The sequence below is a fragment of the Megalobrama amblycephala genome, linkage group LG24, assembly GCF_018812025.1.
Source record: "Megalobrama amblycephala isolate DHTTF-2021 linkage group LG24, ASM1881202v1, whole genome shotgun sequence".
NCBI lineage: Eukaryota > Metazoa > Chordata > Actinopteri > Cypriniformes > Xenocyprididae > Megalobrama > Megalobrama amblycephala.
Genome location: NC_063067.1, coordinates 1,870,112 through 1,938,834, shown reverse-complemented (window position 1 = coordinate 1,938,834; position 68,723 = coordinate 1,870,112). Strand labels below are relative to the sequence as shown.

The 68,723-nt window shown below is 39.2% G+C and overlaps 4 protein-coding genes and 2 long non-coding RNA genes across 7 annotated transcripts; 2 read left to right on the top strand and 4 right to left on the bottom strand.

Annotated features, from left to right (window-relative positions):
* Nucleotides 1-14,221: 14,221 nt before the first annotated feature.
* On the bottom strand, nt 14,222-17,440 carry LOC125259666 (zinc-binding protein A33-like). The gene is made up of 4 exons (XM_048177508.1): nt 17,375-17,440; nt 16,006-16,068; nt 15,663-15,689; nt 14,222-15,542 (listed from the first exon to the last, which is right to left on the bottom strand). The coding sequence occupies exons 2-4, from the start codon at nt 16,064-16,066 to the stop codon at nt 15,007-15,009; spliced, it is 624 nt and encodes a 207-aa protein (XP_048033465.1). The 5' UTR covers nt 16,067-16,068; nt 17,375-17,440; the 3' UTR covers nt 14,222-15,006.
* A 4,658-nt stretch (nt 17,441-22,098) lies between these two features.
* On the top strand, nt 22,099-22,636 carry LOC125259669. Its single transcript, XR_007182869.1, has 2 exons — nt 22,099-22,186; nt 22,276-22,636. It is a non-coding gene; the product is annotated as an uncharacterized LOC125259669 (long non-coding RNA).
* A 461-nt stretch (nt 22,637-23,097) lies between these two features.
* Nucleotides 23,098-29,001, bottom strand: LOC125259661 (E3 ubiquitin-protein ligase TRIM39-like). Of its 2 annotated transcripts, none has more exons than XM_048177502.1 (7): nt 28,963-29,001; nt 26,991-27,538; nt 26,604-26,699; nt 25,990-26,223; nt 24,556-24,706; nt 23,850-23,876; nt 23,098-23,735 (listed from the first exon to the last, which is right to left on the bottom strand). In XM_048177502.1, the coding sequence occupies exons 2-7, from the start codon at nt 27,534-27,536 to the stop codon at nt 23,197-23,199; spliced, it is 1,593 nt and encodes a 530-aa protein (XP_048033459.1). In that variant the 5' UTR covers nt 27,537-27,538; nt 28,963-29,001; the 3' UTR covers nt 23,098-23,196. The 2 variants fall into 2 exon arrangements, with proteins under 2 accessions (XP_048033459.1, XP_048033458.1); XM_048177501.1 differs by having other exon boundaries at nt 23,850-23,885; nt 28,963-29,000.
* A 273-nt stretch (nt 29,002-29,274) lies between these two features.
* Nucleotides 29,275-30,231, top strand: LOC125259670. Its single transcript, XR_007182870.1, has 3 exons — nt 29,275-29,332; nt 29,772-29,841; nt 30,142-30,231. It is a non-coding gene; the product is annotated as an uncharacterized LOC125259670 (long non-coding RNA).
* Nucleotides 30,232-34,894: 4,663 nt separating this feature from the next.
* On the bottom strand, nt 34,895-46,401 carry LOC125259667 (E3 ubiquitin-protein ligase TRIM39-like). The gene is made up of 7 exons (XM_048177509.1): nt 45,850-46,401; nt 45,467-45,562; nt 44,841-45,074; nt 43,821-43,971; nt 43,111-43,137; nt 42,736-42,990; nt 34,895-35,260 (listed from the first exon to the last, which is right to left on the bottom strand). Exons 1-7 carry the CDS (start codon nt 46,399-46,401, stop codon nt 34,974-34,976), a joined length of 1,602 nt encoding a protein of 533 aa, XP_048033466.1. The 3' UTR covers nt 34,895-34,973.
* Nucleotides 46,402-50,552: 4,151 nt separating this feature from the next.
* Nucleotides 50,553-65,978, bottom strand: LOC125260686 (E3 ubiquitin-protein ligase TRIM39-like). The gene is made up of 6 exons (XM_048179170.1): nt 65,370-65,978; nt 64,995-65,090; nt 62,781-63,014; nt 58,643-58,793; nt 51,274-51,309; nt 50,553-51,150 (listed from the first exon to the last, which is right to left on the bottom strand). Exons 1-6 carry the CDS (start codon nt 65,976-65,978, stop codon nt 50,612-50,614), a joined length of 1,665 nt encoding a protein of 554 aa, XP_048035127.1. The 3' UTR covers nt 50,553-50,611.
* Nucleotides 65,979-68,723: the final 2,745 nt, after the last annotated feature.

The following is a 68,723-nucleotide window of genomic DNA, read 5'->3' as shown; positions in this document are numbered from 1 at the left end:
CATGAAAGGAGCGTTTTTTGTAGTATTCTTGGTTAAAGTTCATAAAATGTACATCATATACCATCATCTAGGGGGGTCCGGGGGCATGCCCCCCCCGGTAAGAAATGTTTGTGTCTTTTAAGGTTAAATGCATCAGTCTGGTGCACTTTGGAAGCTCAAAACTGAGAGCTTCAACCCATGTACAGAGTGCAAATGGAACAAAGAAACAGCATTGACTTGTACCTGGTCATGAAAGAGGGCTCAAACATCTTTTTAGTTGTGATATAGAGTCTCAGTCTACATTGTATTTTCGGATGCACACTTCTCTTTAAAACACGCAGCACAGAAACCTCAAACCTGAAAGATTCAGGGCTTTTGGAAAAACATTTGGGGTTCCAGCCCCCTTAGCCCACCCCTAGCGCCGCCCCTGGATATAATGTTCAAATTATTCATTGTTAACGAAATTACTGAGGAAATGTTCGCTGCAGCATGCAGAAAATATGTTCGGCTGATGCAGATGTGATCCTCATTGTGATATTTTTTTTAGGCTACTTGCTTGAAGATTAGGTGTACACTTGTTTTCGACGTGTTTTCTGATTAATGTTCGTTACTTCCCAGTTCGCATGTTTTTGGATTTTAAGTCCATTTTTGTGAGATTAAATATCATTATAAGCATAATATTTACTTTTTTTTCTGTGATTAAAGTGGACGATCCTTATTCAATAGATAAGACGTTTTTAATGTTTATGTAGGCTTATTCATTTTTATTGTTGGCTGCACATTTTTGGGGGGGCACAAGGAAATTCTGGGGGGCAATGCCCCCCTAGCCCCCCCCTAGACCCGGCCCTGGTTTAATCACAGATATGAAGAGAGAGAGAAGGCGTCACTGGAGGTAAAGTTGATGGAGAGAAACCACAAGCTGAACGGAGAGGTTAGTACAGGATAATGATTTATTTCATTCTATACCTTAATTACTGTTTGTGTTTATCTTTACAGTATTTTATTTCGTTCTGCTTTCATAATTTGACTAGTTGATTCGATTCTCACAATTCAAACTTCTAACTCAGTTGGAGGTAAAGTTGATGGAGAAAAACCACGTTCCAGAACCCGCTGTCACAAGTGTTGAGGAACGTTTTGTTCCGGATAGAGGGATTGGGAATGCAGAGCGTCAGAAAAATCACATATGGGTAAGACTTTCAGTGTTTAACAGCCGTTTATTTCAGCTGTGACGTGTTCATGCACTTTAGATTTGTTTAAAAACATAAATTGTACTACATTAAATATGACATTTAAAGAGTGAAAATCTTCCAGAGAGTTGATATTGTGTTTCTGTCTGTCAGTGATGTGGAGAAGCTTGCGACGGTTACACTGATGGAGAAGTTTGTTCCCACCGTCTCCGGCTCTCAGAAGCTCCTGGCATCGATGGACTGCCTTCAGCTCACTCAGGTGCACGGATTCACCGATATTGTGCTCAAACCAAAGTGAAAAACTCTTTCAATGTGAAGCTTTCTAATGCTCTCACTTCTCTTGAAGAATATTTACTAGATTTAATGATCATCTACACTAAATAATAATTCAGTATTTTTATTCACAACTGATGTAAGTCAACAATAAAGATCCTTCATGTTTTTTTCATATCTGTCTGTCTGTTGTAATATTTATGTGTGTAGATGTACATGAACTTAAATCGTTCTCCATTTACATATTTATTTACAAGAAATTTAGTGTACAAGTAATGTCAGTTACAGAACTGAACACTTGTCTTTATTCAGATGCTGCAGTTATTCCAATATGAACCAAGAATTGCAGCATTTGCAGTAATTTCAAGTTAACAGCTGGAGAGGAGAGAGAGAGAATTTGAATTTAAAAATACCTTTTTATTACAGTGAAGTAATTACATTACACCATTCTACAAAAAAACATACACATTTACACATACAAAAAACTCTTTATACTATCATTTATAAACAATATTGTTAAATTCTCCTTTACAGCAAAAACATACCAAAACTTAATGTCCCTTCACAAACAGAACACAATACTTCCCTACAACACCATTTCATTTCAAATGATGGCAAATCATTCATTGCCTTGAAAAAATTAAAATCTGTAATTACCCTAGATTTAATTACATTGGAAAAAACCATTAGTACATCTTGTCCAGAAATATTTTCAATCTTATTCTTCCTGCTCACATAAATTGCCATTTTTGATTGTCCCAAAACAAAATTAAACAATTGACACTCAGAAGCCTTTCTCCTTACATATTTAAAACCACAAATAAACATTTGCATAGAAAACACTTCATTAAAAGACTTAAAAAAAGACTCCAGAACAATAAATAATGGTTTCAATCTTTCACAATACATAAAAGCATGAAAAATTGTTTCTCTTTGAGAGCAAAAAGGACAATCAGGTCTAGTCTCAGGGTTCAAAACATTAACAAAAGCATTAACAGCTATAACCCCATGTAAGATTCTCCACTGTATGTCACCCGCTCTCTTTGGTAACGGTGGCTTATATAGTGCTCTCCATTGTGGTCTATCAGCCCTACTTAAACCAAGGACAGTACGCCATGGTGTATCACTCCTATCATGTAAAACTTTTCTATTGAAAACTTTCACACAATTTTTATACACATCTTTTACATTTAAAGAGTCAGCACAAAAACATATATCTTTCTTTTCCAAAAAAAGACCTTCACACTCAACCATTTTAGGTGACAAAATTAACAAATGGAAAAGGTCTTCTTCATTTGGTTTTAATAGACCTTGACAAAAGTCTACAATGCTTCTCAACTCTTCTTCTTTAAGAGCTGACTTCCATTTCATTAAAAGTTGACGAACCAACCTCAAAGACTTAAACCCCAACTTTGTTGCTGTCCCCTCAATATTCTCAAAATCCGGTCCTGCAATATTTACCAGATGTCCCAAAGTCGTACAACCTGCTTTAATTAAAAGTCCAGTATTTGCAGGAAAATGAGAACTGTCCACCACTTTTTCAAAACGGGTTCCATGGATCAGTGGTTCTTGAAGTAACCAAAAAAGTGATCTTGAATCTTGTCCATTTGTAACATCAAACAGATTCCAGACTTTAAAAATGTTCTGATAAAAAATTGGTGCATCTGATGTATCAATTTTCAGGGGATCCATTAAAAAAAGAGACTTATCAAGACCTAAGCCTCCCAAGCTCTTCAAGATCTCACAAGCAACAACTTTCCAATTTGAATTAGGTAATCCATATAAAAGTCTGTGAATAAAACGCATACGAAAAGCTGCAACTCTGCTTTGCACATTTATAAGGCCCTGTCCTCCTTCATCCTTAGATAAAAATAACACACTTTGGGATACCCAATGTAACTTCTCCCAAAAGAAATCTACTAAAACTTTCTGAATAGCAGAAAGTAAATACAAAGGAGGATCCACACACGCTAAACGATGCCACAAAGAGGAAGCCACAAGATTGTTAATAATTAAAGTACGTCCCCTGTACGACATTTTTGGAACCAACCACTTCCACTTATTTAGCCTTCCTTTTATTTTTTCCAGAACATCATCCCAGTTTTTGTTTACAACAGAGTCATCACCTAAAAAAACACCCAGATATTTAAAACCTCTCTTAGACCAGGTTAAGCCATTTGGGAGCTTTGGTATACCCCTTAACCAATGGCCGACCAAAATTGCTTCACTTTTGGTCCAATTTATCTTGGATGAAGATATTTCCTTAAAATCATTTATCATATTTACCAGTGTATCAATGTCCTTTTGATCACTAATTAAGACTACTACATCGTCAGCATAAGCTGACAGAGAAACAGTTTTACCAGAAAAAGGTAAACATAAACCTTTGATGTTTTCTCTAACCTTGCATAAAAGAGGTTCTATTGCAATAGAGTACAACATACCAGACAAAGGACAACCTTGTCTTACACCTCTTTCCACTTTAAAAGGAGCACATAAGCCACCGTTAACCTTAATAATACTTTCAATATCATTATATAAAATCTTAATTTTTTCCACAAAGTTTTTTTTAAAACCAAAGGCTTCTAGAGTTTTTAACAGATATTGATGTTCAACCCTATCAAAGGCCTTCTCCTGATCTAAAGAGATTAGGCCAACATCAAACTCTTTCATTTTAGAAAGGTCAAAAATATCACGAATAAAAGATATATTATCAAAAATAGACCTCTCAGGGATACAATATGTTTGATCTGAATGAATCACCTGTTCTAAAACCTTCTCAAGTCTGTTAGCAAGGGCTTTAGAAAGTATCTTATAGTCGCTACACAACACTGACACTGGTCTCCAACATTTGATTTCTGTGAGATCTCCTTTTTTTGGTAAAAGGGTAAGAACAGCTCTACGGCAGCTTAAAGGTAAATGGCCATTTCTAAAACTATCATTTAAAACCTCAAGTAAATCTTCCCCCAGTACAGTCCAGAAAACCTTAAAAAATTCTACTGGAAGACCATCTATGCCTGGGGCCTTTCCATTCTCCATATTCTGAAGTGCTCTTGTCAATTCTTCAAGATGCATCTCACCACCAAGATCCCCATGAGACTCTGAGGAAACCTGAGGTAAATTTTCTAAAAACGAAAAACTTGTGTTTTGCTCTATTTTGAGCTCACATTTATACAACTCTTTATAAAAATTGGCAATTCTTTTACGAATTTCGTTAACATCAGTTAACATCTTCCCAGACTCAGATCGCAATGAATGAAAAAATCTTTTTTGACCATTTTTCTTCTCCAGGCCAAAAAAGAATTTAGATGGTACATCCATTTGGTCAACATTTTGAAAACGTGACCTAACCAAGGCACCTTTTGCTTTCATCTCCAGCAAATCATTCAATTTAGATTTTTTCTCAGAGATACACTTAATAAAAGTCCAATCTCCAGTAGATTCTAGCTGTTCTTCCAATTTTACAATTTCCATCTCTAAAATTTTCATCGACCTATCTATATTTGCAGTGACATTTTTTGTATACTGTTGGCTTAACTGCTTAATTTGGGATTTTCCATAGTCCCACCACTGTTGTAAAGAAGTAAACTGTGACTTTGATTCTCTAAAGTCTTTCCAAAAAAAAACAAAAATGTCTTTAAATTCTTTATCACTCAAAAGAGCATTATTAAAGTGCCAGTATGCACTTTTTGATTTTACAGAACTTAAAAACAATGAACATTGAACCATACAATGGTCAGAAAAAGAGACTGGAGTAATACAACAGCTTCTAAAAATATTACTCTGATGACTAAAACAATATAATCTATCTAATCTTGCCATAGACACAGTCTTATCACGAATATGGGTCCATGTATATTGTCTACAATTTCCATTAAAAATCCTCCATATATCATTAATATACTCCATATATCATATATCATATATCAAGCTCATGAGTTTTAATAAGTTGTATGAGCCTTTTCCGTGACAACATGTGGGGTTCAAGATGATTTCTATCAATATTTTGTTCTGTACAGTTAAAATCACCACCAATAATTAAGATTTCATCATTAATACACTTTTGTAAAGCCACACATAAAGAATCCAAAAAAACAATTCTGTCTGCAGTTGCAGTAGGAGCATATACACATATAAACACAAAAACTTGATTTTCAACAACCACTCTAATTTTTAAAATTCTTCCTTTTATTATCTCATCCACTTCGTAAGAAACAGGGGTACAATTTTTTTGAGAACAAAACAGCAACCCCAGCACTCAGTGAGTTATTATGACTCAAAAAAGAGAGCCCATCCCATTCCATTGCCCAATTAGCTGCGTTTTGAACGTCACTATGCGTCTCTTGAAGTAACACAACGTCAAAATGTTTTTGTTTAAGTAACTCATAAATCTCTGCTCTTTTTTTACAATCCCTTGCACCATTCACATTCAGGGATGCAATGTTAATGCTGCTCATGTTTAATAAAATAAACCATAAACATAAGCTCCACATAAGCACTGCAGCAGGGACCATGGGTTTTAACATCTTAGACACCATCATTGTTACTTGTTTCCACACTAACTCTTCTCACAATTTTCTTCAATCGGTACACTTCTCTATCAGTAAAACACCCCTCACTCATTAAACTCCGCGATCTTTCCACAAATAACTGAGTATTCGGGAAGTAATTTTCAACATTAACATTCCTCTTATTTTTTGTAATTCTCAGAAATTGTTTGATGTTTTGTGCATCATAACCTCGAATATGAAATTCGGACTGAGAAAAAGCACTACTGGAATCAGATGAATCTTCATCACTTTCATCTTCCTCTCCATTGGACAACTCATTCGTACCTACTTTTTTCACCATCTTCAAACTACCATCACTTTTCATCTTTCTTTTTAAAGGTACTTTAAAAGACTGTGAATCCACTGCTTCTGTGACATTTACATCAGGAACCATTTCAGAAGATTTCATTTCACATTCAGAAGTAGGCCTACTATTCTGCATTCCACCTTGCAGCAGTACGACCATGTCTTCCATTGTTTCTTCAGACCCAGAAGGTCTAGATTCTACAGTCTCAGATACACTCCTATCAGCATCCACAACCACAACTTGCTCGCCTTCAGCCACCTTTGAAGTATTCAAACTGACCGTAGGAACCTCTGCTTCCACCACTGTTTCTGCAGATGTATGTGGTCTAACCACTTCATCATTTTCATTTTTATCTGGGCATGTACGCACCAAATGCCCTGCTTTACCACATCCAAAACATCTCATTTTATCAGTGGTTGCATAGATCAAATAATCAAAATCATCCATCCGAAAATTAAATGAAACGTCGAGCTCAGCGTTATCCCTTAGTACCATATATACATATCTCCTGAAGGAAACGATATGTTTCAAAAGTGGAGAAACATTTCCAAGTGCAATTTTTTTTATTGGAGAAACCAATTTTCCATAGCGAGACAGCATATTTACTAAAAACTCATCCTTCACAAAAGGTGGCACATTTGACAAAGTCACTCTCTTAGACGGCATTGAAAGCGGCAACACAGCAGTAAACGCATCATTTATCACTAAACCACGTTCCACTAACTCATTTGCCTTTTCCACAGTGCTCAAAAACATTACTATAGCATTGTTCATTCTAGAAGCCGATAACAATGAATCAAAACCCACTACTTCACCTGCCGCTAGACAGCACTCCTCTATACTCACAGCAGACGCCACTTTTACTCCATGACGCCGCGTGAGTGACTCAAAAACCTCCGAACCGGCAACCGCCATGTTTCCGATCAAACGGAAAACCGGCGCGCCGAACAAAAAGACAACAAAAACTTTTCTCAAACTAGACTATATTATCTAACTTTAGTAAAGAAAAGGGATAGAAAAGTTTGAAAACACACCTGCACACTCGTTCTCACATCCACTCGCTCCAACCACACTCGCGCATGCGCACAGAGAGAGAGAGAGAGAGAGAGAGAGAGAGAGAGAGAGAGAGACATCTTTAAAAGTGGAGACAAAACAGACCCTAATAACTACAGAGGAATCTGTGTAACCAGTAATTTGGGAAAAGTATTTTGTTCTATAATTAACTCTCGGATTTCATTTTTCTTAAAGCAGCACAATGTTATCAGCAAATCTCAAATTGGCTTCCTCCCCAAACATCGAACCACTGATCATATTCACACACTACACACATTAATAAACAAACACGTACACCAAAAGAAAGATGGAAAAATATTTGCATGCTTCGTAGATTTCAAGAAAGCTTTTGACTCCATTTGGCATAAAGGATTGTTTTATAAGATCATTCAAAGTGGTATTGGGGGCAAAATATATGACTTAATTAAAAACATGTATAACCAAAATAAATGTGCAGTAAAAATAGGTCATCAGAGAACAGAATATTTTTCCCAAGAGCGAGGGGTCAGACAAGGCTGCTGCCTCAGCCCAACTTTATTTAACATTTATATTAATGAATTGGCAGATCTACTGGACCAGTCAGAAAGTCCAGGACTACAACTATTTGACACAGAAGTCAAATATTTACTGTATGCAGACGACTTACTAATTCTATCTAAAACGGCGGAAGGTCTCCAGAACCACCTAGACATTTTAACTAAATACTGCCATGACTGGGCCTTAGAAGTCAACATCCAGAAAACTAAGATTATGATATTTCAGAAAAAAAACCAGAAATCTGGAATATAAACATGCATTTACTGTAAACAACACCACTCTTCAGCACTCTTTACAATATAATTATCTTGGTTTGGTTTTAACACCCACTGGAAATTTCAATTTGGCTATTAAAACATTACTTATAAAAGCCCGCAGAGAAATGCATGCCATACGAACTAAATTATTCAAAATAAACATTCCAATCAGAATTTGGACAAAGATCTTTGATAGTGTGATACTGCCCATTGCCTTATATGGAAGTGAGGTGTGGGGTCCAGTGAGTAACTACAGCCATAAGGCTTGGGACAAACATCCTTTAGAAGGTCTACATGTACCTAATAACGCCTGTAGGGCAGAACTAGGCCGTCTTCCCCTCAATTTAATGATTAAAAAAAGAGCTTTAAAGTTCTGGATACACTTAAAATCTAGTCCTGAAGACACACTTCATTTTAATGCACTAAAAACACAAGAACTGAGTGCTCAGAAAAGTCATCTTTGTGCAATGGTGTCAGAACTGACAAAGCAAGCATTCAAAATCACTGCCCCAGAAAACCCTGTAAGAATTAAAGAAATTATGAGTAAAGAGAAAAAAGCATACATGCAGCACTGGAAAGAGCAAACGAAAGAGCAGAGTCGTCTCCAGTGTTACCTTAATCTAAACAGAGAGTACAGCCTGGCCGAATATCTCACCTCTGTCAGAAATACAACACACAGGAATTTATTAACCAAGTACAGACTTAGTGACCACCAGCTGGCCATAGAAAGAGGGCGACACAAGAAGACATGGTTACCCAAAGAAGAGCGAGTCTGTAATGAATGTAGATCAGGGGCAGTTGAGACGGAGGCACACTTCCTCCTCCACTGTGATAAATTCACAACCTTAAGAGAGACACTGTACTGTCAAATACAGCATATCATACCGGAGTTCCAGTCACTCCATGAAACTGACAAACTGAAAATATTACTTGGTGAAGGACCTTCTTCCACTTTAATAGCACAATATATTTATAATTGCCACAAACTAAGAGGTACTGAGTGAACACATCCATATTATATTACTATTGATATGTGTATAAATATATATATGAATGCATTTTATATATGTTCTTGTTTGTATATATGTGTTTTTGTCTTGCTTTATGCAATGCTTTGGCAATATGTACCTAAATATGTCATGCCAATAAAGCAAATTGAATTGAATTGAATTGAATTGAGAGAGACATAATGGACAAATGACCTACTGCTTCCGCCCGAATTCTGTAGTAGGCATACGATGGATGCTGCGCTATCCCGTGATGCCACAGGAGAGGATCCTTCATATTCGAAAATGGCTGAAAGCGGCGATATGCAGCTGTTTTCAAGTCCTTCAGTACCTCAGGGAAAAACTGTGTTTTTGTGGTTAAATTGCACTTGTTTAACATAATGTAAGTAAACGGCTGACTTATTTAAAGTTTAAACAATGTAAATCCATGAGAAGATTTTGAGAGTCCGCTGTAAAAATGTTTAATGTTTAATCATTATTATTGACAGCACATCAAGCTAACGAACAGGTCGAGATAACGTTACATCAGCTTGTTAACACTGTTTTATTTAACGAAGACGTTCGTTGTTAAGCAGTTTAATGAGACTAGAAAACTTAATGGAAAGCAACATTCAGGAGGCAGTAGTTATAGGACTCAGTTTGTAAAAAGTTGTTTTAAGAATATGTATATAGTATTATCATTGTATTTATGTATATATTGTATATAATATTCAGGCTATGTTGTGTATTTTTCTCTCCCTCTCTCTATCTACACATTATTTAAATATATGTATTCAAGTTTGTTTGATTCATGTCTTTTGTTTCTCGTGTATTTTTATTATGAATGAATGCATATAAATTACTTAATTTCGTTGCTCCAAATCAGCCTCTGTAGTCATGGGCGCCGTATAGACCTTATGTAGCCCCGCCCCTTTTCAGCGTTGCGCTCGTTGTCTTTTGACTTCCGGTTTGTATTTCCACAGCGATATTACATTTATGAATGAACTGCTCGTTTTAAAATCTTCCCGATCTACTGACATTTGTTAAGACATCTGCTTTAAACATAACAATGCTCATGATAACTTTCATTAACTCTACAACAAGTAAATCCACTTAACCAACTAATTATTCTTTGACAGCGATGCCATAGAAATGTACAGCGCTACCGCAAAACGGAAGTTCAAAGACAATTTTATAAAGATGGCGGCGCGCTTGTTTCTCTGGTAAATAAGGTCTATAGGGGGGAAAAGTTAGGACAATTCCAAGGGCCCCTGACTGACAGGGGCCCCAACAAATAGGTAAAAACTAATTTAAATTTTTATTATATTATACACTATATAAACCATCATCATTTGAGTATATTTCAAATAATAATAAAATGAATGATGTCTTTGATTTTACTTATTTTGGCAATAGAAGTTAAATATCACCATTGACCAAAAAATAAAACATCCATATTGACCGACCACCCCCCTGTATCAGCATGAAATGGTTTGGTCCTGCCTTAGCGCACACATCAGTGACGGTGTTTAGCAGTGTTGCCAACTTAGCGACTTTGTCGCTAGATTTAGCGACTTTTCAGACCCCTTTAGCGACAATTTTTCAAAAAAGCGCCTAGCGAAAATCTAGCGACTTTTTGGACAAACCTCAGTAACTTTTCAAATGTCACCAGCACTGTCCTGTGAGCGCGAGGTCTTGCTTTCCCGCTGCCGTCATTGAGTGGCTGAGAGGAGCAGCAGCACCGTTGAGTGCACGGCATCTGACAGACGTGAATGAGCGAGTACATACGAGCATACAGTGTTGCCACGGACCAAACACTATTTCTGATTCTCCTTTGTTTTATATTTAAAGAATTTAGTTTGATGGTTTTAATTTCCATTTTTCTCGTGTGCTTATTATCACTTTATTTTACTCACTATCACAGAGCTTTAGTTCATCCAGTTTCCGAACTCTCTGAATTCATGTAATTTACAAATGTATAAAAATGTCATTCATATCATACGCGTTTTGTTGCCGGTCAAAAAAATAAAAAATTATATAGGCATATATATATTTTATATATATATATATATATATATATATATGAGAACAGCTTTATTTGACATTCGGCTATATTATATTATATTGTTTTAAAATACAGTAGGCTATGTGAGCACGGATTAGGAGAGAAAACACATTAGGCAGGCAGAATGCAACCAGCGTGATGACGTCACGAATATGCTAATTTACCCATGACGTCATCTAGCGACATTTAGCGACTTTTTGGGCAGGCTTTAGCTACTTTCCTTTGAAAATAGTTGGCAACAGTGGTGTTTAGTTAGTCGCAGACAGTCAATCAATGCACGGCGCGCAAGAAATACAGAGACCAGGGCTGGACTGGTAATCTGGCATACCGGGCATTTTCCCGGTGGGCCGACGCACTTTGGGGCCGATAAAAGGTTATTTTTTTTTATTTTATTTTATTATTATTATTTTTTTTTTTTTTTTTTTGCGAAGGACTGGCCCATTGGTTTGTCTTCTGAACTGACAGGCCAAAGTGAGAGAGACCTCCCCCTCCCGCGCTGTTTTTTGTTTTTAATTGGAGCGCATGACAAACTGCAAAAGGCAAATATACCCGCTCACCACTGCCGCCCTATGAAGTAATAAACAGCGCAAGTCGCTTGATGCCTTGATCCTTTCAGATTTGTCTCAGAATTGTGTTTAAAACAGTCGTGTGATATGGGAACATTACAGGTTCGGTGGTGAATCTTGCTGAAAACAGCCGCGACCATGTAAAGACATGACGAGGTAAATTGGAAAACGCCAATACACACAACTACAAGCTTGTCAATCCAAAACCACCACCTTTATAGTAATTTACCTTGCAGCTACTAACAGTGAATAAATATGGTGTTTTGGCAGAAATGCATTTATTAAAAATGCTGCTATTATTAGACCTACTTATGTTTAATATTGAGGAATATAAATCACTTTCTTTCATAAAGACTGTTTTCGTATTTTCTATGCTTACAATATTTTATTACACAATCTATAGTTTATTTATTTTAGAAACCATATACCCAAGGTAATAAGAAGCATGGTTTTACCTGTGCTCTGTCTACCATGATCTTACAGTTAAACCATAGTAAATTTCATCAGGGCAATTAAAGGATAATAACAGTTCTAAAGCCTGTATCCCATGGGATAAGGACAAAGCTTTATATTTTATTTCTTTAAATATGTTTTATGACATTTTTAATAGTTCTTATGAATTTTAATTGAAGTAAAATGTTATTTCAATGAGAGCATCATGAAAGATAGATATCAGTGTCTTACATAAATTAGGTGTTAACTCTTTAAAAATGTTATTGTTTTAAAGGAGTAGTTCAACCCAAAATGTCTTAATTTACTCACCCTAATGTCATTACAAACATGAATTACTTTCTTTCTGTATAACAAAAAATAAAATAATTGGAGTCAAGGGTAGCTTAACCAAAATGGTTTGGTTGACAACATTCTTCAGAATATCTTCTTTTGTGTTTTACAGAAGAGAGAAAGTCATACAGGTTTGGAACAACATGAGAGCGAGTAAATGATGACAGGATTTAATAGCATTATATTTACTTAACGGCATGAAAATCAGCCTCAGTCCAGCCCTGGTACTAGTATTGAACTACAAGAAGTAAGACAGTTGCAAGCCTTTGATTAGAGTTATGTAAAGCTTTTGATGGGACAGTTAGGTCCTAGAGATGTGGTGACAACAGCTGCGCAGAGGGGGCCCAATTAGATTTTTCTGTCATGGGGCCCAAAATTCCTGGCGGCACCCCTGTCTGTAGTGATGTTCACAGACATGTCTTTTTATTCTGAGGTAAAATTTGCTAGCTAAATAGGCGATTATACTTTGACATATTTAACAAGCTGTTGAAGAAAGCGTGATCTGAGAGCAGCTGACCGACGCCTCCTTTGAGCTGTTTATTGAATCGACGTTAAAACACTGATAAAAGCGGTAAGCATTAATAAAAACATTGCTGATGAAAGCGGAGTAATAGCGGGCCCTTTAAATTTTCGCGCGGTTGTGACGAGGCATGACACGTAACAACATTAACATGGCGGATGTAGTACGTCCGAATTCCATTCATACATACTACCCATATTCATACTATATAGAACGCAGCCACAGTGTTCACACCGCCCGCGGCGAGAGCGTCAAAGTGACAGGAAGTCATTCATTTTCAATGAGAGCCGGCGGCGAGCTCCGGGCCTCCGGCGGGCGCGGCGCGTCTAGGACGGTGAGAGCGTCGAGGAGAGTTGAAATCAAGTCAACTTTATGGTAATGAGCTATGACGCAGTTCGGCGGCAACCAATCGGAATGTAGAGGTCCTCGCTTGAGAGGATTCCGATTGGTTGCCACAACTAGTCATTTACTTTGACCCTCCCGCCGGCGGCGGTTTGAACGAACAGTACAGCGTTGTTGAAATAACGCTTTATTTTGGCTCAGTATTCTGCAGCACGAACACAAGCATGTAGAGTCTGCTATTGCTGTTGTTGGTGCTGTTTTGTGGTGTTAGCGCGTCTGACTAGGGTCGACACGTGGGGTGATGACATCATCGTTTCAGAAAATATACGGAATGCCCCGTCCACACGATAACGCAAAGACGGCGTTTTCAAATGTATCCACTCTGGGACCCGGGCTGCGTTCCACTCCAGTTTTAGACACGCACTCGCGAACTTCCCTACACACTTCCACTCGGGGGAATCGCTGCCGCCATTTTGAAGTGCGTTCCACTTCGTGAAGTGGATGAGGGAAGTTTACATGGACAGACCCTCGCTCCCTCGATTTTAACCGAGCGAGTCTACTTCACATGTACACTTCAGGCAGCTCCATAACCCACAATGCAATACGATTATGACGTCACCGCATATCGCGTTTAATTTACCCTACCACAAACAATTCTATGATATATTAATTTTTTTTTTTAAACATTTAAAACACACATATATACATATAGAATGCTGTATTAAACAAATTTGTAAGGGGAAAAAATGAATAATAAATTGCGGATTCCAAGTGATCAAGGGCTCAGGACGTTCCAGTTCAGCCCATTGCAAAGGTTCCGCCAGAAGTGGGCCCTCGTGCAACGTAAGCAATGACGTACATCCGAGTCAACGAGACCGAGGGAAGTTAGCGAGGGCGAGTTAGTGAACTGGAACGCAGCTCTGGTTTCAAAAAATAGCGGTTTCACCGTTCTAAAACGCCAGTTCTAAAACGCCTATCCGATAAAAAATTTGTGCGGTTTCACAGAAACGCGTCTCCGTGTGGACGGGGCCTAAAAATTTGAAAAAATGACGCTAGATTAGTTCACTTATGTTCACGAGAAGGGTCAAATTAGAAAAATTTGAAAACAAATTATCTGAAGGTACACATAGGTCAAATAGCATCTCTATTGTTGGTCATTTAAATGTATCTGTGACAAATATGTAATAGCCTATATATATATATATATATATATATATATATGTAATTGGGTTTTGGAGGATCCTTAAAGTTTGTCTCGTATTTGTCCTGTCTTTGACGTAAAAGCAGCTTGAGGCTGTGTGTGTTCTTGTGGTTTAATCAGACAGAGTTGGTGTGACACCATTGAGATGAATGATAATGGTAATATGGTCTTCTTTTTGTGTAATTTGTTCACATTTTATCTAATGTATGTCTTTTTCAATATAATGTACTTACACATGAACTAGACTCAAAGCTTCATTCTACTTTGAATTATCCATGAAATCCATGTAGGCTAATTATTGTGCAGTTACTTTTTGTTTTGCAAATTCTAATCCTCTAAAACAACTCATGCATAGATAATCTTTGCAGATTTCATGTTTTATATTTTGGAGGAAATTTTTTTAACTGACAGGTGTGATGATCAGTGGCTTTGAGTTTTTACCTTCATCATTAAGGTATGGATCTAACCCTGGATAGAGTTTCTCAGTGAACGTCTGACCAGTGAAAGAGTAGATATGAGATCTGGAGTCCACGTCATAAAAAGAGACCAGACCCTCCTCATAATTCACAAACACTCCCACCTTCTCAGGTTTCACTCTCAGAGATAAAGAGACAGGTGGATCATCATAAGCTATATATTCATTCTCATTCTCCAGCATCAGAACCCAGACTCCATTCTCAGGACTCGCTGCAATCTCCCCCTTCCTGTTAATGGATTCTCTGACCACTCCTATACCCCAATCAGTCTTTCCCTTCACCTGCACCTCATAGTAAAATCTCCCTGAACTGAATCCCTGCTTTGCCAGAACAGATCTGTCCTCTAATCTCTTTGGGTTTTTTGGGACATTCTGCTTAATGTCTCCATGACGGACTTGTTTTCCATCATCAGACAGGATGAGATGTGGATTCGCTGTATCAGGATCCAGAGTCACATCCACTGAGAGAGATCAGACATTATCAGTCAACTTCAGATTAAACACTTTTATATGTACAGTATATAATACAGATTAACAAAGTATTGTCAGTGTATTGAAGAAAATGGTGTCAGTCACTGTACCTGCAAACTTCTGCACAAACTTCAACCCTGTGAACACAGATGACAATATAATGATGAATTTTTCATGGGAATGATTTCAGATTATCACTGAGTTGACTCCCTGACACATGCAAAACAAACAATGTGTTTACAGGAAATATGCAATAGAAGTCAATGGGACAAACATGTTGACAGTTTGCAGGGTCTGTACAGAACATAAAGCTGGGGTGGGGCTGGGGGGGGGGGGTGATTTAGTAAGTAATTTTATCATTATTTTATAATTTAACCCAGAATATTGTTTGAAAAAATTATTTTCTTTGATAGTAACTGATAATCAAATCCACTGTATTTTAAATTTACATACCAGTTTGACTGAGTTTTTTATTTAGAGTCCCATCTAGTGCTGGACCACTGGAGGACGCCATGACTGACAACACAATGAAGAGAAGCAAGAGAAAAAAATTGATAATACTAATACTCAAAGATTTTTGATGGGCCATCAAAATTAGCTGTATATTCTGACTAAATATTTATTTTCCAAGTGACATTTAAATCACACATATTTCACTGTATCTGCTGTTTTTGACATCCATCAGCTCATGCAGCAGTAGTTCAGAAAAGTGTTTGGGACTGTGTGACTCTTTCCAATTCAGTTCCAGTTATGAGTTGTTTTACTTTGACTCCAAACATAAAATGATCTTATTTTGTTGGCTTTGTGGGTGTTTGTATGACATAAAACATGAGCATGGATATGAACATGAATTTCCTTGAATTTCAGATTTTTCAAGAGAAATGCACACAGGGGCCAGTTACACAAACTTAGTCACTATATTAAGACTGTGTCTTAAGAACTAGTTTGACCAACTTGCGGTTAACCAATGTTATTTTTCCAATTCAAATTACTCCAATCTACCTTTTTCTGTAAAAGACTTAAAAAAATTAAGACCACTCTTCAAGAAAAACATTAGTGTCTTAACTTTTAAGACTAGTCTTTGTGGTTTATGCAACCGGCCCCAGTTTACAAGATAGAATAAGAATTTAGCTGCTGAAGTGCCGTCATAAATGTACTTGCGTAGCATAGGTTGTTAGTTGTTAAAGTGATGGGTTGATCATGAATGATTAGTTTATTTTGAACAGATCTTTAATATGTCTTTGGAACAATGAGTCATCTCAGTGTGTTGCTCAACAGTTGCTCTAGGCTACACAACCACAGGTATGACCGCACTTCAGCAGTCTTGAATTACTTGTGCATTTCCTCTTCAAAAACCTGATAAGAAAAATTCATGTTCATATCCTTATATTTTATGTCATACAAACACCCATCAAGGCAACAAAATAAGATCATTTTATGTTTGGAGTTGAAATAATAGTGAGTCTGCTAATTATAATGTACTATATGTTAAACTAGTAACCACTGATATCAAATCAAAAGTACTAGATTTCATTTCTGTCCTGTTGGAAAAATAATACTGAAAATAGTATCTCTTCTGGAGACACCTGACTTTATATAAAACTGATCATACGGCGAGGGTTTTTTTTTTTGTATATGAAAGACAACACAGGATAAAAGGGCAGTTCAAGTACTTTCTGTTTCTGAAGTCTTTTAGTTGTGTGACATGACAAATGATATTAAACTCTACTTTACAGCCAGAATGACATACTCATTAACAATATTCTAATAGTATTCCAGAGTTTAAAACTGCCGAACAAGCTCTTACATTTCCATCACTTACCTTTGAGTGAATATCACCTGTGATCACTAGCTTCTGTGTGTCTGAATAAAGTTTAAAGAAGTTTCCAGTTCATCTGTTTTATTTAGTTTCACCTTCACTGAATTCTTACTCTCAGCTGCAGTGATGTCATAGCCCCGCCCACAGTCATGAATATGGAACAGTTTCTAATTCATCCCTGCTGAGTGTGCAAACACTTTAACGTCATTAGTTGGGTAAACTTTTATAGTGGTGAATGAGAGACTTCATTAAATATATTTTTTTTGTGTTTCCATTTGTGCAAATAGCAAAAGAAAAACTCCATAATACTGTTTTCACAACTTTCAAAAAGAGGGAAAAAATAAAGATAGCGATTGATAACGGCAGCCAGAAAAGAGAAAGATGTCTTTTTTACCGTGTTGTTGTATTTGTTATCCCCCTCATCCTCCAATTAATCAAATACACGTCTCTACAATCCTTGACTGCATCAAAAGATTCGGTCTTACCTTGGATTGAGAGCGTTGTCAAGGTGGAGTCCACACCAGCTCAGTCAGGATCTGATGCTCTTGAGGCTCGATGAAGTAAATAAATTACAGATATCGATAATAGTTCTATGTATAAGTAATTTCACTCTGAGACGTGTTTAGAGAGGTTTACGAATCACCAAATACAATGGCTTTGGTTTAATAACAAGATACAGAATAAAAATACAAAAACATAAAAGCGAGCAAAGTCTTCACCCGAGGTATGGCAAATGTGATGTGGTATGGATGCGATGTGTTGTAAATCAGTAGGAACTGATCTGTCCATGCTGGATATTGATGGTTTCATCACAGAAATCTGTCAGCTGAAAGCTATATCAGTTATAGAATTGAACACTTTAATTCAATGTTAACAGCTGGAGAGGAGAGAGAAAATGGCTAGATATCCTTAAATAGCATGTAGACCCTAGTGAAAAATAAATATACTAAAATCTATTTGAAATGCAGTTATTTTATGCTAAGTGTACTACAATTGTATTTACATTTGCATGTACTATAAATACCCTGCAATTGTAATTTTAGTATACTAAATTGCTATACTTAAAGTCTGCTAAATTGGAACAAGTATTTTTGTGTTGAGGTCCAACTAAAGACATACTTAAGTATATTTGATTGTGCTAAAGTGGAACTATTGCAAGTATACTTTAATATAAGTATATACATATTGCATTCAAATTATACAGTGATCATACAATCCTTACTAATAGTGATATTAAACACATTGTAAAATTTAGAAATATGCATTGTGCAATAAAGAAGAACTGCAAATAAAGTTTAATTGAAATATTTATGTCAGTGTGTCTGTAAATAGTCAACATTTGGAGCAGATCAAAACCCTTCATCAAAGTTATCCTAAAACCTTCTTCTAAGGACAACTTTGATTAACTTTTTTTTATCTACTTCACATGCTGACCACTATATATTGATGGTTTTTTATTTAGTGTGAAATGAATGTAGGCCTATTTTAAATGCATTTTGGTAGGGTTTTTCACTAGGCAGACTCTGCATCCATTGCCTCTGACATGTTTTCTCACCGTCATGTACAGAAACTCTTAAGGAAATCCAGAGTTACTTAAATTTGTGCTGATGTTCATGTGCATTTTAAATACATTCTTTCTGACATGACTTACTGAAGCTAAACCTTGACCTCCATTGGCCTGCCCCAACGTCCTACTATTGGTTGAACCACAATGATTGACATGTTTTGAACATGCCATAAAGCCAATGCCATCACACTCACCAACAATCGGTTTTGCTAAACAGCCGAACTCTCTGGGGTGCACACTATTGGGAATCTGTGTTGCAGATTTTGGCAGATTTGTCAGAAGGAAACTTTAGAGTCTAGAAAGTCATTGTAGCTAAAGACACAATCTCAATGTATTTCAAATCCGAGAATGAACAAATTATTTTTAGATGATGCCATATAATTTTTTAGATGAGACTTTCTTTTTGTGCAAACCACAGAAAACATGAGGTATGAACTGAAACATAGTTTGTTTCTGCTAATTGGCTGTAAGGGCAGAATTTTCAAACCCAACTTTTGCCTCCAGCTCAGACGTAACCATGAGAAATTTGCAAATAAATTGATTTCATTTGTTACATTTTTACTTCAGTAATTTATTTTTGTTGAATACTATGTTGACCTGTTATGATTAAATGTCCAATTCAGTGAACAGTATTTGAGTTCTACTTGTTTAGTATAAAAATAGTATTGGCCTAGATAAAAGTTTACAGGAAATGTGTTTCGAGTTGCAAAAAATAATCATAAGTAAGTTTTATAATTATGACATTTACCTTTTTTAATAATTTGCTCACACTTTGAATATCAGGCTATTGTTTAATTTAATTCAATAGCACTTTTCAACAGCTTAAAGTTTAATGCACGTTCGTGTTGTATAGCAACAGGCCGTTTCACGTTTATTTTCATGCACCACTTACTGTGTCTGTATTAATATTTTTGTCGGCGATTCGCAGTCTTTTAATCCAGTTATTCCTGCAAACAATATATATATAAATCTGTTCCCATTGTCTCACTGATGTTCACTGGATAAGTTACTGGTATACTGAAGCTGTCTGTAAAAGGCATATTCTAAAGCTGTAACTTGATTTATAAAGATTACTTTATTGTAGTCTATTTGAAGCACACTATAATGATGCCATTAGCACACTACAAGTTCACTTGGAATGCCATTGCAATGTGTTTTAAAATCACTAAAAGTATGTTATCAGTATAATATTAATGTTCAACACTCTTATAATGTAATTGAATTGCAATTCTAATGTCACCAAAATACATTTGAAGTTAATGCTGAGTGAATTCTGCATTTCAAAACTTAAACACAAGAATATTTACAGTGTACTTAAGTATACTTGGAATAGTTCCACTTTAGCACAAACAAGTATATTTAATTCAACTTTAGAACTTCAGTACTGCTTTTGGACAACTAAAATGCATTTAGTACAAAATTAGTTGTTCCAATTTAGCAGACTTTAAGTATACCAATATATAGCGTGCCACAAGTAGATTTAGTTATACTAAAGTACATACAAAAAAATTGTGCTTAAGTATACTAATTTTTCACTAGGGGAAACACTATAGACATTTAAACATATACTCCTGAGACCCATTTTTTTTTTTTTAATTTAGTATTTTTTCACGTCATTACATTGTTTAGAGCATAAGAAACAAATGGGGGAAAACAAAAGTTATATTTTATTCATATGTTATGCCATGTCCTCTGTAGTGGACACCAGGACTAAGTTGTTTAAAAAATAAAATGGCATGAAATTACATGTATAGGCAAAAACAATGGGATTTTTTTAATCACCAATCAATTTTTAGGCTTCAGGATTTTTTTTAACCAAACTTTGTATAAAGATTAATCTCAAGTATGTTATTATTATTATCATGGATCATGTCAGTTATTATTGCTCCATCTGCCATTTTTCGCTATTGTTCTTGCTTGCTTACCTAGTGTGATGATTCACCTGTGCACATCCAGATGTTACTGGCTGCCCTTGTCTAATGCCTTTCATACTGTTGGGAACATGGGCTTGAATATTATAATGCAATATTAATTTTGCATTTTTAACTTCCTCTCACTTTTCTCAGCTCTACTGAGTGTGTGATCTCCTGAATCTTCTTCATTCTGTCCTGATCATCTGATGAACATCTGTCTGTGTCTGAAGCAGCTACAGAGAAAATCACAGGTAACTTCCATATTATGAAAAAATGTCATTTGAATAATGATTTTGAAAACCATTTTAAGACCCCATGACTTCCTTGGCTTTGAGTGTAATATATGCCTGTGTACTCTTGAAAGTTGACAAAATTAACTTTAAATTTCATGACTCATCTTGAACTTCACAAGTGTTTGTCCAGTTGAACTGGCTAAAATAAAAGTTGCAAGTCTTTTCAATATGACCTGCAACAAATAGGAAATAAACTGCATTTCACAGTGAGTTTAAAGTTAAAATAAAGTTTAAATCTGATTGTCGCAGACCTCGCTCAACAGATGAGAATGTGTGTTTTTATTAAATAAAGGAGAGAGATGAGAGTGTGTCTTCAGTCAAGCAGTCCTCTGTGTTTACTTTACTGAAAACACTCAGAGCTATTAAACTTAAAGTTCACTGTATTTTAAACCAGGAACATTTTATATAGACACCAATATAAACACTCATTAACAACAAATAAATCATATCAACATGTAGTCAGTCTAGACTCATTCACACAACTCTTTCATATAGTAAATTGGGTAGTAAATACGTGTTACAAATGTTTTTTTTTTTCTTTCATAAAATTACTTCAAATTTAGTGTAAATCCTAAAACACTAGTGAACTTCTGCATGATTTACTCTAAAGTTACTAATGTTATAGATATCTAATTGAACAGCATTAATTGGACAGTAAACATTTGATCATTTTACTAACCTTTTCAGTAAATAAAGGAGAGTCTTCAGTCGAACAGTGTTTACTGGAGATGTGCTGCAGTCGTCATGGCAACTCTGTCCTCATCTGTCACTCAGTGTTCTAGAAAATGCAGCTCCATTCACTTTTATTAATATACACTCATTATAATATATCAGAGTCATTAAAAAAACTATAAATACATAAAATATATGCAATTAATTTAATTTAACCTTAGCTCCATGTAGGAGGGTCACACTCTCCCAGACAAATCTCCCAATTTTCTTAAAACACATTTACTCTTTGATTACTCTTTTCTCAGTATTCACACACAGGGTAAGGTCTGGTATGGCATTAAAGATTCAGATGGAGATGTGTATTAAGGAGGTGAGTATGTTGAGAGCAGCTGGTGATCCTGATTTAAACTGGATTATTCAGATCTGATCTTTCAACAGCTCGGTTTGTCATCTCTTCAGGTTCAACACATTCACTATCTGCACCATCATCATTATCCATGGCAAGATCTGATCCAGTGTTGGTTCTGTTCTCTGAACTCCTGGTTCCTCTCTGACTGGTGCTGATGAAGTTTGTTCCCACCGTCTCCGGCTCTCAGAAGCTCCTGGCATCGATGGACTGCCGTCAGCTCACTCAGGTTCACGGATTCACCGATATTGTGCTCAAACCAAAGTGAAAAACTCTTTCATTGTGAAGCTTTCTAATGCTCTCACTTCTCTTGAAGAATATTTACTAGATTTAATGATCATCTACACTAAATAATAATTCAGTATTTTCATTCACAACTGATGAAAGTCAACAATAAAGATCCTGTTTTATTCATATTCTGTCTGTTGTTTCTGAGCAGATGTTCATGAACTCAAATCATTCTCAAATGTGTATTTACATATTTATTAGCAAACAATTTAGTTTACAATCAATATCAGTTATAGAATTCAAGACTCTTGACTTTATTCAGATATTACAATATAAACCAAAAATCACAATATTTCACAAGTAATTTAGTGTTAACAGCTGGAGAGAGAAAATGGCTTCAGAGATTTCTTTACAAAATAACATGTAGAAACAATTTCATATTCAATTTGAAAAGCAAAGTATTAATGAAAGACAAAAGAAATATATAGATGTGTAACAAATTTTCCATTTACATGTACATATAACTCACAAATATTTCATTATAGTTCATGTTTTGTCAGTGACTATTTTTTTCTAAAGGCCTGAATATACATTTCTTTTTGCACTAAAATTTGCATTTAAATTTTCTTTATATTTGTAAGTAAAATCTACTTGATTGTGCAAATTCTTCTTTGGTTTTTATTTACATATTCTAAGAACATCACATCCATATTTAATCTTTTCAGATTTGATGTTTTTTGTTTGTTTCAGTTGACAGGTGTGATGATCAGTGGCTTTGAGTTTTTACCTTTATCATTATGGCATGGGCTAAAAAATGGATAGAGATTCTCAGTGAAAGTCTGACCAGTGAAAGAGTAGATATGAGATCTGGAGTCCACGTCATAAAAAGAGACCAGACCCTCCTCATAATCCACAAACACTCCCACCTTCTCAGGTTTCACTTTCAGAGATAAAGAGACAGGTGGATCATCAGCAGCTTTATATTGATTCTCATTCCTCAGAATCACAGTCCAGTATCCATCCTCAGGAGTCATTATGATCTCCCCCTTCCTGTTAATGGATTCTTTAATCACTCCAAAACCCCACTGAGTCTTTCCCTTCACCTGCACCTCATAGTAAAATCTCCCTGAACTGAATCCCTGCTTTGCCAGAACACAAGGACCCTTATCAAATCTCTTTGGTGTTTTTGGGACGTCCTGCTTAATGTCTCCATGACTGACTTGTTTTCCATCATCAGACAGGATGAGACGTGGATAAGCTGTATCAGGATCCAGAGTCACATCCACTGAGAGAGATCAGACATTATCAATCAACTTCAGATCAAACACTTTCATAAGTACAGTATATAATTAGCAAAGTATTGTCAGTGTATTGAAGAAAATGGTGTCAGTCACTGTACCTGCAAACTTCTGCACAAACTTCAACTCTGTGGACACTGATGACAATATAATGATGAATTATTATAGGAATAATTTCAGGTTTACAGTGAGTTTATCTCTATTAACAGCATCAGTGGCATGTAGTGATTTCTGGTTATGTATTATTGTTTGTACATGGATAGTTATGTCATGTTGCTTATATGTCTCTGAAGTAAGTTAAAGTAATACTGCAGTAACTGGTTATGGCATAAGTTAAAGTTTGGATTTATCCTCACATAGACTAGGTTTAGTAAGTGATTTTATCATACCAGTTTAATGCTAACATTGCAAGTTTAAGTTATATTGTGGTTATATTTTTGAAACATTGTGAACGTTTGCAGACAGAGATTAAATAATTGTGATGACCAGCAGCAGGTCACCAATGCTAAAATTTTATTGGTTACACTTTATTTTAAGGTGTCTTTGTTACACTGTCATTAAACATTTGTGTTGAGTAATATTAAGAAACTACATGTTCTTACTGTAGGGTTAGGATTAGGGTTTGGTTAGGATTAGTTGCAGCATGTAATTATACATCATTTATAGTTATTACCATACTAACTACATGTAACAATGACACTATAAAATAAAGTGTTGCCCTTTTATCCCATAATAGTCCTTGAAAATGTATTTTCTTACATAGTTACTAACAAAAATATCTATACACTGTATTTGATATTCACATACCAGTTTGACTGAGTTTTTCATTTAGTTTCCCATGTAGAGTTTTCCTCAGTTCAGTCAGAGCTCTTTTCAGAGAGTTCACATTCACATCAGAGTCAATCCGGATCTCAGTCCAGTTCTTGGTGTGTGGACGACTGGACAGGGATGAGCACATCTACAGCAGGAGAGAGAGATGTCACACTTATTCAGTTATCTTGTCTTAGTTTCATTTTCATTAACTTTAATTTGCTCAGCATTGTTTCCTGTTTTCTTTTGTTTGTTACTATGGTTACTGATTAATTTGAAACATCTTGTATTCTGTTCATTATCTGTGTAGATGTCATGAATACGGCTCCCGCGGCTCTTCATCCCGGCCGCCGGAGGGAGCCGTCACCGGAATATTGACTTGCTCTCATCTGGACTACATTACCCATGGGCCCTCATTCCTGGGACTGATTGCGCACACACCTGCACCACATCACACTCACTCCATAAAACACTCACACACACATCCATGCACCGCGAAGTCTTGATTTGCCTTGGTGATCATTTCTAAGCGTTTTCTTGTGGACTGTTAACCTGTTATCGATTGGACTGCCTTACCTCTGTGAACCTTTGCTGCCGACCCTGATCTCTGCCTGTTTCCTGGACTCTGTTTGCTTGCCGCCTGCCATGATCCCTGCCTGTTGTAAGACCTTGTTTCATTGCCGCCTGTCATTGCCGCCTGTCAGTGAAACACAACCTGTCCCTGATTACGTTACTGTCTTGTCCCTGTTTGCATTGTGCTATCTTGTCTTAATAAAGACGCTGCAAATGGATCCTCACGTTGTTGACCCATCATTACAGTAGATTTAAGTTCCTGTGAGTTTCGTTTCACTGTCTGTTATTGTTTGTGTAACGCTTGTGCTTAGACACACTGTCTCGTGGACTTGTTTTAGGAATCCCTTGACTCATCTTCATCTTTGGACTTTTAATAGCATGATAAGAGGACTGTTAAGTGTGTTATTTTTATATTTTTAAAGAAGTTAATTCAATATTTTTATGCAGGACCTTTCTAACACAATTGAGGTAAGACACTCCAGATTAATAGTGAAAAATATACAAAAAAGTGAAGCCTTTCCAAAAAAAAAAAGAAAAGTCACTTCCATCAAGTGGCTGCCGTGTTCATGACCCTCATGAGTTCTGTATTGGATGTCTGAGGGAAGATCACTCTGTTCTTGAGCACTGTGATTTATTTTCCATCAAGTTGTTCCCTGATCCTGATATTCCAACCTAAATCTGAGGTCATGATAAAATTGAGTCAGATAAAAGTCAGATAAAAGCACACCAAAAAGACAGAACATGCAGGAAACCTTCAGCTGCACCACTGGACACCGTCGTTGGGCCAGTTGTGTGAATCTTACAGAACAGAGTGTTTGTCCTGTAATATTGTACATGATGAGACAGATGTTCACAGACCTGTATGAGGTGGAGATGATCATCAGTGTGTGAGATCTGCTCCAGCTCAGTGTTTCTCTTCTTCAGCTCAGTGATTTCCTGCTGCAGCTCTTTAATGAGATCTTCAGCCTGTTTCTCTGCTTCTTTCTGCTGTTCCTCCATCATCTTCAGCTGCTCAGACTGACATCTCTCAATGGAGCGGATCAGATCAGTGAAGATCTCAACTCTGGAGGATTTCTCTTTCTCTGTGTTTCTCTGATGAATGAAAACAGTTAAAAGATGTTCTATTTGCTAATATATTACATATTACATGTTCAACCCAAAATGAAAATTCTCTCATCATCAATTAACCGCATGTCACTTAAAATGCATAATTTTCAGTGAAACACAAAATACACTCAAGTGCAATACACCAAGATTTGTGCTCTTTGGAAAAAAATAATAGAGCAACTTGAGGGTTACTGGCAGAACTCTCATTTTAATTCAATGTATTTATTAGATTGAAATATGATGGTGCATAACATTTATTGAGATATATTTTTTGGTAGGATAGTTAAACAGTAAGTGAAATGGGATAGGGGGATTGAAAAGGACCATGAGTCAGGAAATGAACTCTGATTGATTAAAGCACAAACCTTTCTCAGCTCTACTGAGTGTTTGATCTCTTTAATCTTCTTCATTCTGTCCTGGATCATCTGATGAACATCTGTCTGTGTCTGAACCAGCTGATCCTACATACAGAGAAAAACATTTATCACTGAATTTATGTTTCCATCTTCTGACAGTCTTATTTAAAAAAAAAAAAAAAAAAAAAAATCTTTTTAAACCATTTAAAGATCACACGAATTCAAAATTATAGTTTTGAATTTTTTAATCCTGACAGATTTGCGAGTAACAAAAAGCTTTTATCAGAAGAAATTAAAGACCATTGGATTTGGGTCAGGTTCTTCAACATGCAAAGACACAGGAAAGAAAACTGCATTTCACAGTGAGTTTAAAGTGTTTTGTCTGTAACTCTTTACCTTCTTCTCTCGACTCTCCTCCTCTATAGGAACAGTGTTGTGAGTCCTGTGTTCTCCTTCAGCGCAGAACAGACAAACACACGTCTGATCATCTCTGCAGAACATCTCCAGAGGTCTCTCGTGTTTCTGGCATATATAATCCTCCAGATTTTCCACAGCGTTGATCAGTGTGTGTTTCTTCAGACGTGGGACTCTGAGATGAGGCTCCAGATGATCATCACAGTAAGAGCTTTGACACATCAGGCAGGACTTCACAGCTTTCTGCTTTCTTTTATTGCAGATGTCACAGAACACTTCAGATTCTCCTAGATTGAGCTTCTCCTTAAAGTGTTGTGCAACCTCTCTGAGTGTTGAATTAATCTTGAGATCAGGTCTTCTGCTGAATCTTTCTTTACAGAACGGACAGAAGTAGGTCTGTGTGTTCATGCTCAGGCAGGATCTGCAGAAGTTGTGTCCACATGGAGTGGTGACTGGATCAGTGAACACTTCCAGACAGATGGAGCACTGGAGCTCCTCATTTAGTGCTGGACCACTGGAAGATGCCATGACTGAAAAAAAAATGATAATATATCATCTACATTGCTGAAGAGAGCAACTTTCATAATTAAATGCACTGAATAAATTAGGCTATGGATGTTGCATGTTAAATACTATTATAAATAACAATGATTATTTATGTACCACTGTTTATATCAAAGTCAAAGAATGTCAGACCCTCTCCTCCAACACTAACCCTAACCACACCGAGCCTATAAGCTCCACCACTAACTTCTGGTCTGATTGCTGGTCTGTACTTTCAGCTCTGTGGCACTGCAGTAGTGTACTAGTGAGTGGTAGAAAAACAACTGAAGGTACTAAATACAGAAACTAAATATTTAGAGTTTGGTTCCAAAACGCAATAACTCCATTTTGATTAATTTAAGTAAAAAGTTGTTTTCTTTACCAAGAAAGTGGCAAGATGAAAACCACTATTTTCTGTTTCAAACTTTCACATAGCATCCTTTGGTTATAAAAACATTAAAAATACGTTTAAAATACGTTAAAAAATCTACATTTTGATTTTTAAAAAGTTTATTATAAAAACGTATTATTATTTTTTTCCCAAAATCAATCAATATAAAAGTTATTTTCAAATTGAAAATACACAACAAAGTAAGTTGATTCACATATATGACAGCGTCTGAACTTTGCCAATATTTATCTTATATACAGACATTTTACTAAAAACATTCAGCCGTTGCTCCCAAAATGAATTCAACGGGTCATCTTGGTAATGTTATAAATTATTTGTCATTGCCGATTGAAGAGTATCTGGCGCCACCGCACGGTTAAATAAACACATTTGCCGAGTACATTGGTATTAAAATGGCTTTTTAAAAAAGCCTTCAATGTTTAAAGTGGGTGGAATGGAGCGCTGTGATTGGTTTAGCAGATATATCGCGTTCTGCAGAAAAAGGAGACGTTTTGGAAAGAAAGGGAGAAAACATGACAGAATAACACGATGGATTTCGCATTTTGCACAAAATTAATCAAGTACTTTTCAATACCGACCAGATCCAATACTGATTTTGGCAGAAACTTTTTTTTTTTTTTTTTTCCTTTTTTTTTTTTTGAAAATGGAGTTTATCGTGTTTTGGAACCAAACTCTTCATATGTCTCTGGGAGCCACAGTACAGCAAATTTAAGAGGTTTTTACAACATTTTAATGCCATCATGAAAATATATTTTATAAAAGACAACAAATAAAATGAGTGGAAGTGTAATTTTTCAATAACCCACTTAATAAATATCTGTAAACACAAGATGGCAGTTCTGTTTAATGGACTTTTCACTGAATTTTGTTTATTCTGTCTGCAGTTCAAGTAGCTACTTCTGTTTCTGATATGTGGCATGAACACAAACTATAATTTTACCAACATAGGCCTACTTCTTCATGCTATTAAACTAGTGAACTTAAAATTCCATCACTTACCTTTGAGTGAATATCAGATTTGATCGTTAATTTCAGAGTTTCTGAAGAGAAATGTTGTTTTTAAGAAGCTTCCAGTTCACCTGTTAAGTTTCACTTTCCCTGAAGTCTTTACACACGTGCAGTGATGTCATATAGCTCCGCCCATAATCAAAAATATGAATCAGTTCCTAATTCATCTCTGCTGAGTGCGTAACAGTGTAATAAATATATAGACAGACTATATGTGTAGTTTTGTTTAGTTCCTTAATGCCCACTGTACGACCAGTGCACACGTCACGATCCTGAAGCGCGAATCTCAGCCATTTAAATTTCAACGGTTATTTTGGCGGTCCGTCTGAGGAGATTCTGCCGATTTATCAAACTAAAATATGTGAGTATTGCTTTATTGCATTTTTTTGTCAGAACAATGTAAATACATTTATGAAATTCTCGTCAACAATGTTTATTCTCAGTGCAGCACAGAAGAAAACCATTTTTCAAATATGCTTACGATATAGTGTGGAGTACTATTTGTTTGCTCTGAGTCTGGACGGTGTGTGAGGTTCAGATACTGAAGGAGCTGAAAACGATATGAAGGGTGGTGTGTTTTCTTGTCCATACTCCCAGTAGGTGGCGCTAATGCACTAATTTGTAGTCTAAGTTCTGTTAACGAAACGAAGCAGCAGCAGCCCACTTGTTGAAAGGAGTTCACATATTGCTCACAGATTCAGAAACTTCATAGTGTGAATATTATTTCTAAAAAGTAAACGTTTTAAATGAAGGAGACAATATATGTCAGTCCATGCTGGATATGAATAGTTTAATCACAGAAATGAAGAGAGAGAGAAGGCGTCACTGGAGGTAAAGTTGATGGAGAGAAACCACAAGCTGAACGGAGAGGTTAGTACAGGATAATGATTTATTTCATTCTGTACCTTAATTACTGTTTGTGTTTATCTTTACAGTATTTTATTTCGTTCTGCTTTCATAAATTGATTCGATTGATTCGAATTCAAACTTCTAAATCAGTTGGAGGTAAAGTTGATGGAGAGAAACCACAAGCTCTCCAAGGTTTGTACAGGATAATGATTTATTTCATTCTATACCTTAATTACTGTTTGTGTTTATCTTTACAGTATTTTATTTCGTTCTGCTTTCATAAATTGATTCGATTGATTCGAATTCAAACTTCTAACTCAGTTGGAGGTAAAGTTGATGGAGAGAAACCACGTTCCAGAACCCGCTGTCATAAGTGTTGAAGAACGTTTTGTTCCGGATGGGATTGGGAATGCAGAGCATCAGAAAGATCTTGTATGGGTAAGACTTTCAGTGTTTAACAGCATTTTATTTCAGCTGTGACATGTTCATGCACTTCAGATTTGTTTAAAAACATAAATTGTACTACATTAAATATGATGTTCAGAGAGTGAAAATCTTCCAGAGTTGATATTGTGTTTCTGTCTGTCAGTGATGTGGAGAAGCTTGCGACGGTTACACTGATGGAGAAGTTTGTTCCCACCGTCTCCGGCTCTCAGAAGCTCCTGGCATCGATGGACTGCCGTCAGCTCACTCAGGTGCACGGATTCACCGATATTGTGCTCAAACCAAAGTGAAAAACTTTCTAAGCTTTCGAAGCTTTCTAATGCTCTCGCTTCTCTTGAAGAATATTTACTAAATTGAAGGGTCAAAATCACTAAATAATAATCATAATTCAGTATTTTTATTCACAACTGATGTATGTCAACAATAAAGATGTTTTTTTCATATCTGTCTGTCTGTTGTAATATTTATGTGTGTAGATGTACATGAACTTAAATCATTCTCCATTTACATATTTATTTACAAGAAATTTAGTGTACAAGTAATGTCAGTTACAGAACTGAACATTTGTCTTTATTCAGATGCTGCAGTTATTCCAATATGAACCAAGAATTGCAGCATTTGCAGTAATTTCAAGTTAACAGCTGGAGAGAGAGAGAGAGAGAGAGGAGACATAATGGACAATGGAAATTACCTTAACAGGTGTAGAAGTTTAGAATATTATGCAGAATTTCACCATTTCATATTAAATCATATTATGTAAAAAAAAAAAAAAAAAAAAAAAGGAAGATTTGAAAAGCTGATTGAGAAGAAAGAGATGAAATACAACTGTAGCAGATGACTACTATTATATTCTGTTGTGTGGAACTGAGTACTGATGACCGCACGGCTTGATCTTTGGTTGACCAGTCAGCGCAAAGGGGCTTTATTCCTGCCTATGTACAGATCGATTATTCAAGTTTGCCCATTTTGGTTTTATTGTCTTTCCATTTGGTGAATTAGAACAAAGTGCGATTAAAAACAAAAGTAAGGCCCCGTCCACACGAAGCCGGAGCTTACCCCAATCCGATCTATTTTTTTTCCTCGTTCTAAAAAAAAAATCCCGTCCACACGGCGCCGTATCAAGAAATATCTGCGTAGCCGTTCACGAAACCAGTGAAACGGCTCAAAATGATGTAGTATACATGCCAGACCATTATGTGGCGCTGTAATTCTGTCATAGAAATTCACTTAAAGCAGCGAAGGAGACTTGGAGCATAAACCTTGCCCGCTGATTACAAATAGCAAAGCTTACTGTCGCTGCGTCCGAAATCGCATACTTCCCTACTATACAGTATGTGAAAAACAGTATGTGAGGCGAGTAGTATGTCCGAATTCATAGTATTCGAAAAACAGTAGGCGAGAAGTACCCGGATGACCTACAGCTTCCGCCCGAATTCTGTAGTAGGCATACGATGGACGCTGCGCTATCCCGTGATGCCACAGGAGAGGATTCTTCATATTCGAAAATGGCTGAAAGCGGCGATATGCAGCTGTTTTCAAGTCCTTCAGTACCTCAGGGAAAAAGAGTGTTTTTGTGGTTAAATTGCACTTGTTTAACATAATGTAAGTAAACGGCTGACTTATTTAAAGTTTAAACAATGTAAATCCATGAGAAGATTTTGAGAGTCCGCTGTAAAAAGATGTTTAATCATTATTATTGACAGCACATCAAGCTAACGAACAGGTCGAGATAACGTTACATCAGCTTGTTAACACTGTTTTATTTAACGGAGACGTTCGTTGTTAAGCAGTTTAATGAAACTAGAAAACTTAACGGACAGCAACATTCAGGAGGCAGTAGTTATAGAGCTCAGTTTGTAACAAGTTTTTTTAGGAATATGTATATAGTATTATCATTGTATTTATGTATATATTGTATATAATATTCAGGCTATGTTGTGTATTCTCTCTCCCTCTCTCTATCTACACATTATTTAAATATGTATTCAAGTTTGTTTGATTCATGTCTTTTGCTTCTCGTGTATTTTTATTATGAATGAATGCATATAAATTACTTAATTTCGTTGCTCCAAATCAGCCTCTGTAGTGATGTTCACAGATGTCTTTTTATTCTGAGGTAAAATTTGCTAGCTAAATAGGCGATTATACTTTGACATATTTAACAAGCTGTTGAAGAAAGCGTGATATGCGAGCAGCTGACCGATACCTCCTTTGAGCTGTTTATTGAATCGACGTTAAAACACTGATAAAAGCGGTAAGCATTAATAAAAACATTGCTGATGAAAGCGGAGTAATAGCGGGCCCTTTAAATTTTCGCGCTGTTGTGACGACGTATGACACGTAACAACATTAACATGGCGGATGTAGTACGTCCGAATTCCATTCATACTACCCATATTCATACTATATAGAACGTACTTTTTTAACGGTCGGGAAGTACGTTCAAATTCAAATGTAGTACCTACTCATGTAGTATGTGATTTCGGACGCAGCCACAGTGTTCACACCGCCAGCGGCTAGAGCGTCAAAGTGACAGGAAGTCTTTCATTTTCAATGAGAGCCGGCGGCGAGCTCCGGGCCTCCGGCGAGAGCGTCGAGGAGAGTTATTGAAATCAAGGCTGCGTCCGAAAACTGGAAAATGCTGCCTTCTGAGGACACATTTCAAGGTAGTAAGGCATCAAGGCACGTCCGAATCCAATGTTAGCTTCACTTCCTGTCTCATGAGATACCTTCCTCAGATCGATTTTTGAAGGAAGCATGGATGTATCCTTAGCTGCCTTTGATATCCCACAATCCTGTGCTTTCCATTCTGTGACAGTTGAGCTACAAAAATAAAGATGGCGTCCGAAAGTTGCGTTTGCTGCTCAGTTTGTGTATAAATGTACGATTTTGACCAACATATTTCAATTTTGATATCATTTCTATCGAGAAATTACTACTGTAATAATTAAATATTTGTTTAGTTCTCACCAAAGCTCGCGCTATATTGCTGTAGATCATTAAACTCTTACGCTGCCTCAGAAGTCTGTCCGAAATCAATTTCGTGAGGTGCCTTCATGCACAAACGCTGCCGTACAAGTCATTCTCTTATAAGACAGCGAGGCAGCAAGACCGCTACCTAGGTTTCGGACGCAGCCCAAGTCAACTTTATGGTAATGAGCTATGACGCAGTTCGGCGGCAACCAATCAGAATGTAGAGGTCCTCGCTTGAGAGGATTCCGATTGGTTGCCACAACTAGTCATTTACTTTGACCCTCCCGCCGGCGGCGGTTTGAACGAACAGTACAGCGTTGTTGAAATAACGCTTTATTTTGGCTCAGTAGCTTCTGCAGTACGAACACAAGCATGTAGAGTCGGCTATTGCTGTTGTTGGTGCTGTTTTGTGGTGTTAGCGCGTCTGACTAGGGTCGACACGTGGGGTGATGACATAATCGTTTCAGAAAATATACGGAATGCCCCGTCCACACGATAACGCAAAGACGGCGTTTTCAAATGTATCCACTCTGGGACCCGGGCTGCGTTCCACTCCAGTTTTAGACACGCACTCGCGAACTTCCCTACACACTTCCCCTCGGGGGAATTGCTGCCGCCATTTTGAAGTGCGTTCCACTTCGTGAAGTGGACGAGGGAAGTTTACATGGACAGACCCTCGCTCCCTCGATTTTAACCGAGTCTACTTCACATGTACACTTAAGGCAGCTCCATAACCCACAATGCAATACGATTATGACGTCACCGCATATCGCGTTTAATTTACCCTACCACAAACAATTCTGTGATATATTAATTATTTTTTTAAAACATTTAAAACACACATATATACATATAGAATGCTGTATTAAACAAATTTGTAAGGGGAAAAAATAAATAATAAATCCGCTCCATTGCGGATTCCAAGTGATCAAGGGCTCAGGACGTTCCAGTTCAGCCCATTGCAAAGGTTCCGCCAGAAGTGGGCACTCGTGCAACGTAAGCAATGACGTACATCCGAGTCAACGAGACCGAGGGAAGTTAGCGAGGGAAGGGCATTTAAAAACCGAACTGGAACGCAGCTCTGGTTTCAAAAAATAGCGGTTTCACCGTTCTAAAACGCCGGATCCGTGTGGACGAAACACCTATCCGATAAAAAAATTGTGCGGTTTCACAGAAATGCGTCTCCGTGTGGACGGGGCCTAAAAATTGAAAAAATGACGCTAGATTAGTTCACTTATGTTCACGAGAAGGGTCAAATTAGAAAAATTTGAAAACAAATTATCTGAAGGTACACATAGGTCAAATAGCATCTCTATTGTTGGTCATTTAAATGTATCTGTGACAAATATGTAATAGCCTATATATATATAATTGGGTTTTGGAGGATCCTTAAAGTTTGTCTCGTATTTGTCCTGTCTGTGACGTAAAAGCAGCTTGAGGCTGTGTGTGTTCTTGTGGTTTAATCAGACAGAGTTGGTGTGACACCATTGAGATGAATGATAATGGTAATATGGTCTTCTTTTTGTGTAATTTGTACACATTTTATCTTTTTCAATATAATGTACTTACACATGAACTAGACTCAAAGCTTCATTCTACTTTGAATTATCCATGAAATCCATGTAGGCTAATTATTGTGCAGTTACTATTTGTTTTGCAAATTCTAATCCTCTAAAACAACTTATGCATAGATAATCTTTGCAGATTTCATGTTTTATATTTTGGAGGAAATTTTTTTAACTGACAGGTGTGATGATCAGTGGCTTTGAGTTTTTACCTTCATCATTAAGGTATGGATCTAACCCTGGATAGAGTTTCTCAGTGAAAGTCTGACCAGTGAAAGAGTAGATATGAGATCTGGAGTCCACGTCATAAAAAGAGACCAGACCCTCCTCATAATCCACAAACACTCCCACCTTCTCAGGTTTCACTCTCAGAGATAAAGAGACAGGTGGATCATCATAAGCTATATATTCATTCTCATTCTCCAGCATCAGAACCCAGACTCCATTCTCAGGACTCGCTGCAATCTCCCCCTTCCTGTTAATGGATTCTCTGACCACTCCTACACCCCAATCAGTCTTTCCCTTCACCTGCACCTCATAGTAAAATCTCCCTGAACTGAATCCCTGCTTTGCCAGAACAGATCTGTCCTCTAATCTCTTTGGGTTTTTTGGGACATTCTGCTTAATGTCTCCATGACGGACTTGTTTTCCATCATCAGACAGGATGAGATGTGGATTCGCTGTATCAGGATCCAGTGATTTAGTAAGTAATTTTATCATAACAGTCTAATGCTAACTAGGCAAGTTTAAGTTATAGTCATTTTTTAAACAGTATGATCCTTTGCATTTTAAGATAAAATAATTACCTGCAGTGATCACCAGCAGGTCCCCAATGCTTAAATTTAAATTAACCCAGAATATTGTTTGAAAAAATTACTTTTTTTGATAGTAACTGATAATCAAATCCACTGTATTTTAAATTTACATACCAGTTTGACTGAGTTTTTTATTTAGAGTCCCATCTAGTGCTGGACCACTGGAGGACGCCATGACTGACAACACAATGAAGAGAAGCAAGAGAAAAAAATTGATAATACTAATACTCAAAGATTTTTGATGGGCCATCAAAATTAGCTGTATATTCTGACTAAATATTTATTTTCCAAGTGACATTTAAATCACACATATTTCACTGTATCTGCTGTTTTTGACATCCATCAGCTCATGCAGCAATAGTTCAGAAAAGTGTTTGGGACTGTGTGACTCTTTCCAATTCAGTTCCAGTTATGAGTTGTTTTACTTTGACTCCAAACATAAAATAATCTTATTTTGTTGGCTTTGTGGGTGTTTGTATGACAGAAAACATGAGCATGGATATGAACATGAATTTCCTTGAATTTCAGATTTTTGAAGAGGAAATGCACACAGTTTACAAGATAGAATAAGAATTTAGCTGCTGAAGTGCCGTCATAAATGTACTTGCGTAGCATAGGTTGTTAGTTGTTAAAGTGATGGGTTGATCATGAATGATTAGTTTATTTTGAACAGATCTTTAATATGTCCCTTTAATATGTTTAATATTTCTGCTAACAACGAAACAGTTATAGTAAGTTTAACTAATGAAGAGTTGATCATGAGAGCACAGGTGGATGTGATGTGTTGTAAATCAGTAGGAACTGATCTGTCCATGCTGGATATTGATGGTTTCATCACAGAAATCTGTCAGCTGAAAGCTATATCAGTTATAGAATTGAACACTTTAATTCAATGTTAACAGCTGGAGAGGAGAGAGAAAATGGCTAGATGTCCTTAAATAGCATGTAGACCCTAGTGAAAAATAAATATACTAAAATCTATTTGAAATGCAGTTATTTTATGCTAAGTGTACTACAATTGTATTTACATTTGCATGTACTTAAAGGTGCCCTAGAATTATTTGAAAAAACATTTTAAATTGTTCTGATGTCTACATAGAGGGTATGTGGCTTTTTAAGGTCAAAAATTGTCCAGATATGGTTTTACAGCTCCATTTAAACCCTACAAATTGTCCCTAGAATGAAAAGGACTGTTTTTCCCTTATTTGGAAGGGTCAAGGGTCTTTAGTCTGCCACAAAAAAAAAAAACAAATTAAAATCATGAACTCAAATGTCATTGTGAAAAGAAAAACAACAATGACTGTTGGAAGTATCAGTGCATAAATCATACCTTTCTGTATAGCCTAACGCTAGATTTCATGCATGACAGACCATCCCGTATTGTATGTCTCAATATATATTCTTTGCAAAATGCAATGAATGTTTATAGAGCGGACCATGGGCCAATTAGACTCAGAGGGATGGAAAGGCAAGGCCAATTTCACACACTAGTTACATGTTTTGTAAACTGAATTTGGCTCTGTTAGGATTATCTTTGTTTGAAATGAAGAAACATGCAATAATGACAGACACTTATTAATGTGACACTTTTATTGTGTCTCAACATAAAAAATTTAATACTAAAACAACAAAATAAATATAAAAAACAAACAATATGTGCTCTCCCTCCTCTCCTTCTGTTCCTGCAGGCAGTGCAGACATTTGGCGTACAGGTGGTTTGTTAGCTGGTGCTGGGGTTTCCTCGGACGAAGCATTTGTGTTGTCATCCCTTCATGTGTGGTGCTGCGCATTAGAAGGGAGTTTCCTGATGCTGCAGGCCAATATGTTGGATTCAGGCCACCCCTTGACTGAAACATGACACGTGCTCAGCAATGGCTTCTTCCATGGAAGGCCTGTCATGCTGAGCAGACCGGTCCGGAGGCACAGGAATCTGCTGTATGGCATCCAGATATGGAAGGGGATCGCGTACAACCTCTATTCATCAAGCTGATGACATAGCCTGTGAAGGATGAGAAGTTTGTTTTTTTTGTTTTTGTTTTTCATTTATACATTTAATTTAATTTGTACCTTTGTAAGTCTTATTTAAAATAAATATTTGTTGGAAATGCTTACAAAATGTTGGCTCCGTTTTTACTGGTTTGACAGCATGTCCTCCTTTTTGGCCTTTGGAAAGAGAAGCTTGTACACAAGTTTCCCTTTAGATCTTGTCATTTGTGGCCGGACTGCACTTCAATGAGAATGCTTCGCTGCAAAGGTACAACCTAACGAACAAGACAAACAAACACCAAAAATTGTTCATATTGCCATTGTGAATGGGAAGTCAACATTTTTATTTACCATTTAAAATTATAAAAATACTATTCTAAAATACAGTAAAGCTATACCATTCTGTAAACTAATTCTTCAGGCCTTTTATTTAGAACAGCCCCATACTGATTTGCATTTAGTTGGCCAAACCCAGTTTGCTTAGACATAAAACATCAGTATACCCCCTATTACACATAACTGTTTATGTGTTTGTTCAAGTTGTGAGGGACAAGACATACCTGCATAGCATTCCAGTGAAGGGGAAGACAACATTTTTGGGTGCAAAGTGCAAGATGACTTTGTGAAAGGACACAGTTGATGTCTGGTAATGTGGGCTCAGCTTCTCCACATCTGAAAGCACTCTCTTGTTTATCAGGACCCTTTGAAGCCTATTCAGTGCTGTAGAACCTTAGGGGAAATCCGTGTGATATTATTGATAAAACACATGAATGTTGTAGGATTACATTAATGCAGACTTTCTTGGCAATTAAGACATTGAGGTTACACACCTGGATGAAACCACTTGCTACAGTCCTTAGACACCGTTGTTCATGTTGACACCTAGGGAACGCTGGGTCAGAATGTGTGTGAATGTCTTGAATGTGGTTGATGAGAGAGGTCCATTTGGCTACCTTCTCTAGTCCTGAATCAGAGCTGGTGGCACACCAGTACAGGTGGTTGGTGATGCTCTTATGCCACTTCTTCACCAAACTACAGTCCTTCTCTCTGGAAATTTTCTCCACTTTTGTCAATCCTAATTAAGTAAATTTTACAGGTAAAATATATCATACAATTTTTTTATTTTTTATTTGATGCAGTAGGTTATGGATAGCTACTTTAACCATGAAACCATTTTCTGTCAAAGACGCAAGCATTACCTTTCGTCATGTGCCAGACGTCATAATAGTGGTTTATTTTTCGATCCTGTAGAAACTTTTGTATCTGGGGGTGACGGTCAGTAACAATGCGGTCCAACTTTATACCGCTTTCCTCCAGTAAATCCAGGCTTCTTTTAAGGCCCTCCTTCTCCATGTGGTACCTCGCTGCTCTGTGTAGAAACAAAAAAGGTATATGTAATATCTCCGTAAATTACATATGTAGTATGAATTGTGTATAAAAAAATAAAAGTATTCTGCTCTATGTTATGCATGCTGTATTTTATCTCTAAAATGTGCGTAGATGTGTTAAAAAACTGAAACTACAGACAAAGATGTCAACTGACAACATGACATTTAAAAAAAGGACTATAATTGCAATTTTTACGTAGTTGTACATGAGTGTTATCCATTGTCTGCTGTTGAAGTACCTGCACCAGCTGTATGTCTACAATGTTGTTGGTCTGCAAGTTCATCATGTGTCCTGCAAGAAAAAAATAAATAAATAAAAATAAAAAAAATGCAGAGTTGTTTATAAAAACAAAAAAAACCCTCCATATTTACAAGGCCTTGTACAATGCAAAGTTGGTTACATACAAAGAGAAATTGAAATAAAAATGTGCACCTGGCGAGTCTGCTCGCATGTCACCACCAAGAATGACATTCTTGTTCTCGCTCAGGTAGTGCAGTTGCAAATTTCGTTCCTCATTCCACTTGTAGATAATAGCAGGTTCGAGGTATGTCCTGGCATGCCTTCTGAAAGCATCATATGTATGTGTTTTCAGGTACATCGCCCTGAACACCTGTAAAAACCCAGTTGTAAAATAATTAGTTGCCCTGTCTAGCTTTGACTTATTTGGTGTATGTAAATGATACAATACCTTCTGCATCTTCAGAAAGGAAGCTCCGCTGAAATAGATGGCAGCAGATAGCTGAAGGTTGCCCACAGGGGTGCTGCCAATGACAGGCCATTTTTCAAAAACTATTTTGGCACTTTGCATCCTTATGGAATGGCATTGATGTAATGTGTTGTTGATTAAATATAGGCCAAATTATATCCGACAAAAGAGAATTGCCATATGTATACGGTTATGTTGTATACACAGGGTACACGATCGTTAATGTTGTTAGCTCACTAAGAAAAACTTTCAATTTAATCAGAAATAGTTTCTACAGCCAAGATGTGGATAAAACTGTTACGTAACAGTCGGTGTTATGTTGAGATTCGCCTGTTCTTCGGAGGTCTTTTAAACAAATGAGATTTATATAAGGAGGAAGCAATGGAGTTTGAGACTCACTGTATGTCTTTTCCATGTACTGAACTCTTGTTATTCAACTATGCCGAGGTAAATTCAATTTTTAATTCTAGGGCACCTTTAATAGACAAGCTGCGGGCCGTTTAAAATTCATCCTTGGGCAGTAGTTTGGACACCCCTGGAATAGAGGGATTGCAGAAAGATCCTGTATGGGTAATTTTTTCAGTTATTAACAGCACTTTAATTTCAGCTGTGACTTGTTCTTACTCTTTAGATTTAAAAACATAAATTGTACTACATTTGAAGAGGAGTAAGGAGGAGGAATGTTCAGGTAGCTAACTTGAAGCCAGTGGGGCTGTCGGTAAGAACAGGTCCAGTCTAGTCACTCAAGTTCACACGTTTTTTTTTAATTGCACATCCAAGGGTATTGTGTATAGGTGCATGTGTCTGCATGCAAGCGTGAGCATGTGAGCGTGTGGTTTCTACAAACTGAAACAGAAATATAGAGTTTTAGGTTTAAATAATAAACAAATCAGTTACAAAGCAAGTACTCAAGAAATGAGGCACATGCCTAAGCAGAAAAACAAACAAACTTGAAATACATACTTAGGGCAAACTTAAGTCAAACCAAATCTCTAAATATCAAACAAAAGCACTTACATTGTCAGTTATACACATGCAGAAAATCAAAAGGCGTAAACATCAGTCCTCTGCACAGCCTCATGCTACAGAATGGGGAAGCTGTGGGCACAGGTGCAGCTAATAAAGCCTGAGGGGAGTCCTAATTGGCTTGAGATTGGTTGGGTGGAGCTTTAACAGGGAAATGAGGGGTGTGGCACTTATTTTGAGGCTGCAACAAAACTCCTCAACAACATTAATATGATGTTTGGAGTGAAAATCTTCCAGAGTTGATATTGTGTTTCTGTCTGTCAGTGATGTGGAGAAGCTTGCGACGGTTACACTGATGGAGAAGTTTGTTCCCACCGTCTCCGGCTCTCAGAAGCTCCTGGCATCGATGGACTGCCGTCAGCTCACTCAGGTTCACGGATTCACCGATATTGTGCTCAAACCAAAGTGAAAAACTCTTTCATTGTGAAGCTTTCTAATGCTCTCACTTCTCTTGAAGAATATTTACTAGATTTAATGATCATCTACACTAAATAATAATACAGTATTTTCATTCACAACTGATGAAAGTCAACAATAAAGATCCTGTTTTATTCATATCCTGTCTGTTGTTTATTGTGTGTGAGCAGATATTCATCATTTTTCAATGTGTATTTGCATAATATTTAGCAAGCTGTTTAGTATATTAGAAATATGTAACGTAGGATGGGAGTCCACTGAAGGCGAGTGTAGTTTGAACCCATGTGCAGTTTAATATAAACACACTATATATGACACTCACCGGAAGCGGATTACATATAAACAAAGCTAGACAAGAGTACAATGGAACATAAGGGCTATTTATACAAGGAGACTAATGACAAAACAAGGAACACCTGTGAACAATCAAGACAGAGGACCAATGGCAAGACAGAACTGAAAACACATGACAATGACAACCAATCAGAACATGACACATGAGACAGGGGAAGCACATGACATGAACACATGAGGGCAATGGAATCACATGACACAAAACACATGGCAAAACAAACAAAGCATAACTATGAAAACAAACCAAAAACCGTGAACATGAAACAGTAACAAAATAAGACATGACAAAATATCAGTTATAGAATTGAACTCTTGTCTTTATTCAGGTGCTGCAGTTATTACAATATAAACCAAAGACCATAATTTTTCACAAGTAATTCAATGTTAACAGCTGGAGAGGAGAGAGAAAATGGCTTCAGAGATTTTTTTACAAATTAATATGTAGAAACACTCTGGAAATTTTGGAAATGTACCATATTATGTAAAATTTCACCATATAATATTATTATATCATATTATAATAGATTTGAAAAGCAAAAACAAAGTATAAATGAAAGAGAAAAGCAAACAAATCTTGATTAGAAATATAATGACTCATTTTGGCCATTCAAATGTAGCTGTGATGAAATATTTTCAAACAACATAAAACTCACAAATATTTCATTATACAGTCATGGCCAGAATTATTGGCACCTTTCCTAAATATGATCAAAGATGGATGTAAAAATAAATTTTAATTGTTTATCCTTCATGATCTATCATTCAAATTATTTGTAAAAAAAAAAAAAAAAAAAAAAAAAAAAAAATCTAACATTTTATGAAATACACATTTTTTGTACACATTTTGTCTATCACATATTAATTTCTTTATAATCACAAGTAAAATGTACTTGATTGTGGTTTGTGCAAAATGTTTTTTTGGTTTTTATTTACATTTTCTAAAATCATCACATCCATATTTAATCTTTTCAGATTTGATGTTTTTTGTTTGTTTCAGTTGACAGGTGTGATGATCAGTGGCTTTGAGTTTTTACCTTTATCATTATCGCCTGGGCCAAAATATGGATAGAGTTTGTCAGTGAAAGTCTGACCAGTGAAAGAGTAGATATGAGATCTGGAGTCCACGTCATAAAAAGAGACCAGACCCTCCTCATAATCCACAAACACTCCCACCTTCTTTCCAAAGCTGCATATTGATTCTCATTCCTCAGAATCACAGACCAGTATCCATTCTTAGGACTCAGCCAGATCTTCCCCTTCCTGTTAATGGATTCTCTGGCCACTCCTAAATCCCACTCAGTCTTTCCCTTCACCTGCACCTCATAGTAAAATCTCCCTGAACTGAATCCCTCCTTTGCCAGAACACAAGAACAGACATCAAATCTCTTTGGGTTTTCTGGGACGTTCTGGTGAATGTCTCCAGTACTGACTTGTTTTCCATCATCAGACAGAATGAGAGATGGAAAGGCTATATCAGGATCCAGAGTCACATCCACTGAGAGAGATCAGACATTATCAATCAACTTCAGAGCAAACATTTTCAGATGTACAGTATATACAGATTATAAACAAAGTATTGTCAGTGTATTGAAGAAAATGGTGTCAGTCACTGTACCTGCAAACTTCTGCACAAACTTCAACTCTGTGGACACTAATGACAATATAATGATGAATTATTATAGGAATAATTTCAGGTTAACAGTGAGTTTATCTCTATTAACAGCATCAGTGGCATGTAGTGATTTCTGATTATGTATTATTGTTTGTACATGGATAGTTATGTCATGTTGCTTATATGTCTCTGAAGTAAGTTAAAGTAATACTGCAGTAACTGGTTATGGCATAAGTTAAAGTTTGGATTTAACTTCACATAGACTAGGTTTAGTAAGTGATTTTATCATACCAGTTTAATGCTAACATTGCAAGTTTAAGTTATATTGTGGTTATATTTTTGAAACATTGTGAACATTTGCAGACAGAAATAAAATAATTGACCAGCAGCAGGTCACCAATGCTAAAATTTTATTGTTTACACTTTATTTTAAGGTGTCTTTGTTACACTGTCATTAAACATTTATGTTGAGTAATATTAAGAAACTACACGTACTTACTGTAGGGTTAGGATTAGGGTTTGGTTTGGTTTGATTAGGATTAGTTGCATCATGTAATTATGCATCATTTATAGTTATTACTATACTAACTACATGTAACAATGACACTATAAAATAAAGTGTTACCCTTTTATCCCATATAGTCCTTGAAAATGTAATTTCTTAGATAGTTACTAACAAATATATCTATACACTGTATTAGATATTCACATACCAGTTTGACTGAGTTTTTCATTTAGTTTCCCATGTAGAGTTTTCCTCAGTTGAGTCAGAGCTCTTTTCAGAGAGTTCACATTCACATCAGAGTCAATCCTGATCTCAGTCCAGTTCTTGGTGTGTGGACGACTGGACAGGGATGAGCACATCTACAGCAGGAGAGAGAGATGTCACACTTATTCTGTTATCTTGTCTTAGTTTCATTTTCATTAACTTTTAGTTTGCTCAGCATTGTTTCCTGTTTTCTTTGTTTGTTACTATAGTTACTGATTAATTTGAAACATCTTGTATTCTGTTCATTATCTGTGTAGATTTAAGTTCCTGTGAGTTTCGTCTCACTGTCGGTTATTGTTTGTGTAACGATTGTGCTTAGACACACTGTCTCGTGGACTTTGACTATCTGAGTTTGTTTTATTAAATCCTTTTGTTTTAGGAATCCCGTGTCTCATCTTCATCTTTGGACTTTTAGTAGCATGACAAGAGGACTGTTAAGTGTGTTATATTTATATTTTTTAAGAAGTTAATTCAATATTTTTATGCAGGACCTTTCTAACACAATTGAGGCAAGACACTCCAGATTAATAGTGTAAAATATCCAAAGAAGTGAAGCCTTTCCAAAAAAAAAAAAGAAAAGAAAAGTTTATCAAGTCAAGAGATTCCATCAAGAGATGCATGCTGCCATGTTCATCACTGTGGATGACCCACATGAGTTCTGTACTGGATGTCTGAGGGAAGATCACTCTGTTCTTGCCCTCGAGGGCACAGAGTATGAGCACTGTGATTTATTTTCCATCAAGGTGCTCCCTGATCCTGATATTCCAAATTTGAGGTCATGATAAAATGGAGTCAGATAAAAGTTTAATTGAAATTAAATTGACTTTGCACACCAAAAAGACAGAACATGCAGGAAACCTTCAGCCGCACCACTGGACACCATCGTTGGGCCAGTTGTGTGAATCTTACAGAACAGAGAGTTTGTACTGTAATATTGTACATGATGAGACAGATGTTCACAGACCTGTATGAGGTGGAGATGATCATCAGTGTGTGAGATCTGCTCCAGCTCAGTGTTTCTCTTCTTCAGCTCAGTGATTTCCTGCTGCAGCTCTTTAATGAGATCTTCAGCCTGTTTCTCTGCTTCTTTCTGCTGTTCCTCCATCATCTTCAGCAGCTCAGACTGACATCTCTCAATGGAGCGGATCAGATCAGTGAAGAGCTCAACTCTGGAGGATTTCTCTTTCTCTGTGTTTCTCTGATGAATGAAAACAGTTAAAAGTTCTATTTGTTAATATATTACGTATTACATAATATTTAAAGTGATAGTTCACACCAAAATGAAAATTCTCTTATCATCAATTAACCGCATTTCACTTAAAATGCGTGATTTTCAGTGGAATACAAAGTGCAATACACCAAGATTTGTGCTCTATGGGAAAAATAATGTTTTTAGAGCAACTTGAGGGTTACTGGCAGAACTCTCGATTTAATTCAATGTATTTATTAATTTGATTGAAATATGATTATGCATAACAGTTTTTTGAGATATATTTTTTGGTAGGATAGTTAAACAGAAAGTGAAATGGAGAGGGGGATTGAAAAGGACCATGAGTCAGGAAATGAACTCTGATTGATTAAAGCACAAACCTTTCTCAGATCTACTGAGTGTTTGATCTCTTGAATCTTCTTCATTCTGTCCTGGATCATCTGATGAACATCTGTCTGTCTCTGAACCAGCTGATCCTACATACAGAGAAAAACACACATTTATCACTGAATTTATGTTTCCATCTTCTGACAGTCTTTTTTTTAAAAAAACAAATTTCTTTTTAAACCATTTAAAGATCATATTAATTCAAAATTATAGTTTTAAATCTTTTAATCCTGACAGTTTTGCAAGTAACAAAAAGCTTTTATCAGAAGAAATGAAAGACCATTGGATTTGGGTCAGGTTCTTCAACATGTCAAGACACAGGAAAGAAAACTGCATTTCACAGTGTGTTTATAGTGTTTTGTCTGTATCTCTTTACCTTCTTCTCTCGACTCTCCTCCTCTATAGGAACAGTGTTGTGAGTCCTGTGTTCTCCTTCAGCGCAGAACAGACAAACACACGTCTGATCATCTCTGCAGAACATCTCCAGAGGTCTCTCATGTTTCTGGCATATATAATCCTCCAGATTTTCCACAGCGTTGATCAGTGTGTGTTTCTTCAGACGTGGGACTCTGAGATGAGGCTCCAGATGATCATCACAGTAAGAGCTTTGACACATCAGGCAGGACTTCACAGCTTTCTGCTTTCTTTCAGCACAGAAGTCACAGAACACTTTAGATTCTCCTAGATTCAGCTTCTTATTAAAGTGTTGCACAACCTCCCTGAGTGTTGTATTAATCTTGAGATCAGGTCTTCTGCTGAATGTTTCTTTACAGAATGGACAGAAGCAGGTCTGTGTGTTTGTCCAGCTCTTGCTCAGGCAGGTTCTGCAGAAGTTGTGTCCACATGAAGTGGTGACTGGATCAGTGAACACTTCCAGACAGATGGAGCACTGGAGCTCCTCATTTAGTGGACCACTAGAGGATGCCATGGCTGAAAAGAAAATGATAATATATCATCTACATTGCTGAAGAGAGCAACTTTCATAATTAAATGCACTGAATAAATTAGGCTATGGATGTTGCATGTTAAATACTATTATAATTAACAATGATTATTTATGTACCACTGTTTATATCAAATTCAAAGAATGTCAGACCCTCCTCCAACACTAACCCTAACCACACCGAGCCTATAAGCTCCACCACTAACTTCTGGTCTGATTGCTGGTCTGTACTTTCAGCTCTGTGGCACTGCAGTAGGTACTATAGGTACTATATACTATATACCTGTGAGCGAATATCAGATTTGATTGGTAATTTCAGAGTTTCTGAAAAGAAATGTTGTTTTTAAGAAGCTTCCAGTTCACCTGTTAAGTTTTACTTTCACTCAAGTTTTACCACGTGCAGTGATGTCATATAGCCCCGCCCATAATCATAAATATGAAACAGTTCCTTATTCATCTCTGCTGATTGTGTAAACATTGTAATAAATATATAGACAGACTATATGTGTAATTTTGTTTAGTTCCTTAATGCCCACTGTACGGCGAGTGCACACGTCACGATCCTGAAGCGCGAATCTCAGCCATTTAAATTTTAACGGTTATTTTGGCGGTCCGTCTGAGGAGATTCTGCTGATTTATCAAACTAAGATATGTGAGTATTGCTTTATTGCATTTTCTTGTCAGAACAATGTAAATAATTATCATCAAATTTATGAAATTCTCGCCAACAGTGTTTATTCCCAGTGCAGCCCAGAATAATACCATATATTTTAAATATGCTTACAATAGTGAGGAGATGCTTATAGTGAGGAGTAACGTTACCTACTTTTTGTTTGCTCTGAGTCTGGACGGTGTGTGAAGCTCAGATACTGGAGGAGCTGAAAACGATGCATGAGCCCTGATACCTGGAGAAATTAAGGGTGTTGTGTTTTCTGGTCCATACTGCCATTTTGTCCTTTGACCGAAGCAGTTAAACGGAGTTCACATATTGCTCACAGATTCAGAAGAAACTTCATAGTGAGAATAGCATGTCTAAAATGTAAACGTTTTAAATGAAGGAGACAATATATGTCAGTCCATGCTGGATAATAATTGTTTAATCAGAGAAATGAAGAGAGAGAAGGAGTCACTGGAGGTAAAGTTGATGGAGAGAAACCACAAACTGAACGGAGAGGTTTGTACAGGATAATGATTTATTTCATTCTATACCTTAAAGGGTTAGTTCACCCAAAAAAGAAAATTCTGTCATTTATTACTCACCCTCATGCCATTCCACACCCGTAAATCCTTCTTTCATCTTCAGAACGCAAATTAAGATATTTTTGATGAAATCCGATGGCTCAGTGAGGCCTGCATAGGGAGCAATGACATTTCCTCTCTCAAGATCCATTAATGTACTAAAAACATATTTAAATCAGTTCATGTTACAGTGGTTCAATATTAATATTATAAAGCGACGAGAATATTTTTGGTGCTCCAAAAAAAAAACTAAATAATGACTTATATAGTGATGGCCGATTTCAAAACACTGCTTCAGCTTCGTAGCGTTATGAATCAGCATGTCGAATCATGACTTTGGCGCTCCAAACCGCTGTTTCGACACAAAAGATTCATAATGCTCCGAAGCTTCCTAAAGCAGTGTTTTGAAATCGGCCATCACTGTATAAGTCGTTATTTTGTTTTGTTTTTTGACTCAACAGAAATATTCTCATCGCTTTATAATATTAATATTGAACCACTGATACTCGCAACTGATTTAAATATGTTTTTAGTACATATTTCAACAAAAATACCTTAATTTGCATTCCAAAGATTAACAAAGGTCTTACAGGTGTGGAACAGCATGAGGGTAAGTAATAAATTACATTATTTTTATTCTTGGGTGAACTAACCCTTGAATGACTGTTTGTGTTTGTCTTTACAGTATTTTATTTCTTTCTGCTTTCATAAATTGATTAATTGATTCGATTCTCATAATTCAAACTTCTAACTCAGTTCTCAACTGGTTGCTTCTGGATCTGATTATATATGCAGTGGTGAACCAACACACTGAAATGAACAGATCATGTCATGAACAGATGTCCGTAAAATCAAACATTGGCACATGCACAGATATGTTTCAGTGAAGGGCTGCATGATATATCGAAATTTTCAAAATATCGTAAATGTAAATATCTCATTCTCAATTTTGCATATTCAAACTGGCACAATGCATTCAGAATCCATTGCGTTTAGTGTTGATGCTCAACCTGGTGAAACATCTGAAGGCACCATATTTGGATTCAGTTCATCACAAAAAGAAACTCTACATCCATTGATTGTGTTTGTACTGTTTTCAGCCTCTAGATGGCGCTGTGGTGGGTAAAGAGTTGATGGTCAAGATGATGTTCCAGAACCCGCTGTCACAAGTGTTGAGGAACGTTTTGTTCCGGATAGAGGGATTGGGAATGCAGAGCATTAGAAAGATCCCGTATTGGTAAGACTTTAAGTGTTTAACAGCAGTTTAATTTCAGCTGTGACGTGTTCATACACTTTAGATTTGTTTAAAAACATAAATTGTACTACATTAAATATGATGTTTGGAGTGAAAATCTTCCAGAGTTGATATTGTGTTTCTGTCTGTCAGTGATGTGGAGAAGCTTGCGACGGTTACACTGATGGAGAAGTTTGTTCCCACCGTCTCCGGCTCTCAGAAGCTCCTGGCATCGATGGACTGCCGTCAGCTCACTCAGGTTCACGGATTCACCGATATTGTGCTCAAACCAAAGTGAAAAACACTTTCATTGTGAAGCTTTCTAATGCTCTCACTTCTCTTGAAGAATATTTACTAGATTTAATGATCATCTACACTAAATAATAATACAGTATTTTCATTCACAACTGATGAAAGTCAACAATAAAGATCCTGTTTTATTCATATCCTGTCTGTTGTTTACAGTATGTGAACAGATATTCATCGTTCTCCAGTGTGTATTTGCATAATAATTAGCAATATGTTTAGTTTATAAGTAATATCAGTAATAGAATTGAACACTTGTCTTTATTCAGATGCTGCAGTTATTACAATACAGTAAATTAAGAACCACAATATTTCACCAGTAATTCAGTTCAACAGCTGAAGAAGAGAAGAAAATGGCTTCAGAGTTTTCTTTACAAAATAATATGTAGAAACACTGGAAATGTAGCATATTATGTAGAAATTCACCATATAATATTATTATAGCCTATCAATTTATGTAAAATTTCATATTGATTTGAAAAGCAAAATCACAGTATAAATGAAAGAGAAAAGCAAACAAATCTTGATTAGAAATATAATGACTCATATTGGCCATTCAAATTTAATTTTTTCAAACAACATAAAACTCACTATATTTCATTATACAGTCATGGCCAGAATTATTGGCACCCTTCCTAAATATGATCAAAGATGGATGTAAAAATACAAATGTCAAGATGTCCTGTATTGTCCGCACCTGTTCTCGTTAGTCCCTGATTAGTTAATTTCCTCCACCTGTGCCTGTTTAGCTCCCTCTTCACTCTGTGTATTTGTACTCCCGTTCTGTTCTGTTCATCCTGTGTCGGTTATTGTATTGTTTTCTACCTGTTATTCTTCCAGTAAACTTGAATGTGCTTTGTATCCTGCATCCCTCGCCTTCTTTACATGGTGTGTTACGTAACATATGAATTGTTTATCCTTTCGATATTTAATTCAAATTATTTGTAAAAAATGTAACAATTTATTAAATAAATGTTTTTCTCCAAAACACACTGGCCACAATTTTTGTAATTTTTAATGAGTAAAATATCTCTGAAGTATATTCCCATATTTACAATTTTAGTATTTTTTTTTTTTTACTTCACAGCTGCCTTTGCTCGTATTTACCTATATTTATTGCCAATAATTCTGACCTTGATTATAATTGATGTTTTGTCAGTGACTGATTTTTTTAAAGGGCCTAAATATACAGGTTTTTTTGTTGTTGTTTTTTTAGTGTTTTTTTTTTTTTTTTGCACTTGTACACATTTTGTCTATTATATTCTATTATATTTTGTCTATATTAATTTCCTTATAATCACAAGTAAAATGTACTTGACTGTGGTTTGTGCAAATTGTTTTTTGGTTTTCATTTACATATTCTGAAATCATCACATCCATATTTAATCTTTTCAGATTTGATGTTTTTTGTTTGTTTCAGTTGACAGGTGTGATGATCAGTGGCTTTGAGTTTTTACCTTTATCATTATGGTATGGGCTAAAATATGGATAGAGTTTCTCAGTGAAAGTCTGACCAGTGAAAGAGTAGATATGAGATCTGGAGTCCACGTCATAAAAAGAGACCAGACCCTCCTCATAATCCACAAACACTCCCACCTTCTCAGGTTTCACTCTCAGAGATAAAGAGACAGGTGGACTATCAGCAGCTTCATATTGATTCTCATTCATCAGCATCACAGTCCAGTATCCATTCTTAGGACTCAGCCAGATCTCCCCCTTCCTGTTAATGGATTCTCTGACCACTCCTAAAGCCCACCCAGGCTTTCCCTTCACCTGCACCTCATAGTAAAATCTCCCTGAACTGAATCCCTGCTTTGCCAGAACACAAGGACTCTCATCAAATCTCTTTGGGTTTTCTGGGACGTTCTTCATAATGTCTCCTTCACAGACTTGTTTTCCATCATCAGACAGGATGAGACATGGATAAGCTGTATCAGGATCCAGAGTCACATCCACTGAGAGAGATCAGACATTATCAATCAACTTCAGAACAAACATTTTCAGATGTACAGTATATAATACAGATTATAAACAAAGTATTGTCAGTGTATTGAAGAAAATGGTGTCAGTCACTGTACCTGCAAACTTCTGCACAAACTTCAAACCTGAAGACACTGATGACAATATAATGATGAATTATTATCGAGCGCAGCGTTAGTTCAGTCAGGCCACGTAGACATAGTGCTGCGACCAGCTGATCACTAAGGCTTTTAAGTCCCGGCTGGCATGGACCTCACTGCTGAGAGACACTCATCCTCATAACCAAGCTACACTATAGACGTCCCACTGCCATATGTACACGATTACCATGTTCGCTTTTAAAGACATTACTAAGTGTCTTAATTGTCTATATATTTCCAAGCTGATGGTTCTTGGGGGTTAATGTTAAAGCTCTTGTATGTTCAATTAATTTTGGAGCAAGAACCCCCATAAGGAACCATACCGCTAAAAGATAATTGTGTTCAATAAACTCAAGTAACTTGCCAAAGTGGTCCTGTCTGAAATAGGAATAATTTCAGGTTAACAGTGAGTTCATCTCTATTAACAGCATCAGTGGCATGTAGTGATTTCTGGTTCCCTTTCAGTCGGTCACGTTCGACGTACGTCAGTAGTGACCGACGAATTGGGATATCGCTTAGAGAGCCCTATCATCTTCGTGTAAACTAAAACAAGCCAATGGAATTGGCGTGCGATATTTGCATAATGCGCACCGCCCCCGACAGGTGTATATAAATAGGAAGCGGATGCAATCGCACTCTGTCTTTCGCTTCGGAGCCATTCACTGGTGTCCTGTTTGAAGACTCCTTTCTTCGTTTGTTTTTTGAATTAAAACATTGCCTCAAGAAGAGGGTTACAGCGAGCTTCAGTGCTGGTGAAGAGGGCACGTTCAGCGAGGTCGCGAGTGTCCGAGGAGCTGAGCTATAAGCTCTAAAACTGCTGTTCTCACAGCAACACAAAGAGTGTGTGTGTGAGCGATTTGGGCCGGTTCCTCGGTGTGTCAGGGAGTGGTGTACCTGACACATCGCGTCGCTCCCTGGGTGCTTCAGCACGAGTGAGTTGACTTCCCCTTCTAAAAGAGCTTTACAGACGAACCCTGACAGTATGTCATTTCGTCTGTGCGTTACTGGGTGCGGTCGTTCCCTGGTCCCTGCTGATGGGCACAATCGCTGCATCTCGTGTTTGGGCGTTCAGCACGCTGAGGCAGCTTTTGTGGATGGTTCATGTTCCCATTGCGGGAACATGACCATCGCGGTGCTGAGGTCGAGGCTCTCCTTCCTGAAGTCTCAGGAAGCGGGAGTCCCCTCTCCTATGCCGCGTACGACCGTTTTTTCCGGCCCTGGGAACCGGAAGGACGGTACGGCGCTGTATAGGGAGGGCGGCCTGAGGATAACGGTCAGGGCTCCCCCGCCGAGCGGAAACGCTCCTCGGGCCCCTGCCCCCTCGCCAGCACTGCAACCCATCTTTCGCCCGTTGGTTTCCGCTGGGCCCTCTTCGGACTGTCCAGCCGTTACCTTTGGTGCGCCGGCGGAGGATCAGATGTCGGTCGCTGCGTCGGAAGGCGAGTTTGAGAATTCGGGGGAGGAAGATCCGGACGCGCTGCCGCCCTCCGGGACGGTAGCGGTGGCCGAGTCGGATCCCGAACTCTCGGCTGTGCTCTCTCGGGCAGCCTTGTGCGTCGGGCTCGAGTGGAACCCTCCACCCTGTCCCGGCCCATCTCGGCTGGATGATTGGTACTTGGGGGGGGGTCGCGCTGGGCAGCCCCAGCGTCCCGCCCCAATGCCTTTCTTCCCGGAGGTGCATGATGAGGTGACCAGGTCTTGGCAGACACCGTATAGTGCCCGTACCAGGCCTGGCCCCCCGTCCGCCTTCACCTCCCTGGACGGCGGGGTAGCCAGGGGGTACGCGAGGATCCCGCCAGTCGAGCGGTCTGTTGCGATGCAGTTGTGTCCAACAGCCACCGGCTGGCGTGGTGAGCCGCGTCTCCCGTCCCGGGCCTGTAAGTTCTCAGCCGGTCTGACTGAGAAAGCTTACAGTTCCTGTGGGCAGGCTGCCTCCGCCCTGCACGCGATGGCCCTCTTGCAGGTTCACCAAGCAAAGGCGCTGTCGGAGATGCCCCAGGAAGGTCCTGACCAACAGCTGCTGGGGGAGCTGCGCGCTGCCACTGACCTTGCCCTCCGGGCAACGAAGGTGACAGCACGCGCTGTTGGTCACGCGATGTCTACCTTGGTAGTCCAGCAGCGCCACCTCTGGCTGACCCTCGCGGACATGCGGGATGCCGACAAGCAGCGGTTCCTAAATTCCCCCGTGTCCCCGGTCGGCCTATTCGGCGACGCGGTGGAGAGCTTCGCCCAACAGTTCTCCGCTGCACAGAAGCAGGCTGAGGCTATCAGTCACGTCATGCCACGGCGGTCCGCTGCTGCCTCCACCCAGCCGCCCGTGGCTCAGCCTCAGCCCGCTCGTCGCCGAGGGCGCCCGCCTGCATCGTCCTCCGCCCCTGCTAAGACGGCAAAGCAGCAGCCTGCACCAGCCAGACAGCAGGGTGCCGGTCGCGGGCGTGGTGCCCAGCCCGTCTCCGCTAAGCCCGGTGGTAAACGCAAGAGCAAGACACGGCACTGAGACGGGCAACCTGGAGAGGAAGGATCTTGCTCTTCGGGAGAGTTTTCCACCATCTCTCCCACCCCCGGAGGAGGGCCGGGGGGAATTTGTGTTTGTCTGTCCACCGCCGCTGGCTCTCCGGAGTCCAGCGGTACCCGCTTTTTCACAAAAAGAGCAGTTTCCTCAAACTCCAGGTCACAACAAGGGGTGTCTGCCAGTGTGCCAGGCTCCGCCTCGCCGCTGACAGCTCCCTCCCCATTCGCCAGCAGGTGGCAGTGTGTTGGTGCAGACCGTGCCCCGTGCGCTGTCTCCCATGCACACTGCTGCCTCGCAGAGTCCGACCCCACTCCGGGCCGCCCCCAAGCCGTCCGGGTCGGGTCCCTCTCTGCCTTGCTGCCCCACCCCCGGTGCGTCTGTGGTGCCTTTGGTCCCGCTGGCTCAGTGTCTGGAAGCGTGGATCACGCTCCCCAGCCTGTCCAGTTGGCTCATTCGTACTATCAGACTCGGCTATGCGATTCAGTTCGCCCGGCGTCCCCCGGTCTTCAGGGCTGTCCACTTCACTCCGGTGTCGTTGGACAGTGCACCTGTTCTCCGGGGGAGATTGCTGTCCTCCTGGCGAAGGATACAATCAAGCCGGTCCCTCCAGCCGATATGAAGTCGGGGTTCTACAGCCCCTACTTCATTGTACCAAAAAAGGGCGGTGGGCTACGGCCAATCCTGGACCGTCCTGAACCGGTATCTTCACAAGGCCGTTCAAGATTCACGGAAACGCATTTTCGAATGCGTCCGTCCCCGGGATTGGTTTGCAGCATGGACCTGAAGGACGCGTGCTTTCATGTCTCGATTCTGCCTCGACACAGACCCTTCCTAGGTCGGTCTGCGTTCGAGGGTCGGGCATATCAGTCAGTACCCTTCGGGCTGGCCCTGTCACCCCGCGTCTTTACGAGTTGCGGAGGCGGCCATTGTTCCCCTCAAGGAACAGGGCGTTCGACAACTATCTCGACGACTGGCTATCCTGCCAGCTCCGAGAGCAGTTGTGCGAACACAGGGACATGGTTTTAGCTCACCTCAGGTTGGGTCTTCAGGTCAACTGGGACAAGAGCAAACTCGCCCCCGGGTAGAGGATCTCTTGTCTCGGTCTCGAGCTAGACTCGGTCGCACGGACTGCGCGCCTCACCGAGGCGCGCGTCCAGTTGGTGTTGAACTGCCTGAGCAAGCGCAGGACAGCGGCTCCACTGAAAGATTTTCAGAGGCTCCTGGGGCATATGGCATCTGCAGCCGCGGTAACGCTGCTCGGATTGCTTCATATGAGACCGCTTCAACACTGGCTCCGCGGCCGGGTCCCGAGATGGGCGTGGCAGTGCGGCACGCTCCGTGTCCCCGTGACACCGAGCTGCCGTCGCACCCTTGTCCGGTGGTTGGACCCTTCGTTCCTGCGGGCCGGAGTACCCCTCGAACGAGTGTCCAGGCACGCTGTGGTCTCCACAGATGTCTCTGCCACGGGATGGGGGGCCACGTACAACGGGCATGCAGTGACAGGTCTTTGGACGGGGCCTCAGCTGCATTGGCATACCAATTGCCTCGAGTTGCTAGCGGTTCGTCTTGCGCTGGCCCGCTTCAAGAAGCTGTTGTCAGGCAAGCACGTTCTAGTCCGCTCACAAAGCACTGCGGCCGTTGCGTACACCAACCGTCAAGGTGGTCTACGCTTCCGTCGCATGTCGCAACTCGCCCGCCATCTCTTGTTGTGGAGTCAGAAGGTTCTGAGGTCCCTTCGGGCCACTCGTGTCTCAGGTGTGCTCTAACCGTGCAGCCGACGAGCTGTCACGGCAGCATCTACTTGCGGGCGAGTGGCGGCTCCACCCCCAGGCGGTCCAGCTGATTTGGCAGCGTTTCGGCGAGGCCCAGGTAGTCCTGTTTGCCTCCCCGGAAACTGCCCTCTGCCAGTGGTTTTATTCCCTGACCGGCGGCACGCTCGGCACGGATGCCCTGGCACACAGCTGGCCCCCGGGTCTGCGCAAACATGCGTCTCCCCCAGTGAGCCTTCTCGCACAACTCATGTGCAAGGTCAGGGAGGACGGGGAGCAGGTTCTGTTAGTGGCTCCGTACTGGCCCACTCGGACCTGGTTCTCAGACCTCATTCTCCTCGCGACAGCATCTCCCTGGCCGATTCCTCTGAGGAAGGACCTCCTGACTCAGAGACGGGGCACCCTGTGGCACCCGCGTCCCGATCTGTGGAACCTCCACGTGTGGTCCCTGGACGGGATGCGGAGGTTCTGAGTGATCTCCCGCAAGCGGTTGTAGACACCATCACTTCCGCTAGAGCTCCTTCCACTAGGAATCTCTATGCTTTGAAGTGGAACCTGTTCGTCGAATGGTGCGCCTCTCGCTAGCGAGAGGACCCCCGATCATGTTCGGTCGGATCCGTGCTTTCCTTTCTGCAAGATGGGTTGGAGCGAAGGCTGTCTCCCTCCACCCTCAAGGTGTATGTTGCCGCTATCGCTGCACATCACCATGCAGTTGAGGGTAAGTCCCTGGGGAAACACGATCTGATCGTCAGATTCCTGAGGGGGCGAGGAGATTAAATCCTCCTCGCCCTTCCTCCGTACCCTCTTGGGATTTGACCCTGGTTCTCACAGCTCTCCGGGGTCATCCCTTTGAGCCTTTGCAATCAGTCGACCTGAAACTATTGTCTCTTAAGACGGTTCTTCTGGTTGCATTGGCTTCCCTGAAGAGGGTAGGGGATCTGCATGCATTTTCGGTCGACGAAACGTGCCTAGAATTCGGGCCCGGTGATTCTCACGTCATCCTGAGACCCCGGCCTGGATACGTGCCCAAGGTTCCTACCACTCCCTTCAGAGATCAGGTAGTGAACCTGCAAGCGCTGCCCTCGGAGGAGGCAGACCCAGCCCTAGCTTTGCTCTGTCCCGTCCGCGCTCTGCGCGTTTACGTGGATAGAACGCGAAGCTTCAGGACCTCAGATCAGCTCTTCATCTGTTACGGAGGCCAGCAGAAGGGAAAGGCTGTCTCCAAGCAGAGGATGGCCCACTGGATAGTGGATGCCATCGCCTTGGCGTATGAATCCCAGGGCGTGCCTTGCCCGCTCGGGTTGAGAGCCCACTCCACCAGAGGGGTGGCCTCTTCCTGGGCGCTGGCTCATGGCGCCTCGCTGACAGATATTTGTAGAGCTGCGGGCTGGGCGACACCTAACACGTTCGCTAGGTTTTATAGCCTACGTGTAGAGCCAGGTATCTTCACGTGTACTCGCATCCACTAGTCGGTAGACGTGTTGTACCTGCTCTAAGTGTCGGCTTGCAATGCCATTCCCGCCACTGGCCGGATACGTGCATACTTCACTCCAGTCGTGTTCCCCGCTTGGCGAACCCTGTCGAGTTCCTCCGCCTCCCCCTTCGGCTCGGACATTGCGGAGTGTCTGATGCCAGGCCTACATCCGTCGCTGACGCTGTCTGTTGGCTGGGGCCCATATGTCGTGACCCCTCTACGTGAGCGGTCCCATATGTGTATTTTCCACGGTTTAAAACTCCCTACGGGCCGAGTCCGTGTCTTTCCCTTAGCAGAGCCAGCTCTGCTGTCACCTGTCAGATGAGTCTCCCCCTAACCAGGTGGAGCCATCCCAGGGACTCCATATGCGTACTGCCCCCCGGGCCAGTCCATGTGTGTATTCCCACGTAAACTCCTCCCCCATTGGGTAGGTAGTGGTCTCCGCAGCGTCCCTTACGGGTTCGCTTCCCCAGTGTAGTCTAGTTTACTTAGTGGGTATTGGTTAGACAGCAGTAGACTCTCTCGGTGTAAGCTCGCCCCCTTCACCGCCAGCCGGTGCTATGGGCGGCTGAGCTTGCGCTGGGCACTGGAAGGGGTTTCGTAACTGTGGCGCTTTAGTTGGGATCCCAATTCGTCGGTCACTACTGACGTACGTCGAACGTGACCGACTGAAAGGGAACGTCTCGGTTACGTATGTAACCCTCGTTCCCTGAAGGAGGGAACGGAGACGTACGTCCCGTCGCCACAGTTTCTGTACCCTCGCTGTAGCGCGGACACCAGTTGTCTCCTCAGCGAAAAACAGAGTGCGATTGCATCCGCTTCCTATTTATATACACCTGTCGGGGGCGGTGCGCATTATGCAAATATCGCACGCCAATTCCATTGGCTTGTTTTAGTTTACACGAAGATGATAGGGCTCTCTAAGCGATATCCCAATTCGTCGGTCACTACTGACGTACGTCTCCGTTCCCTCCTTCAGGGAACGAGGGTTACATACGTAACCGAGACGTTATGTATTATTGTTTGTACATGAATAGTTATGTCATGTTGCTTATATGTCTCTAAAGTAAGTTAAAGTAATACTGCAGTAACTGGTTAAGATAAAGTTTGGATTTATCCTCACATAGACTAGGTTTAGTAAGTGATTTTATCATACCAGTTTAATGCTAACATTGCAAGTTTAAGTTATATTGTGGTTATGTTTTTGAAACATTGTGAACATTTGCAGACAGAGATAAAATAATTGTGATGACCAGCAGCAGGTCACCAATGCTGAAATTTTATTGGTTACACTTTATTTTAAAGTGTCTTTGTTACACTGTAATTAAAAATTTGTGCCGAGTAATATTAAGTAACTACATGTTCTTACTGTAGGGTTAGGATTAGGGTCTGGTTAGGATTTGTTGCAGCATGTAATTATACATCATTTATAGTTATTACCATACTAACTACATGTACAATGACACTATAAAATAAAGTGTTGCCCTTTTATCCCATATAGTCCTTGAAAATGTACTTTCTTAGATAGTTACTAACAAAAATGTCTATACACTGTATTTGATATTCACATACCAGTTTGACTGAGTTTTTCATTTAGTTTCCCATGTAGAGTTTTCCTCAGTTGAGTCAGAGCTCTATACAGTGAGTTCACATTCACATCAGAGTCAATCCGGATCTCAGTCCAGTTCTTTGTGTGTGGACGACTGGACAGGGATGAGCACATCTACAGCAGGAGAGAGAGATGTCACACTTATTCTGTTATCTTGTCTTAGTTTCATTTCCATTAACTTTTAGTTTGCTCAACATTGTTTCCCGTTTCCTTTGTTAATTTTCCAACCACTTTTTTGTTACTATGGTTACTGATTAATTTGATCACACCTTGTATTCTGTTCATTATCTGTGTAGATTTAAGTTCCTGTGAGTTCTCGTTTCACTGTCGGTCATTGTTTGTGTAATGCTTGTGCTTAGACAAAATCTCGTGGACTTTGACTATCTGAGTATTGGACTACCTGGCCGAACATCGCCACCACGTCTCCCAGATCCTGGAGAAGCTACGTCAACACCACCTATACCTCAAGCTGAAGAAGTACGAGTTCCACACCACCTCGGTCCAATTCCTTGGTTATATCATCGAAAAGCACGGGATCAAGATGGACCAGAGGAAGGTGGAAACCATCCACAACTGGCCACTTCCCTCCCCCATCAAAGAACTGCAACGGTTCCTCGGCTTTGCCAACTTCTACCGACGCTTCATTCACAATTCCTTCTCAGTGCACCTCTTTCATCACTCCTCAAGGGCCGGCCTAAGTCTCTGTCCTGGACTCCATCTGCCCAAGAAGCTTTCCAACACCTACAAGAAGCTTTCATCACCGCCCCGATCCTCGTCCACCTGAATCCTGAGATCCCGTTTGTCGTCAAGGTGGACACCTCTTCCACCGAGGTCGGGGAGGTGTTGTCACAGCGGCAGGGTGATCCATCCATGTGCCTTTTTCTCCAAGATGCTACAAGAAACTACGACATCGTGAACAGAGAGCTCCTTGCCATCAAGTTGGCCTTGGAAGAGTGGAGACACTGGATGGAGGGAGCAAACCATCTGTTTGAAGTTATCACTGACCATCGTAATCTGGAGTACCTTAGAGAAGCCAAAAGTCTGAATCCTCGTCAAGCTCGCTGGTCCCTCTTCTTCACAAGGTTTGACTTTAAAGTTTCCTACCGTGCTGGAACCAAGAACTGCAAAGCCGATGCCTTGTCAAGGTTATATCAACCTGAGCCAGAAAATCCTGAACCGATACTCCCTCCAGCCATGCTTGTCAGTCACATTCAGTGGGACATTAACCAGCAGATAACCCAAGCCAACGCCTCTGAACCCGCTCCGCCGGGAGGTCCTGAGGGGCTCCTCTACGTTCCACCCGCTCAGCGCCAGCCCCTCATGGACTTAGCTCACACCTCACCTCTCAGTTTACCTGGGCTACCAACCTCCTCTCTTCCCCTGGTCGGGTGAGCCCTCTGAGGTTCCAGCTGTCAACCACTGGTTCCAGCAGAGCAAGAGAGTGTGGGACTCAGCCCATATCCATCTCCAGCAGGCAGTTCGGAGATACAAGGGCCATCTCCAACTGCCCTGCCGCAAGCTGAGTCCCCGGTACATAGGTCCATTCACCATACAGAGGCAGCTCAACAAAGTTACCTACCGTCTCAACCACCACAGTACTGCATTGCACCTTCATTTCACGTATCACTCCTTAAACCCCACATTGAACCCTTGTCTCCTTCTTCCACAGATCCTGGTGACGCTGCCTCCCGACCTGGTTGAAGAAGAGTCCATCTACGGGGTGCGATCCTCGACTCTTGACGACGGGGTCCCCAACTGGAATACCTCGTCGACTGGAAGGATTATGGACCTGAGGAACGATCCTGGGTTAATCGTCACGACATCCTCGACCCCTCACTACTTACCCAATTCCACGTTGACCATCCGGATACGATCCAACTAAGACATTCCAAAGTCATTCCTCAGCTAAGTGTCAGTGTGTTTGTGCTTGCACCAAAAGTCATCATTCCATTTGTTGTTACCTGTGTTCGTGTCTCTGTAAATAAACTACCATCTGACTTTTTACTTCTCTGTCTCCATCTGAGTCTGACAAATACAATGTTAGCATCTGTTAGATTTAATTGTAGAGGGAAAGTGGTTAATTTTGAGATTTTGTTTTCCCGCTATTTTCATCTTCCGGGTTTAAAATCTACATTGCGTCCACGTCACAGGTGGTGACGTATCGGTGCACTATCACACTTCGATGACGTGTTGATGTATCATAATTATTTATGAGACTGAGTTTTCTTATCCTATCAGAAGACACCATCTCCTAATTATTCAGGACACCACATGATTCTTTCAAATGACAGACATGTCAAACTGCTAGACTGCGTAGTAGATAGTGATGTGTCGTTCTTGAACGATTAGTTCATTTTGAACGAATCTTTAATGTGACTCGGGAAGAACGAGTCGTCTCGGGGGGGTGATTCGTTCAGTCGCGCATGTGCAATATTCTACAGGTTCTGTACTGCTAGTAGTAGTTCACCTGTTTCAGTCAATGCAGTCTGAGCCGGAAAGAGAATTGATTAGTTCACTTCATGAGTCTTTCGGGTTTTTGAGTCGATCCTTAATCACGTGACAGACCCATGCTAAACCAATGCAGTCAATACAGTCAGGCTGTGTGACCCAAGCACATTATATTTCTAAGTAAATAACGTTAACTCTCCAGTTTTGTTTGAGTTTGTGTTACAACTGTTAAAGCTGAAGTTATCATAACCTTAATGTTTTAAACTAACATTAATAATTCAAATTCAAAATGTTATTTGCTTTTAATTTATGTCATTATGTCCTTTTTGAGCAATCTTCTTATACATATATTAGACTAATATGTCAAGTCTGCCTAGGAAAAGCAATTATTATACCAGCAAACTCAAAATTGGAGTAAAAATGAACAAAATAGGCTATAAATACTTTGTATTGTAGGCTTCGGATTATTATATTATAATCTAGCCTACAGTTTATTTACAGATAGACAGTCAAAAAGATAAATATAATCAATATTTTATTTATAACAGGGCTTTATTTATTTATAAAATAACACACCACAGATCCTCAAGAAACAGTAACAAAAACATAGTGACAGAAATGTCAGAAATAGCGTAAGGGTCTGTCACGTGATTAGGAACGACTCAAAACCCGAAAGACTCATGAAACGAACTAATCAATTCTCTTTCCGGCTCAGACTGCATTGGTTTAGTGTATGGGGCTGCCTGTCACGTCATTAAGGAATGACTTAAACCCGAAGACTTGTCAGACAAGAGGTGAGCTTAAATCTTAATGAAGACCCAGGTAAAGAATGAATTAATCATTTCTGAATCTTATAGCATTGTAGTTTTGTATTGTTTGTAGTGTGATCAACGTCTGCATAAGTAGTAGATGTGTTGGGGAAGTAACACGTAACATTTTAATTACATTTTGCTAAAATGAACGAAATGACTCGAAAAAAGATTTGTTCATTTTGCTGAACGAGACTCAAAAGTCCGAGTCGATAAAATGATCCAAACTTCCCATCACTAGTAGTAGATGAGAGAAGCGTTCATGGGTCTTAAGTGTTTGTGGTGTAAAAGTTCCGGTGTGTTGCATGGCTTTCCCCGCAATGCAGCCAGGGCAAGACTGCCTGCGGGTGGTTGGTTGGCCATCAAATACCGACACTGAAACTGTTTGTGTTTAGCAAGTATTTTTCTCGAGAGAGCTACGAGAATGAGAGAGAGGTGGACTTCGGCCTTATTCATCCTCTGACAGGTGCTTCAAACAGTGAGATCGCATACAATAAGCTAGAGATGCATCAATGGGTCAAAAACGAGTGTTTGTTTTTGCTTTGTAAGAGTTTCAAAGCAAAATAAATCTCAGAAGTTATCAAAGATGCAACAGCGTGTTCGTATTGGATGCAGAGAACAAAATGCGAATGGCTGTGCATATTGTGTATTATATTATAGCAAATACCATGCGTATATTGTGTTGCATGTAATAGTAATTTGCAGCGTGCATTTGTTGCTTTTTTTCCCTCAGGAAACCTTCAGCCGCACCACTGGACACCGTCGTTGGGCCAGTTGTGTGAATCTTACAGAACAGAGAGTTTGTACTGTAATATTGTACATGATGAGACAGGTGTTCACAGACCTGTATGAGGTGGAGATGATCATCAGTGTGTGAGATCTGCTCCATCTCAGAGTTCCTCTTCTTCAGCTCAGTGATTTCCTGCTGCAGCTCTTTAATGAGATCTTCAGCCTGTTTCTCTGCTTCTTTCTGCTGTTCCTCCATCATCTTCAGCTGCTCAGACTGACATCTCTCAATGGAGCGGATCAGATCAGTGAAGAGCTCAACTCTGGAGGATTTCTCTTCCTCTGTGTTTCTCTGATGAATGAAAACAGTTAAAAGTTCTATTTGTTAATATATTACATATTATATGTTCAACCCAAAATGAAAACTCTCATATCAATTAACCGCATTTCACTTAAAATGCGTAATTTTCAGTGGAATACAAAAGACACTCAAGTGCAATACACCAAGATTTGTGTTCTATGGGAAAAAATAATGTGTTTAGAACTTGAGGGTTACTGGCAGAACTCTCGATTTAATTCAGTGTCTTTATTAATTAGGTTGAAATATTACAAACCTGATTCCAAAAAAGTTGGGACACTGTACAAATTGTGAATAACAACAGAATGCAATGATGTGGAAGTTTCAAATTTCAATATTTTATTCAGAATACAACATAGATGACATATCAAATGTTTAAACTGAGAAAATGTATCATTTTAAGGGAAAAATAAGTTGATTTTAAATTTCATGGCATCAACACATCTCAAAAAAGTTGGGACAAGGCCATGTTTACCACTGTGTGGCATCCCCTCTTCTTTTTATAACAGTCTGCAAACGTCTGGGGACTGAGGAGACAAGTTGCTCAAGTTTAGGAATAGGAATGTTGTCCCATTCTTGTCTAATACAGGCTTCTAGTTGCTCAACTGTCTTAGGTCTTCTTTGTCGCATCTTCCTTTTTATCATGCGCCAAATGTTTTCTATGGGTGAAAGATCTGGATTGCAGGCTGGCCATTTCAGTACCCGGATCCTTCTTCTACGCAGCCATGATGTTGTAATTGATGCAGTATGTGGTCTTGGCATTGTCATGTTGGAAAATGCAAGGTCTTCCCTGAAAGAGACGACGTCTGGATGGGAGCATATGTTGTTCTAGAACTTGGATATACCTTTCAGCATTGATGGTGCCTTTCCAGATGTGTAAGCTGCCCATGCCACACGCACTCATGCAACCCCATACCATCAGAGATGCAGGCTTCTGAACTGAGCGCTGATAACAACTTGGGTTGTCCTTGTCCTCTTTAGTCCGGATGACATGGCGTCCCAGTTTTCCAAAAAGAACTTCAAATTTTGATTCGTCTGACCACAGAACAGTTTTCCACTTTGCCACAGTCCATTTTAAATGAGCCTTGGCCCAGAGAAAACGCCTGCGCTTCTGGATCATGTTTAGATAATGGCTTCTTTTTTGACCTATAGAGTTTTAGCCGGCGAATGGCGAATGGCACGGTGGATTGTGTTCACCGACAATGTTTTCTGGAAGTATTCCTGAGCCCATGTTGTGATTTCCATTACAGTAGCATTCCTGTATGTGATGCAGTGTCCGTCTAAGGGCCCGAAGATAACGGGCATCCAGTATGGTTTTCCGGCCTTGACCCTTACGCACAGAGATTGTTCCAGATTCTCTGAATCTTTGGATGATATTATGCACTGTAGATGATGATGACTTCAAACTCTTTGCAATTTTTCTTTGAGAAACTCCTTTCTGATATTGCTCCACTATTTTTCGCTGCAGCATTGGGGGAATTGGTGATCCTCTGCCCATCTTGACTTCTGAGAGACCACTGCCACTCTGAGAGGCTCTTTTTATACCCAATTATGTTGCCAATTGACCTAATAATGCAAATTGGTCCTCCAGCTGTTCCTTATATGTACATTTAACTTTCCCGGCCTCTTATTGCTACCTGTCACAACTTTTTTGGAATGTGTAGCTCTCATGAAATCCAAAATGAGCCAATATTTGGCATGACATTTCAAAATGTCTCACTTTCAACATTTGATATTTTATCTATATTCTATTGTGAATAAAATATAAGTTTATGAGATTTGTAAATTATTGCATTCCTTTTTTATTCACAATTTGTAGAGTGTCCCAACTTTTTTGGAATCGGGTTTGTATGATGCATAAAATGTTTTGAGATATATTTTTGGTAGGATAGTTAAACAGAAAGTGAAATGGGAGAGGGGGATTGAAAAGGACCATGAGTCAGGAAATGAACTCTGATTGATCAAAGCACAAACCTTTCTCAGCTCTACTGAGTTTTTGATGTCTTGAATCTTCTTCATTCTGTCCTCAATCGTCTGATGAACGTCAGTCTGTCTCTGAACCAGCTGATTCTACATATAGAGAAAAAAACATTTATCACTGAATTTATGTTTCCTTCTTCTGACAGTCTTGTTGGATTGTTTTTCTTTTTAAACCATTTAAAGACCATATTAATTCAAAATTATAGTTTTGAATTTTTTAATCCTGACAGTTTTGCGAGCAACAAAAAGCTTTTATCAGAAGAAATGAAAGACCATTGGATTTGGGTCAGGTTCTTCAACATGTCAAGACACAGGAAAGAAAACTGTATTTCAAAGTGTGTTTAAAGTGTTTTGTCTGTAACTCTTTACCTTCTTCTCTCGACTCTCCTCCTCTATAGGAACAGTGTTGTGAGTCCTGTGTTCTCCTTCAGTGCAGGACAGACAAACACTCGTCTGATCATCTCTGCAGAACATCTCCAGAGGTCTCTCGTGTTTCTGGCATATATAATCATCCAGATTTTCCACAGCATTGACGAGTTTGTGTTTCTTTAGACGTGGGACTCTGAGATGAGGCTCCAGATGAACATCACAGTAAGAGCTTTGACACGTCAGGCAGGACTTCACAGCTTTCTGCTTTCTTTCATCACAGATGTCACAGAACACCTCAGATTCTCCTAAATTAAGCTTCTTAAAGTGTTGCACAACCTCTCTGAGTGTTGTATTAATCTTGAGATCAGGTCTTTTGCTGAATGTTTCTTTACAGAGTGGACAGAAGCAGGTCTGTGTGTTCGTCCAGCATTTGCTCAGGCAGGTTCTGCAGAAGTTGTGTCCACATGGAGTGGTGACTGGATCAGTGAACACTTCCAGACAGATGGAGCACTGGAGCTCCTCATTTAGTGCTGAACCACTGGAAGGATGCCATGACTGAAAAGAGAATGATAATATATCATCTACATTGCTGAAGAGAGCAACTTTCATAATTATATGCACCTAATAAATTAGGCTATGGATGTTGCATATTAAATACTATTGTAGGATTATTCCTGAACGAATCCCACTAAATGACCAAAACTCCACATTTCAAAGATTAAAGAGAATCAACCCATTCCCCCACCGAGCCATTCATGAGCCATAAATTGCTGAAAGATCCTTTCTCCAATTTCTGCCATTTGGAGACCATTGATTGTAGAGACAGATCAAAAAGACTCTCTCTCACTTTGTTGACTTTAAGAAAACAGATGGATCAGCAAACACCAGGACGCAAGGTGCAAATTTCCCACTGTTATCAGGAAACTTGGACCTGCGACACATCTCAAGGTGAAAGTCACAGCAGGCCACCATGGGAATCGTTACAGGAAACATTCCCTCTGCCCAACTTTGCATTTCAAAAAGACATTCCAAAGTTTCCCTGGCAGACAAGGAAGCCACTCTCTTTGTTTTAAACAGAAAAAATTTAATAAATACTGCCAAAGATATGAACTGATCACAAGAAGTAGCCTCTAACATATCATATGTAGTAAGCATGCTTTATTTTGTTCATGGAACCTAATTCTTCTGTGTGTTTTAAATATTGATTACAGGTAAATTTGAAGAAAATCTACCTCAATTACAGAAAGTGTGTACTGTTTGGTATGGTTGTGATGGATGAATGCTTTCCAGTATTTTGACGCAAAATTGATTTATGCAAGATGTACGACTTTTGAACCAGCAAAGTTAACTTCTCAAAGTTCTGACCAAAATCCCTAAGTTTGAGAACAAAGGACTGTAAGGACATTATGCTAATTACATACAAGAACAGGAGAACTGGGCATAGGACCCGCCCAAAACCATATCTGGCTAAAACAATCGGAAAGGCGAAACCAACAAACCGTTCAAAACTCAATACCGCGCATTGTGTTTTCGTTTTTGCCTTTGTGTGCTTGTACTACGCCTTGGCCTTCGCTGAGTCGTCGGACCGACCATCGTCCTGCCTGCAAGCTAAACCTCTTCAAGAACTCACTCAACCCCCCTGCAAGAACCTTCGTTGAACTTCACAGAAGAAGACTCACTCAAAGTCTTTTAGTTCCAGCAACTCCTTGAGACGACGAGAGAAATCTCCGCAGCAACACGTAAACCCTGCAACCACTCAACGGAGATTCCATTTCCTGCAAAGCCAACTATTTCCCCACAGAACGCCGTCCTTCAGAACACTTGACCGAGCAGCACCCCGAAATTTCCTTCAACTCCGTCACGAAGGGAACTCGTGCTTACAGGAAGCATCCAAACGCAAGTAATACAGGTCTCCTAACTTTGCTGAGCTGGTGCAATTTTATTAAGCAAATGAAACTATGGTTGAATTGCTAGTGTATTAATTCTCTCAGGTTACCGTCAAAGAAAATTGTTCAAACTAGACAATTGGGAATCCATTCACCTCCAGATAACAAGCTTTCCTGTAGCTCAGTGGTTAGAGCATGGCACTAGCAATGCCAAAGGTCATGGGTTCGATCCTAGGGATTGCACATATTCAGATACAAATGTATAGTATAATGCAATGTAAGTCGCTTTGGATAAAAGCGTCTGCCAAATGCATAAATGTAATGTAAATGTAACAATCTCACCATTTCCCTGTAACTGAATGAATGAGTGTGTGTGTGTGCGTATGTTTTTCGTTAGATTAGTTTGTGTGTAGTAGATTTAGTTCAATAGTCTTGTTTGATTTTTCACACATACAAGTGTCTTGTGCTGTGGTTGCCAATTTGCTGCCTTAAACTATGATTTTGCTACCGTGCTCATAATCATAATCATAATCAATCATAACAAAATAGTCTTACCATTGGCCACGGGATAATATTTTGTCCTGAATTGGTAAAATACTTTAACCTCAATTTTTCGGTGGATGAATAATTGATGAAGTGTTAAATATGAATTCTGAATCATTTACAGTTAATTTGGTTCTTATTCACTGTAATTTAATTACACTTTTTGATAATTAATCGGGTTAATTCTTACACTATTATAATTAACAATGATTATTTATGTACCATTGTTTATATCAAAGTCAAAGAATGCCCGCCTCCAACACTAACCCTAACCACACCGAGCCTATAAGCTCCACCACTAACTTCTGGTCTGATTGCTGGTCTGTACTTTCAGCTCTGTGGCACTGCAGTAGTGTACTAGTGAGTGGTAGAAAAACAACTGAAGGTACTAAATACAGAAACTAAATATGTCTCTGGGAGCAGTACAGCAAATTTAAAAGGTTTTTACAACATTTTAATACCATAATGAAAATATATTTTATAAAAGACCACAAAGAAAATGAGTAGAAGTGTAATTTTTCAAACAAATAACCTACTTAATAAACATCTGTAAACACAAGGTGCCAGTTCTGTTTAATGGAGTTTTCACTGAACTTTAGTTGCGTCCCAAATGACGCACTATACACTATGCATTTATACACTATGTACTTGTGCACTATGCACTCATCCATGTAGTGTGTGAATTGTATAAGGTTATTTTGTCATTTAACATCGGAGTTTGATACCCTCTCCCCCTCCACTACGTAATTAAAGCTGCGACAGTTGAGTGCATGAAGGGTCCAACATTCCACACTTCGTTTTTTCCGTTAATTTAGTGCATCATCTGGGTATTTAAAGTGCACTTTTTCTTTTTGGAATTTTCAGTGTGAACGCACTACTCACACTATTTATACTTAAAAACGTCATAGAATAGTGCATAAGTACG

What these genes read in the sequence shown, in the direction of transcription:
- LOC125259667 (XM_048177509.1), bottom strand. Translation starts at nt 46,401, where the DNA reads ATGGCATCCTCTAGTGGTCCACTAAATGAGGAGCTCCAGTGCTCCATC. An exon ending in ACTCAGTAGATCTGAGAAAG is followed by an intron (nt 45,075 to 45,466) that starts GTTTGTGCTTTA and finishes TTCATTCATCAG; the next exon opens with AGAAACACAGAGAAAGAGAA. An exon ending in GAAGGGGAAGATCTGGCTGA is followed by an intron (nt 35,261 to 42,735) that starts GTCCTAAGAATG and finishes GGGAGATTGCAG; the next exon opens with CGAGTCCTGAGAATGGAGTC.
- LOC125260686 (XM_048179170.1), bottom strand. Translation starts at nt 65,978, where the DNA reads ATGAAAGTTGCTCTCTTCAGCAATGTAGATGATATATTATCATTCTCT. An exon ending in ATCATCTCCACCTCATACAG is followed by an intron (nt 58,794 to 62,780) that starts GTCTGTGAACAC and finishes CTCCTGCTGTAG; the next exon opens with ATGTGCTCATCCCTGTCCAG. An exon ending in TGAAAAACTCAGTCAAACTG is followed by an intron (nt 51,310 to 58,642) that starts GTATGTGAATAT and finishes TATTGTCATCAG; the next exon opens with TGTCTTCAGGTTTGAAGTTT.
- LOC125259666 (XM_048177508.1), bottom strand. Translation starts at nt 16,066, where the DNA reads ATGGCGTCCTCCAGTGGTCCAGCACTAGATGGGACTCTAAATAAAAAA. An exon ending in TAAAAAACTCAGTCAAACTG is followed by an intron (nt 15,690 to 16,005) that starts GTATGTAAATTT and finishes CTGTGTTCACAG; the next exon opens with GGTTGAAGTTTGTGCAGAAG. An exon ending in GTTTGTGCAGAAGTTTGCAG is followed by an intron (nt 15,543 to 15,662) that starts GTACAGTGACTG and finishes GATCTCTCTCAG; the next exon opens with TGGATGTGACTCTGGATCCT.
- LOC125259661 (XM_048177501.1), bottom strand. Translation starts at nt 27,536, where the DNA reads ATGGCATCTTCCAGTGGTCCAGCACTAAATGAGGAGCTCCAGTGCTCC. An exon ending in ATCATCTCCACCTCATACAG is followed by an intron (nt 24,707 to 25,989) that starts GTCTGTGAACAT and finishes CTCCTGCTGTAG; the next exon opens with ATGTGCTCATCCCTGTCCAG. An exon ending in GTTTGTGCAGAAGTTTGCAG is followed by an intron (nt 23,736 to 23,849) that starts GTACAGTGACTG and finishes GATCTCTCTCAG; the next exon opens with TGGATGTGACTCTGGATCCT.